General features: G+C 42.0%; 1 protein-coding gene across 1 annotated transcript; it reads left to right on the top strand.

The window, feature by feature from the left end:
- Positions 1–36,015: 36,015 nt before the first annotated feature.
- NAT16 (N-acetyltransferase 16 (putative)) lies at positions 36,016–70,119 on the top strand. Its single transcript, XM_075859192.1, has 4 exons — positions 36,016–36,129; positions 64,563–64,915; positions 66,393–66,617; positions 66,760–70,119. The coding sequence occupies exons 2-4, from the start codon at positions 64,718–64,720 to the stop codon at positions 67,309–67,311; spliced, it is 975 nt and encodes a 324-aa protein (XP_075715307.1). The 5' UTR covers positions 36,016–36,129; positions 64,563–64,717; the 3' UTR covers positions 67,312–70,119.
- Positions 70,120–70,486: the final 367 nt, after the last annotated feature.

The following is a 70,486-nucleotide window of genomic DNA, read 5'->3' as shown; positions in this document are numbered from 1 at the left end:
TTCTGGTGGCCCACGCTGCCCAAAGACATCATGGACTTAGTTTGCTCCTGCTCGGTGTGTGCAGCTAACAAAGTCGCTCACTCCAGACCTGCTGGCCTGCTCCAGCCGCTGCCTGTGCCCGATAATCCTGGCAGCATATAGCTATGGACTTTGTTACGGACCTGCCTCCCTCTGCGAGATGCAGTACTGTCTGGGTGGTGGTGGACCGATTTTCGAAGATGGCCCACTTCGTTCCGCTGACCAGTCTTCCTTCTGCTCCTCAACTGGTCAACCTTTTAATCCAACACATCTTCCACCTGCATGACTTTCCACGGCATATTGTGTCTGATCAGGGGGTTCAGTTCTCCTCGAAGTTCTCCTCTGTGGACTGCTCGGTGTGAAGTTGGACTTTTCCTCAGCCTACCATCCTCAGTCCAATCGTCAGGTCGAGAGGATCAATCAGATCTTGGAGAACTACCTACACCACTTCATCTCCAAGCAGCATGATGACTGGGTGCAGCTGCTTCCACTGAGTTCTCATATAATAATCACACGAGCGAATCCACAAGGAATACACCATTCTTCATTGTCTACGGTCAACACCCACAAATTCCTCTCCCTCTGCCCGATACGTCCGAGGTACCAGCTGCTGACTGCTTTTAGGGACTTCCTGCAGATCTGGCAGCAGACTCGATCCTCCATCCTACTGCCAGTCGACCGCATGAAAGGGAAGGCAGACACAAGGAGAAGAGAACCTCCTCAATTTCTCCCTGGCATGAAGGTCTGGCTGCTCTCTAGGAATATCTAACTGAGGGTGCCATCATACAAATTTGCTCCCAGGTTCCTCGGAACCTTGGAGGAACAACCCTGTCGCCTACAAGCAGATCAACCCTGTCACCTACAAGCTTTGGCTGCCTCCTACCCTCAAGATCCCCAACTCCTTCCATGTCTCCCTCCTGAAGCCGGTGGTTTTGAACCGCTATACCAAGACTCCTAACCCTGTGGTTGCCTCCAGCGGCCCTTCAGACACCTTTGAGGTTAGGGAGATGCTGGACACTAAAAAAGTAAGAGGAAGAACCTTTTATTTTGTAGATTGGAAGGGGTTTGGTCCAGAGGAGAGGTCCTGGGAGCCAGAAGAGAATCTCAATGCTCCTACCCTCATTAAGAGGTTTCTCTTGTTCTGGTCCCAAGAGGAGGAGGCGTAAGAGGGGGGATACTGTAATGTACGTGGTCGCTGACCACGAACTCCTTCCATCCAATCGACGCCCTTCTCTCCAGAGATGTCTGCACATACGACCGTCCTGTTCCACAGTGACCACCAGGGTGCACTCGCGAGCTCAATCCAGACTCAAGGAGCCAAAGCGCACGCAGGTGGGAGATTGAGCTGATTGCTCCCAGAGCACCCTGGGCTATAAGAAGGGCTGTGCCCCTTCCTCCCATGCCAGAGCGTTGTTGTCATACCCACAGTTTCTCTATGCAAATGGTCTCCTAGTGTTTTCCAGTTCCCAGTGTTCCCCGTTTTTGTACCTGTAACCTGTATCCCGTGCTATCCTGGTCAAGTGCCGTGCTGAGCTGTAGTCATGCTGTCCTGCTTCTCCACGCCTGACGTCTACCTGCTGCCTAGTCCCAGCCGAGCCTGTCTTGCTACTGTCCGAGCTGCCACAGGTACACTATACGAACTATAGACTGTGACCTGTTGGCCAGCTGCCATACTGTCAAGGCGGTACGGCCCAGTGGGTCCACGAACACAATGTGACCGTTGTGTCCTGTGTTTCCATATCCTGTATCCCGTATCCAGTAATTATGTTTCTTCCAGTGCTAAGTCTAGTGTCGTAGTCGAGTTTGTCATCTGTGCCAAGTGTCATCTGCTTCGCCAATTGTCATCTGCTCTGCCAAGTGTCATCTGCTATGACAAGTGTCTGCTATGCCAAGTGTCTGCCAAACCTTCTACCCAGGTACTCTTGTCCTAAAGACTATCATTGACTGTCGTTTGGCCAGCTGCTTCTCTGCTACGGCGAAGCGGCCTAGTGAGTACACATACCCCATAGCTGTGACACTCTCCATGAAACACAGGCCTGTTTTAGTGATCACCCACTTAGGTAGCAGAAAGAATGAAAATAAGGCAGAATAACTCATGGAGCTTGAGGATAACACAAAGAAAACAAAAATAATGGCGTTTGTGCAATGTGTTCTGGGTAGGAGACTTGGAAAAACATTGTAGTAAACCAAGATAGGCTTTATAAATAATAAGCCAAGGAACGATCTAAAGATAAAGGCCTACAAGTCAATTTCAATGTCAATGAGGAGTAAAGGATTAAAGCTCAAAATTAATAAAGAGTCTAAGGTATGATAAAGGTTTAAAGGTGAGGAGATGATAAAAGGCTAAAGGCTAAGAGATTGTTATAGTTGTTTATTAGTGGAACCATTTGAGCTGACAACGGATCAGAAAGACTCTTTTTAAAGCGGTCAAATAAGTAATTTCTCCCGATAAAGTTCATTCCGTTCTATACATGACGAGGTACAGAGGGAGACCTCACATGTATAGAGACCTCATATGTTCAATGACTTTACTTCTATAGAGACCTTACTTCTACAGAGACTTCATTTGTAGAGACCTCACTTGTGCAGAGACCTCACTTGTGCAGAGACCTCACTTGTACAGAGACCTCACTTGTACAGAGACCTCACTTGTACAGAGACCTCACTTGTACAGAGACCTCACTTGTACAGAGACCTCACATGTACAAGGACCTCACATGTACAAAGCAGGGCCGGAGTCTGCACCTGTATCCCATATCCTGTTTCCGTGCTAGCTAGTGCTATTGCCGTGCTGTGCTACTTGCCGTGCTGTGCTACAGCCTACGCTGACCTGCTATGCCTCACCGGACGACTTCCTGCCGCCTGGTCCTGGACGTGCCCACCTCACCACTGCCTACGATTGCCTCAGGTACTCTCGCTGAACTATCGAACTGTGTACTTACCGGTTTGGCCAGCTGCCATCCCGCTACGCGGTACGGCCCAGTTGGTTCACACATCGCACCATGACAGTACGCTCTGGCCATGGACCCTGCTGTCGAATTCAAGGGCTTGACACCCTCCCAAGCCATGCAGGCGGATCTGCTGGATCTCCGAGTTAGGCAGGACCAGCTCCTCGTGGCCGTGGACTCTATGGCGCAGCAGCTAGGGACGCTAGTTGCCTCTATTCCTGCTTCTTTGCAAGTTCCTCAAGCCGACCCTCCTGTTACTACTCCTGGCAGTTCCTGTACGGATCCTCGGTTCTTGCTGCCATTGCCCTCTTGGTTCGATGGAGACGCCAGTGCTTGTCGGGGGTTTCTGAACCAATGCCACATTCATTTTACCCTGCACTCTTGGGCATTTCCGTCAGATGGAGCCAAGATCGCATTTATCATCTCCCTCCCTCCTGACCGGCAAGGCCCTGGCATGGGCTAATCCTATCTGGGAACGTCAGGGACCCGAGACTTCCAGGAGTTCACACGAATATTCCGAAATGTTTTTGAGGAGCCGGGGCGAGTCTCATCAGCCGCCACCGCCATCTTCAACCTTTGCCAAGAGGACACCTCCGTGGGCGAGTATACTATTCAGTTCCGGACTCTGGCAGGAGAGCTTTCCTGGAACAATGAGGCATTCGTGGCATCCTATTGGCATCAAGGATGAACTGGCTGCTAGAGACCTGCCTTCTGCTTTGGACGACTTGATTCTGCTTGCCACTCGGGTTGACATAAGGCTGAGGGAGAGATCCCATGAGGTTCGTCAGGAGCGCCGGCGCCCTAGACTGGTGCCCAACTTTGAGCAACCCCTCTTGCCTGCTTCTATTGCTTTGCCCGAGGTTCCGATGCAAGTGGACCGACTAAAATTATCGGTTCAGGAGAAACAGCGCAGGCGCACCTCTGGACTTTGCTTATATTGTGGCCTCGCTGGCCACGTCGTGCGTCTGTGCCCTCACAAGCCAAAAAACCCCAGCACCTACACTACCGTTCAAAAGTTTGGGGTCACCCAGACAATTTTGTGTTTTCCATGAAAACTCACACTTATATTTATCAAATGAGTTGCAAAATGACTAGAAAATATAGTCAAGACATTGACAAGGTTAGAAATAATGATTTTTATTTGAAATAATAATTTTCTCCTTCAAACTTTGCTTTCGTCAAAGAATGCTCCATTTGCAGCAATTACAGCATTGCAGACCTTTGGCATTCTAGCTGTTAATTTGCTGAGGTAATCGGGAGAAATTTCACCCCATGCTTCCAGAAGCCCCTCCCACAAGTTGGATTGGCTTGATGGGCACTTCTTGCGTACCATACTGTCAAGCTGCTCCCACAACAGCTCTATGGGGTTGAGATCTGATGACTGCGCTGGCCACTCCATTACAGATAGAATACCAGCTGCCTGCTTCTTCCCTAAATTGTTCTTGCATAATTTAGAGGTGTGCTTTGGGTCATTGTCCTGTTGTAGGATGAAATTGGCTCCAATCAAGCGCTGTCCACAGGGTATGGCATGGCGTTGCAAAATGGAGTGATAGCCTTCCTTATTCAAAATCCCTTTTACCTTGTACAAATCTCCCACTTTACCAGCACCAAAGCAACCCCAGACCATCACATTACCATCACCATGCTTGACAGATGGCGTCAGGCACTCTTCCAGCATCTTTTCAGTTGTTCTGCGTCTCACAAATGTTCTTCTGTGTGATCCAAACACCTCAAACTTCGATTCGTCTGTCCATAACACATTTTTCCAATCTTCCTCTGTCCAATGTCTGTGTGCTTTTGCCCATATTAATCTTTTCCTTTTATTAGCCAGTCTCAGATATGGCTTTTTCTTTGCCACTCTGCCCTGAAGGCCAGCATCCTGGAGTCGCCTCTTCACTGTAGACGTTGACACTGGCGTTTTGCGGGTACTATTTAATGAAGCTGCCAGTTGAGGACCTGTGAGGCGTCTATTTCTCAAACTAGAGACTCTAATGTACTTGTCTTGTTGCTCAGTTGTGCAGCGAGGCCTCCCACTTCTCTTTCTACTCTGGTTAGAGCCTGTTTGTGCTGTCCTCTGAAGGGAGTAGTACACACCGTTGTAGGAAATCTTCAGTTTCTTGGCAATTTCTCGCATGGAATAGCCTTCATTTCTAAGAACAAGAATAGACTGTCGAGTTTCACATGAAAACTCTCTTTTTCTAGCCATTTTGAGAGTTTAATCGAACCCACAAATGTAATGCTCCAGATTCTCAACTAGCTCAAAGGAAGGTCAGTTTTATAGCTCCTCTAAACAGCAAAACTTTACAGCGGTGCTAACATAATTGCACAAGGGTTTTCAAGTATTTTCTAATCATCCATTAGCCTTCTAACACAGTTAGCAAACACAATGACCCATTAGAACACTGGAGTGATGGTTGCTGGAAATGGGCCTCTATACACCTATGTAGATATTGATTTAAAAACCAGACGTTTGCAGCTAGAATAGTCATTTAGCACATTAACAATGTATAGAGTGTATTTCTGATTAATTTAATGTCATCTTCATTGAAAAAAACTGTGCTTTTCTTGCAAAAATAAGGAAATTTCTAAGTGACCCTAAACTTTTGAACGGTAGTGTAGGTTTGGTTGGAGAGACAACCCCGGGCGGCACCACATTGAAGCAAGAACTCTCCTCCAAACTATTCATCCCTGTAACGATCATTGCTGTCCCATCAGGTTCCCGCATATCTGGACTCCGGCTCTGCAGCCAACTTCATCTGCCAGGATCTTGTGGATCTCCTACAGTTGCCCACTATCCTGCTTGAAAGGCCGCTGATCGTTGCCTCGGTGGATGGACTGCCATTACCGGACCCAGTTGTGTCCGTAACCAAGCCGTTGAGACTCCAAGTGGGAGCCCTTCATGCTGAACTCATCTCCCTGTTCGTCCTGTCCAAGGCCGTCAACCCCGTGCTGCTGGGTTTGCCTTGGCTTCGTCTGCACGCCCCCGTCCTGGATCTGAACTCTGGAGAGGTTCTCCAGTGGGGCCCAAAGTGTCTTGACCGCTGTCTGAGTCACATCCAGTCGCCACAGCCTGCTCCTCTTCAGTCGTTGGCAGGTTTGCCTCCCTGTTTCTCCATGTTCGGCGAGGTCTTCAATAAAAAGGAGGCCGAGACCTTGCCGCCACATCGGGCATATGACTGCCCGATCGACCTGGTTCTGCAATCGTCTCCTCGTGGTAGAGTATACCCTCTCTCCTTGCCAGAGACCCAGTCCATGTCGGCTTACATTAAGGAGAACCTGGAGAGGGGTTTCATTCGTAAATCTTCATCCCCGGCCGGAGCAGGGTTCTTCTTTGTTAAAAAGAAAGATGGATCGTTACGACCTTGCATTGACTACCGAGGCCTTAACCAGATCACGGTGAAGAACAGGTATCCTCTGCCTTTAATTTATGAACTGTTTGATCGCATACGGGGGGCGAAACATTTTTCTAAACTGGACCTGCGGGGGGCCTATTATCTGATTCGGATTCGTCGAGGTGACGAATGGAAGACTGCCTTTAATACTCGTGATGGGCATTATGAATACTTAGTTATGCCCTTCGGCCTGTGTAACGCCCCCGCAGTATTTCAAGAATTTGTCAATGACATTTTTCGTGATCTCCTTTATGTTTGTGTTGTGGTGTATCTCGATTACATTCTGATTTTTTCCCCAGATCCAGTAACTCATCAAAGTCACGTCCGCCAGGTGTTGCTCCGTCTAAGAGAGAATAGACTTTACGCCAATTTGGAGAAGTGTGTGTTTGAGAAGAAGTCTCTATCCTTCCTGGGCTAGATTATCTCAGATCAGGGCCTCAAGATGGACCCCCAGAAGGTAAAGGCCGTCCTGGAGTGGCCACGCCCCCAAGGCTTAAGGGCCATCCAACGCTTCCTAGGATTCGCCAACTTCTACCGACTCTTCATCCCCAACTTCTCATCTTTGACCGCCCCTATCTCCACCCTCACTAAGAAAGGTATGAATGCCAAGATGTGGACTCCGGAGGCTGAAGCCGCATTTGAATCCTTAAAGAAAGCCTTCACATCTGCCTCCATTCTGCACCATCCGGATGTATCCTTACAGTTTTCGTTAGAGGTGCACGCTTCCTCGGTGGGTGCTGGTGCACTGTTGTTCCAGAAAAGATCGAAAGGCAAGGCTGTGGTATGTGGATACTATTCCAAGCCGTTTTCTTCCGCAGAGCGTAACTACTCGATTGGGGACCGGGAGTTACTGGCCATCAAACTGGCTCTGCAGGAGTGAAGACACCTACTGGAACGCGCGGTTCATCCTATCCTGATCTTCACGGATCACAAGAATTTGACCTGCCTACAGACGGCCCAGCGGTTGAATCCTCGTCAAGACAGGTGGTCGTTGTTCTTTGCTCGGTTCCGGTTCGAACTCCACTACCGTCCCGCCGACAAGAATGTGAGGGCCGATGCCTTGTCTAGATCTTTTGAAACCGAAGACGCCATGGAATCTCCACAGAATATCATTGACCCATCCTGCATCTTCTCTGTGAATCCCCTGCAAGTCAGAGACATTCCTCCGGGTAGGACTTTTGTGCGTCTGGTTGACCGAGGAAGAATTCTTCGCTGGGGTCACAGTTCTAAGCTTGCAGGTCACGCGGGTTCTCGTAAGACCCAAGATCTAATCACCCGTTAGTTCTGGTGGCCCACGCTGCCCAAAGATGTCATGGACTTTGTCTCCTCTTGCACAGTCTATGCAGCAAATAAAGTTGCCCAATCCAGACCTGCTGCAGTGTGATCTGGGTGGTGGTGGATCGATTTTCCAAGATAGCTCACTTCATTCCGTTGACCGCTCTGCTGTCTGCTACGTGATTGGCTGACCTCTTCATACAGCACATCTTCCGTCTGCACGGCTTGCCCCTGCATATTGTCTCGGACAGAGGTGTCCAGTTCACCTCGAAGATTTGGAGAGCACTCTGCGGGCTCCTTGGTGTGAAATTGGACTTCTCTTCGGCCTATCATCCCCAGTCCAATGGGCAAGTCGAGAGAGTTAACCAGATTATGGAGAACTACCTACGTCACTTTGTGTCCAGGCGTCATGATGATTGGGTGCAGTTGCTCCCGTGGGCAGAGTTCTCCTATAACAACCACACCAGTGAGTCGACCACATCCAGTCCATTTTTTATCGTCTACGGCCAACATCCTCGTATACCTCTTCCTGTTTCTACAATGTCCCAGGTGCCTGCAGCCGATTCCACCTTCAGGGACTTTCTACAGATATGGCAACAGACCCGATCTTCTATCCTTTTGGCGGTGGACCGCATGAAGGGAAAGGCAGATACAAGAAGACGGGTGCCTCCGCAGTTCCTTCCAGGGACTAAAGTCTGGCTGTCTTCTAGGAATATCCGGCTGAAGGTGCCGTCATGCAAATTTGCCCCAAGATTCCTTGGTCCCTTCGAAGTCCTTCTACAGATCAACCCGGTATCCTACAAGCTGTGGCTCCCCCCCCACCCTCAGGATTCCTAACTCCTTTCACGTCTCCCTGCTAAAACCGGTGGTCCTGAACCGCTACTCCAGGACTCCTAGTTCCACAGTGGTCCCTGGCGGCCCATTAGGGACTTTCGAGGTAAAGGAGATTCTGGTTACCAAGAAGGTGGGAGGAAGGACATTTTATTTGGTGGACTGGAGGGGGTCCGGTCCAGAAGAGAGGTCTTGGGAGCCAGAGGAGAACATCAATGCTCCTGTCCTCGTGAGGAAATTTCTCTCTCGCTCTGGTCCCAAGAAGAGGGGGCGTAAGAGGGGGGATACTGTAACGTCTATGGCCACGGCCCGTCGTTCGGTCGTTAACCTCGACGGCCGTGGCCATGGACAGCTTACCTCCCTGCAGCGTCGTCCCCCAGTCAGGCACCGGCACTCACTTCCGGATTCCGAGTGTCTCCGGCGAGCGTGCGCGCCCGCGGATGCGTGCACGGCCTTAAAGGGCCAGTGCGCGCATTTTTGCAGTAAAACTGCAATCTGGCCCAGGATGCCCTGGGCTATAAAAAGGGCTCTGCCCTCTTGCCAGAGCATTGTTAGTTTTCCATTGTTCGTCTTGCTTATGGTCTCCCAGTGTCTTCCAGCCTCCCAGTGTACCTTGCTCCTGTATCCCGTATCCCGTATCCTGTTTCCATGCTACCTGGTGCTATTGCCGTGCTGTGCTACTTGCCGTGCTGTGCTACAGCCTACGCTGACCTGCTACGCCTCACCGGACGACTTCCCGCCGCCTGGTCCTGGACCTGCCCGCCTCGCCACTGCCTACGATTGCCTCAGGTACTCTCGCTGAACTATCGAACTGTTTACTTACCGATTTGGCCAGCTGCCATCCCGCCCAGTGGGTTCACACCTCGCACCGTGACACGGAGTAGAGCCTTTACTAGCGCTCTGCCTGGGACTTCAGCTCTGCTCCGGACATCACTATCCATATATGGACAAGTGATGTCAGTATCAGGGCAGTGTCCCAGGCAGAGTGCTAGTAGTGCTCTGCCCGGGACTATGGGTCTGGGGTTGCCCCTGACATCACTGTCCATGTATGGACGGTGACATCAGGGGCTGCTCCTAAAGCAGGATCCCTGGCCAGAGCGTCAGCAATGCTCTGGTAGGGGATTCCACTCCTAGGGGAGCCCCAAAGGCTGTGTGGCACTACCAGGGTAAGGTACAAGAGGGGGGCTGAAATCAGTACCCGGTAGGGGGGTTGTGTGGAATTACCTAGGATGGTGGCTGTGTGGCACTACGTGGGAGGGGGGGCTGTGTAGCTCTACCAGGGAGGGGGGCTGTGTGGCACTACTAGGGAGAGGGGCTGTGTGGCATTACCAGGGAGGGGGCTGTGTGGCACTACTTGAGAGGGGGGCGGTGTGGCACTACCTGGGAGTGGGGCCTGTGTGGCACTACCTGGGAGGGGGCTTTGTGGCACTACCTGGGAGGGGGGTTGTGTGGCACTTTACTGCCACTGTAAGTTTTACCGCAAAGGGGCCCAGTAAGTCTGTGTCGCCAAAGGGCCCACATAAACCTGGAGCCAGTCCTGGTACAGAGACCTCACATGTACAATGACCTTAATTTTATAGAGACCTCACATGTACAGGGACGTGGTAGAGAAGTTCACCAATGGGTGTCGAATAATAGAAAGGATATCATAAAGCTCGGGAAAGTCAGAGTAAGGAAAATTATCTGTAACTTTGAGAGAATGAACACCAAAAAACTTCCCTTAAATGCTACAATAAAACCAAATGAATCGTATCATAGAAAAATACAAAAATTATATTTAGACAAACAATACAGTTGATCAAAACTGTTTAAAAATTACACCCATAAAAAACACAGTGTACAATCAGTACAGAAACAGACAGTGTTGGTCATAAGGCAGGGCAAAAAATGGTGGTGTTATGCATACAATATCAATGTATATAACCCATATTCTATATGCCTTACTGTATGTATGCCAGCATTACACAACCTCAGACCATGGTTGAACAGCAATATCATAAATAGCAATAGTTATAAGCACACCATGAAACCCTAAGGTTTATATACATTGATATTGTATGCATAACACCACCATTTTTTTGTATGGGTTCCCATATGCAAATTTATATACATTGATTATATGACCTTTAAATAATAGGTATTCTTCTTCGGTTTAAACTTTGAGAGAATGTCTTAAAAGGGTTGTCCCGTCTCGATAACCTCTTCTTAGGGCAGTTTTACATATCTCTATTATGGCCTCAACATTTGGACCTCACATGGTTCTACTGAGTCAAATTTGATCACCCCAAAATAGGGTAACTGACCGGCCTTCCTGAAAATTGATACCAAGGAGGTCAGGGCCAGTATTAAGCAAGTACTGGTGAAAATTTGCCTTCTCAGGTAATGTTCAATTATTTTTACTATAGGTAAACCATAAAATGTACTGACCCTGAGGCTGGGTTCACACGACCTATTTTCAGACGTAAACGAGGCGTATTATGCCTCGTTTTACGTCTGAAAATAGGGCTACAATACGTCGGCAAACATCTTCCCATTCATTTGAATGGGTTTGCCGACGTACTGTGCAGACAACCTGTCATTTACGCGTCATCGTTTGACAGCTGTCAAACGACGACGCGTAAAAATACAGCCTCGTCAAAAGAAGTGCAGGACACTTCTTTCAGACGTAATTTGAGCCGTTCTTAATTGAACTCAATAAAGCACAGCTCAAAATTTACGGCTGTCAGAGAAGCCTCGCAAAATGCGAGGAGGAGCATTTACGTCTGAAACGAGGCAGCTGTTTTCTCCTGAAAACAGTCTGTCATTTCAGACGTAAAAGCCAGCTATCGTGTGCACATACCCTGACTGTTGTCTATGTGCATGCTGAGTACTCTGACTCCTGCCAGTACATTGTGACTCCAAGCCACGAACCTAAACAAGGTTATCTGTGTATAGGGTCTAGTGTACAGCGAAACGCGTGTGGAGAACAGCAATTATTCATTAATAAGATTCCGTTTCCAAATTCATTATTGAAAAGCGGAAAGAGACTCAGACGAATCAAGTGTCATATTCTGAGGAGAGGGCACAGTGCCAGGAAATAACACACCCGCTGCCAGCTTCTCACACACTCTGCATACCTAGGGTAGGGAATCACATATTTGCGTAATGTCTACTTAGAGGGTATTTTTAAAGGAGCCACATCCCACGTTGTCAGCTTATAATAGTGCAGCATTGTTAAAACTTAACAAGAGCACCTATATGATCACAGAGAGTAAAAGATTGTATTAATTTGCACGGTGAATGGAGATGTCAGGTATAGTGTCCCTTTAAATATTATTTCCAATGTAAATACTTTATGACGCAACCTCGTTCAGCCATATACTATGGATATGGGAATACCCCTTTAAGGAAAGTCATCACTTTAGAATCACACCGGGCAAAACGTAAGTGTCCTAAGATAGATGGTAGATCTGTCCCTAAAGGCCACGATGGGCAACTTGCTGCAAAGTTTATGTGACTTTTACTGATTCAATGAAATCTCTGTCAGTCAGATGGTCTGGAAGTCGTCACTCGGCTCATGTCTCCTCTTGTCATTGCTGATTCCTGTCACTCGCTTTCCGCTCTCCCTGACCTTCACAGACAAAAAATGTCTATATGCACAAGTGGCTTTAAATACCTTTAGGCCAGAAGATATGAAGCAAGGGGCACCATGGTAGATAAGAGGACACGTTCACATATGAGAACTTCAAAGAAAAGAAAAAGATCTTTAAAGGGGAAACCCACATAACCTCATGATATGATGTCATATAGACTTCATGGTGGAGGCCCATGAGCCAGGAGGATTTTGTGTGATGACATCTTGACCTGGAGAGTTCTCTCACCTCTGACACAAAAAGTCGTAACATAGCACCACTGATGTCATCATCTGAACCAAAGCAGATGTTTTTTAGGATCTAAACTTCATTTTTTCTCTTCGCCAGATTTTAATGTGACTTGAATTACTAATATGCTCAGAGCAGCACAGAGTGTTTCAATGAATGAATAAATGAATATGCCCGAGAACCTAATTAACCTAATAAATCGACATTGTAAAGTCTGTAAATAGATCTCAAATAATTCTGACACCCCCCACTTCCATCCTAATGATTAATGATACCAACACTTCTATCTTCATGATTCCTGGCACCTCCCACTTCTATCCTAATGATCCCTGACACCTCCCACTTCGATCCTAATGATACCTGACACCTCCCACTTCTTTTTCTAATGATCCCCGATACCTCCCACTTCTAACCTAATTATCCCTGACACCTTTCACTACTATCCTAATGATCCCTGACACCTCCCACTTCTAACCTAATGATCCCTGACACTTCCCACTTCTATCGTAATGATTCCTGACACCTCCCACTTATTTTCTAATGATCCCTGACACCTCCCACTTTTCTAATGAACCCTGACACCTCCCACTTTTTTTTTTAATGATCCCTGACACCTCCCACTTCTATCCTAATTATTCCTGACACCTCCCACTTCTATCCTAATTATTCCTGACATCTCCCACTTCTATCCTAATGATACCTGACACCTCCCACTTCTTTTCTAATGATCCCTGACACCTCCGACTTCAATCCTAATGATTCCTGACACCTCCCACTTCTATCCTAATGATCACTGACTCCTCCCACTTCTATCCTAATGATTCCCTGACACCTCCCACTTCTATCCTAATGATTCCTGACATCTTCCACTTCTATCCTAATGATTCCCTGACACCTCCCACTTCTATCCTAATGATCCCTGACACCTCGACTTCTATCAGAATGATTCCTGACACCTTCCACTTCTATCCTAATGATTCCTGACACCTCCCACTTCTATCCTATTGATCCCTGACTCCTCCCACTTCTATCCTAATGATTCCTGACACCTCCCACTTCTATTCTAATTATTCCTGACACCTCCCACTTCTATCCTAATGATCCCTGACACCTCCGACTTCTATCCTAATGATTCTTCACACCTCCCACTTTTATCCTAATGATTCCCTGACACCTTCCACTTCTATCCTAATGATCCCTGACGCCTCGACTTCTATCAGAATGATTCCTGACACCTTCCACTTCTATCCTAATGATTCCTGACACCTCCCACTTCTATCCTAATGATCCCTGACTCCTCCCACTTCTATCCTAATGATTCCTGACACCTCCCACTTCTATTCTAATTATTCCTGACACCTCCCACTTCTATCCTAATGATTCCTGACACCTTCCACTTCTATCCTAATGATCCCCTGACACCTCCCACTTCTATCCTAATGATCCCTGACACCTCGACTTCTATCAGAATGATTCCTGACACCTTCCACTTCTATCCTAATGATTCCTGACACCTCCCACTTCTATCCTAATGATCCCTGACTCCTCCCACTTCTATCCTAATGATTCCTGACACCTTCCACTTCTATCCTAATTATTCCTGACACCTCCCACTTCTATCCTAATGATCCCTGACACCTCCGACTTCTATCCTAATGATTCTTCACACCTCCCACTTTTATCCTAATGATTCCCTGACACCTTCCACTTCTATCCTAATGATCCCTGACGCCTCGACTTCTATCAGAATGATTCCTGACACCTTCCACTTCTATCCTAATGATTCCTGACACCTCCCACTTCTATCCTAATGATCCCTGACTCCTCCCACTTCTATCCTAATGATTCCTGACACCTCCCACTTCTATTCTAATTATTCCTGACACCTCCCACTTCTATCCTAATGATTCCTGACACCTTCCACTTCTATCCTAATGATCCCTGACAGATCCCACTTCCATCTGAAGGATTCCTGTAGCTTCCTTGTTTTATCTTAATTATCCATTATACCTCCTACATCTATCCCAATGATCCCTAATACCCCTCCCACTTCTATCTGAATTCTTCCTGACACCTCTTACTTCTATCCTAATTATTCATTATACCTCCTACTTATTTCCTAATTATTCATGATCCTCCCACTTCTAGCCTAATTATTCATGATACCTCCCACTTATATCCTAATTATTCATGATACCTCCTACTTTTATCTGAATGTTTTCTGACTCCTCCTTCTTTTCCTGATACCTCTCACTTCTAACCTAGCTGTTCATGACAACTCCTACTTCTATCATAATTATTCCTGACGCCTTCCCATTTCTGTCCTAATAACTCCTGACTCCTCCCTCTTCTATTTCAATAATTCCTGATACATCCTACTTCTTTCATAATCATTCCTGGCACCTCCAACTTCTATGCTATTATTTTCTGACACCTCTTGCGACTATCCTAAGTCTAACACCTAACACCTCCTATTTCTGTCTTAATGATTCCTGACACCTCCAAGCTGAACTCTAATACTTCCTGGCACTTACTTTTATCCTAATGATACCGGACACCTAGAAGTGGGCTTCTATCTGGATGCTTTCTGACACCTCTACTTGTAACATATGGTTTCCCGACACAATCCACTTCTATATCAATAATCCCTGATACCTCCCACTTGTACCCTAATGCTTCCTGACACCTCCCACTTGTACCCTAATGCTTCCTGACACCTCCGACTTGTACCCTAATGCTTCCTGACACCTGCCACTTGCACCCTAATGCTTCCTGACACCTCCCACTTGTAGAATAACACTTACTGACACCTCCCACTTGCACCCTAATGCTTCCTGACACCTTCCACTTGTACCATGCTTTCTGACACCTCCCACTTGTATCCTAATGCTTTCTGACACCTCCCACTTGTACCCTAATGCTTTCTGACACCTCCCACTTGTACCCTAATGCTTCCTGACACCTCCCACTTCTACCCTAATGCTTCCTGACACCTCCCACTTCTACCCTAATGCTTTCTGACACCTCCCACTTCTACCCTAATGCTTCCTGTCACCTTCAACTTGTACCACAATGCTTCCTGACACCTCCCACTTCTACCCTAATGCTTTCTGACACCTCCCACTTCTACCCTAATGCGTCCTGTCACCTCACACTTGTACCCTAATGCTTTCTGACACCTCCCACTTGTACCCTAATGCTTTCTGACACCTCCCACTTGTACGCTAATGCTTTCTGACACCTCCAACTTGTACCCTAATGGTTCCTGACACCTCCCACTTGTACCCTAAAGCTTCCTGACACCTCACACTTGTACCCTAATGCTTCCTGTCACCTTCAACTTGTACCACAATGCTTCCTGACACCTCCCACTTCTACCCTAATGCTTCCTGACACCTCCCACTTCTACCCTAATGCTTCCTGACACCTCCCACTTCTACCCTAATGCTTCCTGACACCTCCCACTTCTACCCTAATGCTTCCTGACACCTCCCACTTCTACCCTAATGCTTTCTGACACCTCCCACTTCTACCCTAATGCTTCCTGTCACCTCCCACTTGTACCCTACTGCTTTCTGACACCTCCCACTTGTACCCTAATGGTTCCTGACACCTCCCACTTGTACCCTAAAGCTTCCTGACACCTCCCACTTGTACCCTAATGCTTTCTGACACCTCCCACTTGTACCCTAATGCTTTCTGACACCTCCCACTTGTACCCTAATGCTTCCTGACACCTCCTACTTGTACCCTAATGCTTCCTGACACCTCCCACTTGTACCCCGCTTCCTGACACCTCCCACTTGTACCCTAATGCTTCCTGACACCTCCCACTTGCACCCTAATGCTTCCTGACACCTTCCACTTGTACCATGCTTTCTGACACCTCCCACTTGTATCCTAATGCTTTCTGACACCTCCCACTTGTACCCTAATGCTTTCTGACACCTCCCACTTCTACCCTAATGCTTCCTGACACCTCCCACTTCTACCCTAATGCTTCCTGACACCTCCCACTTCTACCCTAATGCTTTCTGACACCTCCCACTTCTACCCTAATGCTTTCTGACACCTCCCACTTCTACCCTAATGCTTTCTGACACCTCCCACTTCTACCCTAATGCTTCCTGTCACCTTCAACTTGTACCACAATGCTTCCTGACACCTCCCACTTCTACCCTAATACTTTCTGACACCTCCCACTTCTACCCTAATGCGTCCTGTCACCTCCCACTTGTACCCTAATGCCTTCTGACACCTCCCACTTGTACCCTAATGCTTTCTGACACCTCCAACTTGTACCCTAATGGTTCCTGACACCTCCCACTTGTACCCTAAAGCTTCCTGACACCTCACACTTGTACCCTAATACTTCCTGTCACCTTCAACTTGTACCACAATGCTTCCTGACACCTCCCACTTCTACCCTAATGCTTCCTGACACCTCCCACTTCTACCCTAATGCTTTCTGACACCTCCCACTTCTACCCTAATGCTTCCTGTCACCTCCCACTTGTACCCTACTGCTTTCTGACACCTCCCACTTGTACCCTAATGGTTCCTGACACCTCCCACTTGTACCCTAAAGCTTCCTGACACCTCCCACTTGTACCCTAATGCTTTCTGACACCTCCCACTTGTACCCTAATGCTTCCTGACACCTCCTACTTGTACCCTAATGCTTCCTGACACCTCCCACTTGTACCCCGCTTCCTGACACCTCCCACTTGTACCCTAATGCTTCCTGACACCTCCCACTTGCACCCTAATGCTTCCTGACACCTTCCACTTGCACCCTAATGCTTCCTGACACCTTCCACTTGTACCATGCTTTCTGACACCTCCCACTTGTATCCTAATGCTATCTGACACCTCCCACTTGTATCCTAATGCTTTCTGACACCTCCCACTTGTACCCTAATGCTTTCTGACACCTCCCACTTCTACCCTAATGCTTCCTGACACCTCCCACTTCTACCCTAATGCTTCCTGACACCTCCCACTTCTACCCTAATGCTTTCTGACACCTCCCACTTCTACCCTAATGCTTCCTGTCACCTTCAACTTGTACCACAATGCTTCCTGACACCTCCCACTTCTACCCTACTGCTTTCTGACACCTCCCACTTCTACCCTAATGCGTCCTGTCACCTCCCACTTGTACCCTAATGCTTTCTGACACCTCCCACTTGTACCCTAATGCTTTCTGACACCTCCAACTTGTACCCTAATGGTTCCTGACACCTCCCACTTGTACCCTAAAGCTTCCTGACACCTCCCACTTGTACCCTAATGCTTCCTGTCACCTTCAACTTGTACCACAATGCTTCCTGACACCTCCCACTTGTACCCTAATGCTTTCTGACACCTCCCACTTGTACCCTAATGCTTCCTGACACCTCCTACTTGTACCCTAATGCTTCCTGACACCTCCCACTTGTACCCCGCTTCCTGACACCTCCCACTTGTACCCTAATGCTTCCTGACACCTCCCACTTGCACCCTAATGCTTCCTGACACCTTCCACTTGTACCATGCTTTCTGACACCTCCCACTTGTATCCTAATGCTTTCTGACACCTCCCACTTGTACCCTAATGCTTTCTGACACCTCCCACTTCTACCCTAATGCTTCCTGACACCTCCCACTTCTACCCTAATGCTTCCTGACACCTCCCACTTCTACCCTAATGCTTTCTGACACCTCCCACTTCTACCCTAATGCTTCTTGTCACCTTCAACTTGTACCACAATGCTTCCTGACACCTCCCACTTCTACCCTAATGCTTTCTGACACCTCCCACTTCTACCCTAATGCGTCCTGTCACCTCCCACTTGTACCCTAATGCTTTCTGACACCTCCCACTTGTACCCTAATGCTTTCTGACACCTCCAACTTGTACCCTAATGGTTCCTGACACCTCCCACTTGTACCCTAAAGCTTCCTGACACCTCACACTTGTACCCTAATGCTTCCTGTCACCTTCAACTTGTACCACAATGTTCCTGACACCTCCCACTTCTACCCTAATGCTTCCTGACACCTCCCACTTCTACCCTAATGCTTCCTGACACCTCCCACTTCTACCCTAATGCTTCCTGACACCTCCCACTTCTACCCTAATGCTTTCTGACACCTCCCACTTCTACCCTAATGCTTCCTGTCACCTCCCACTTGTACCCTACTGCTTTCTGACACCTCCCACTTGTACCCTAATGGTTCCTGACACCTCCCACTTGTACCCTAAAGCTTCCTGACACCTCCCACTTGTACCCTAATGCTTTCTGACACCTCCCACTTGTACCCTAATGCTTCCTGACACCTCCTACTTGTACCCTAATGCTTCCTGACACCTCCCACTTGTACCCCGCTTCCTGACACCTCCCACTTGTACCCTAATGCTTCCTGACACCTCCCACTTGTATCCTAATGCTTCCTGACACCTTCCACTTGTACCCTAATGCTTCCTGACACCTCCCACTTGTACCCCGCTTCCTGACACCTCCCACTTGTACCCTAATGCTTCCTGACACCTCCCACTTCTACCCTAATGCTTCCTGACACCTCCCACTTCTATCCTAATGCTTCCTGACGCCTCACATTTCTACCCTAATGCTTTTTGACACCTCCCATCTTTATCCCAATCCTTTTACTTTCAAACCCCAAAATTTCCAAATTGGATTACTCTATAGGTCGGGTCTGACTGCTAGCGGAGTCAAATCACAATGTGGAAGGATCAGGAGCAAATTGATCTTCTGGCCATTGCATCCAGGTGGAGAATGAATAGAGAGGTGTCACTTTTTCGGCTCGGCCACCTCTCCTCTCATCAGCTTCGTGGATGTGGCGGCCGCCTCACTAGGCTGGACAGAGGTCAAGGGGGGACCCACACCTGTCAGACATTTATGGCATAGATCGTTGATGGTATATATATATATATATATATATATATAGAGAGAGAGAAAGTCCACAGTCCAGCAGCACCAGTCAAAGTTGTGGATGGGTGCGTGTCCTGGGAGCTTGATCACTGCTCCAAGTCCAAGTATAGTCGTCCAAAGACAGGCAGCACTCCAAGTTTTAGTGAAAAAATGGCTTTTATTTAGCCCTTGTGCAACGTTTCGGCTCAGCGTATGGCCGTAGGCTCCATATATATATATATATATATATATATAACTAAGGGACCGACCCCTGAAAAACACCCCATACCATTATCCCTCCTCCACCAAAGCTGGCACAATGCAGTCAGGCAGGTATCACTCTCCAGGCATTCACCAAACCCAGACTCATCCATCAGACTGCCAGATAGAGAAGCGTCACTCCACAGAACACGTTTCCCCTGCTCCAGAGTCCAGTGGCGGCGGCTTTACAACCCTCCATCCGACCCTCATTATAAGTTTTCTACAATGGAAGCCTATTAGGGACATCAGAGGTATACATCATACTTTCCACGTAGGGCTCTTATGTGATGTAAAGAAACAGGGAGAAACCTCCAGCTCACCGGTCAGCGTCTTCAAGCAGCGTCAAACGGATCCCCGCGAGGGCCCACGGCATGTAATTGCAAGGAGAAAGAGAGAATGATCCAGCGCTGATGTGGGTTAAAAGGGAAACACGAGTCCCATGTTTATTTCAGGAAATTCTTAAAATCGGAAGGGAGACGCAGTCCCAAGGCAAAAATGGTAGGAGTAATTGGGGTGGATGCCCAAGCCTACGCGTTTCGAACGCGGTCTGCGTTCTTAGTCATGGCAGGAGAGACCCTGAACTGCATGGGCACCTTAATGATTTGGAGACCTCTCTACCTCCTGAACTCCCTCTGGTCTGTCCAGGTTTCCCACTAGAGGTGGCTTTAACAGGAACAACATAAGACGTGAAATGTAATAAACTGTTAATTATCTCTTCTTTAAATAGTTCACTGAGATAAGACACATCCATGGTGTCTGGAGGTTCTCAAAAGAGAGTATGTAGGCCAACTGCCAATTAAATGGTACTGTATACCTAACACAACTCAAAATAGCATGAAAACATTTATTATTCTTAACCAGTTCAGGACCGGGCTATTTTGCGCTGTTCCACACTGTTCAGCCCATTTTAGCACGTGTGCGTTAAATGGCTATAACTTTTTATTTGTTGGGCTAACGACGTGATTTTTGCGATGTTTTTTCCGTAGACAATGGAGGTTTATTTTTTTATCGTTTTTATACACATCCTTTTTGCTATTTTCGAATTTTTATTCTTAAAGTTTGAAAATAATAATAAAAATAAGCTTTTTTACTTTTCAGCTATTTAAAATAGACCTTTTATTTGTGATCGTCATTGTCTACCGTAAATTTTAATATATTACATGTCTATATTTGGGTAATTGGGTCAGCGCTAGAGTTACAACAATGATTGTCGGGGGGTTTTTTTTTTGGGGTGGGTATTTTATGTGTATTTATTATTCATTTTTTTTTGCACTTTACTTCACGTTTATTTTTTTATTACTGTGGTCTGTCCCCCAAAGGTCAAAAAAAGACCTTTGGGGAACTTTATATATATTTTTTCTTTCTTTTACACCATGCTTTTCCACTGTAACTGGGGCTGCACAGCAGCCCCAGTTACAGGGGAAATCAGCCCTCTCATAGTGACGATTGTCACTAATAGGGCTGTGCTGGGTCTAGTAAGACACAGCAGCAGCCTGCCACTAACGGCACCCGGCGATCATGTGACCAGTCACATGATCACCGGGAGGAATAAAGACAGCGAGATCGCTCGGGCAGCAAGTTAAAACCCGAGCCGTAAAAAATCTATGGCGCGGGTTTTAAGGACCCTGACCGCTGGCCATAAAAACACAGCCAGTGGTCGGGAACCAGTTAAAGGTACAATAAACCTAGAAACAAACAAGACTTGCAAAATCTTGGCAGTGATAGGGGAGGTTTATTTTTATGATGACATAATCTAAACCCTGGTTATCTTCAAAAAGTGGAAATACCCAAACAGAAATAGTATCTCAATATGATTTTATTCAGTAGTTATAGTAGTTATATTCTTGTATATAGGAGCAGTATTATAGTAGTTATATTCTTGTATATAGGATCAGTATTATAGTAGTTATATTCTTGTATATAGGGGGCAGTATTATAGTAGTTATATTCTTGTATATAGGGGCAGTATTATAGTAGTTATATTCTTGTATATAGGGGCAGTATTATAGTAGTTATATTCTTGTATATAGGGGCAGTATTATAGTAGTTATATTCTTGTACATAGGGAGCAGTATTATAGTAGTTCTATTCTTGTATATAGGGGCAGTATTATAGTAGTTATATTCTTGTATATAGGGGGCAGTATTATAGTAGTAATATTCTTGTATATAGGGGCAGTATTATAGTAGTTATATTCTTGTATATAGGGGGCAGTATTATAGTAGTTATATTCTTGTACATAGGAGCAGTATTATAGTAGTTATATTCTTGTATATAGGAGCAGTATTATAGTAGTTATATTCTTGTATATAGGGGGCAGTATTATAGTAGTTATATTCTTGTATATAGGGGCAGTATTATAGTAGTTATATTCTTGTATATAGGGGCAGTATTATAGTAGTTATATTCTTGTATATAGGGGCAGTATTATAGTAGTTATATTCTTGTACATAGGGAGCAGTATTATAGTAGTTCTATTCTTGTATATAGGGGCAGTATTATAGTAGTTATATTCTTGTATATAGGGGGCAGTATTATAGTAGTAATATTCTTGTATATAGGGGCAGTATTATAGTAGTTATATTCTTGTATATAGGGGGCAGTATTATAGTAGTTATATTCTTGTACATAGGAGCAGTATTATAGTAGTTATATTCTTGTATATAGGAGCAGTATTATAGTAGTTACATTCTTGTACATAGGAGCAGTATTATAGTAGTTATATTCTTGTATATAGGGGGCAGTATTATCGTAGTTATATTCTTGTATATAGGAGCAGTATTATAGTAGTTATATTCTTGTATATAGGGGGCAGTATTATAGTAGTAATATTCTTGTATATAGGGGCAGTATTATAGTAGTTATATTCTTGTACATAGGAGCAGTATTATAGTAATTATATTCTTGTATATAGGAGCAGTATTATTGTAGTTATATTCTTATATATAGGGGCAGTATTATAGTAGTTATATTCTTGTATATAGGAGCAGTATTATAATAGTTATATTCTTGTATATAGGAGCAGTATTATAGTAGTTATATTCTTGTATATAGGAGGCAGTATTATAGTAGTTATATTCTTGTATATAGGGGTAGTATTATAGTAGTTATATTCTTGCATATAGGAGCAGTATTATAGTAGTTATATTCTTGTATATAGGGGCAGTATTATAGTGTTATATTCTTGTATATAGGGGCAGTATTATAGTAGTTATATTCTTGTATATAGGGGCAGTATCATAGTAGTTATATTCTTGTATATGGGGGCAGTATTATAGTAGTTATATTCTTGTATATAGGGGTAGTATTATAGTAGTTATATTCTTGTATATAGGGGTAGTATTATAGTAGTTATATTCTTGTATATAGGAGCAGTATTATAGTAGTTATATTCTTGTATATAGGGGGCAGTGTTATAGTAGTTATATTCTTGTATATAGGGGCAGTATTATAGTAGTTATATTCTTGTATATAGGGGCAGTATTATAGTAGTTATATTCTTGTATATAGGGGTAGTATTATAGTAGTTATATTCTTGTACATAGGGGCAGTATTATAGTAGTTATATTCTTGTATATAGAGGGCAGTATTATAGTAGTTATATTCTTGTATATAGGGGGCAGTATTATAGTAGTTATATTCTTGTATATAGGGGCAGTATTATAGTAGTTATATTCTTGTATATAGGGAGCAGTATTATAGTAGTTATATTCTTGTATATAGGGGCAGTATTATAGTAGTTATATTCTTGTATATAGGAGGCAGTATTATAGTAGTTATATTCTTGTATATAGGGGGCTGTAATATAGTAGTTATATTCTTGTATATAGGAGCAGTATTATAGTAGTTATATTCTTGTATATAGGGGGCAGTATTATAGTAGTTATATTCTTGTATATAGGGGGCAGTATTACAGTAGTTATATTCTTGTATATAGGGGCAGTATTATAGTAGTTATATTCTTGTATATAGGGAGCAGTATTATAGTAGTTATATTCTTGTATATAGGGGCAGTATTATAGTAGTTATATTCTTGTATATAGGAGGCAGTATTATAGTAGTTATATTCTTGTATATAGGGGGCTGTAATATAGTAGTTATATTCTTGTATATAGGGAGCAGTATTATAGTAGTTATATTCTTGTATATAGGGGCAGTATTATAGTAGTTATATTCTTGTATACAGGAGCAGTATTATAGTAGTTATATTCTTGTATATAGGGGGCTGTAATATAGTAGTTATATTCTTGTATATAGGAGGCAGTATTATAGTAGTTATATTCTTGTATATAGGGGGCAGTATTATAATAGTTATATTCTTGTACATAGGGGGCAGTATTATAGTAGTTATATTCTTGTATATAGGGGCAGTATTATAGTAGTTATATTCTTGTATATAGGAGCAGTATTATAGTAGTTATATTCTTGTACATAGGAGGCAGTATTATAGTAGTTATATTCTTGTATATAGGGGCAGTATTATAGTAGTTATATTCTCGTACATATGTTTCAGTGTTAGAGTGGTCATATTCCTGTATATAAGTAGCAGTATTATAGCAACAAGCTGCGTAGCTTTACTACTTCAGATCTACGGTTTTCATAACAAATTTCATGAAAGGGTTCAGAAAGTTTTATCCTTTACATTCTGAACCTGAATTGTGCACAGAGCCGTTGTCCGTTCCTCCTAATGTGTATTTCTTAGCAGGGGGCGATGATCTACATTGGGGAATAACCTGTCACGATCAGGAGGATGGGAGTAATATTCAGTCTAGAATAAAGCATTTGGTAAAAACATCTCCACATCTAAGTTGGAGTGGTTTTAATTTTCTACTGTGGATGAGTTTTTTGGATGGTTTTTAGGTCCTGAAATATTTGTAATATTCTTCTCTATCGTGTGATTTTATTTTTTAATTTTAGATAGTAATATAAGTAAATTAAAATAAATATAAATATCTCCGCCATATGAAGAACTACGCCTCATTGATGCATTAGTAAATGACATTATATTTTAAATGCCCCCTTGTTGGTGTTTTTGGGATTCAGGGATGACCCCTCTATCCTCGTGGCTACATGGAAATGCAGAATAACCTCTTTTCCGGCATGATAATATAATCTCAGTGTCTTCTTTTCTCTCTCCGTTTCTATTTTGTCCTCTTTAAGTCCTCTTGTCGCATTCCTCTACTTTGTGCCTTGCAGATTTTACGCCCTCGTGTATTCTCGTGTATATGAGTCACCCGCTTGATATCAGCCGCCCTCCCCTGTCCTTATCACTCTGGCATTCTCCATATACATGCCTATATATCTGATGTCTTCCAGCTACTCTGCACTGGGCACCTACCCAGCATCTCTATGACTCCTTTTGTACATTTACGCTCTCACATAATCCAACCCCCCCCCCCCAACTCCTCCCGTGCTCTTGCCAAATTCTCTCACCCTTTCTATATCCATCCTGGTCATTCTTTACTCTATATATTTAGTAACAATCCCAACTGGTACGTGGAGAGCTTCACATCTGCTGACTTTATGCAAATTCCCTCGTCTTCTTCATTTGCATCATTAACATCTGTTTTCCAAGTCCATGATAACGGCTCGTTTTACCTATTTAATCTTTAACATGGAAAACGACTGTAGCCATAGGGATTGCAAATAAGTGAGATAGCCAAGCATCGCAGTGTTAACCATAAATTTACAGACTTTGGAGCCTCTGACTGCTTCTCAATCTAAATATAATTTCTGCAAATATTTTGCTTTACTTATACTCCAATCACTCCCAGAGCTGCATTCACAATTTTAAAATCTACTGTGTGCACGACAGCCCCTTCTTGTTCAGCATCTTTGCAGACAATCCATTACTGATTTGCTTTCTGAAATGTTTTTGGTCATTGTATTGTTGACTGCAGTAACTAAAATCTTATTGCATCCCTCTGCTGGTTCAGTGTCTGCCGTTTTCCATGATGACAGATGTAGTGTTTATACATCACCATTGCATTAAGGGAAATCAGATAATCTATTCAGGATATGTCTGTCAATACAGTCCTGGATAATTGTCAGGCAGGCAGCAAGATTTTGAATGCAGCTTTGAGTGGGACTGGAGATCAAGCTCTATATAATAACCTGGTTGTTTCCTGCTGTCTCTCAGGCTACACTACCTGCTGGTTCAGTGATGTCATCCTCTTATATGAATTCTCATGGGATGATTATATCATAAAATGTATATTATAATAAATCTAAAAAGTTCCAAAAATTTAGTGGCAATTGAATTCTTATAAGACAGAGAAAAATGATAAAATGCTGTTTGCCTGCAGCCACCACTAGGGGGAGTTAACTGCATACTGTGTTATCATTGAGTTCAATGTATAATCAGTATTCAGTAAGCTCCTGAGCTCCCCCTAGTGGTGACTGCAGGAAGGTAACATTTTATCATGTTACTTTATGTAATTCAGAGGATTTGGAGCTTAGTGCCATTTATCTATACATTATCTGTACATGTAACCTTAAGGGTATGTTCACACAGGGCAGAGATACTGCGTAAAAGCACAAAGCGTATCCGCCCTGTGCGCCGCAGGGAATTCCGGCCAAAAGACCACAAGTCGTGGTGCAGTTTTTCGGCCAGTCTGTCCACTACGGAAATCCTGCATGCAAAAAAAATAAAATGGATACTTACCATGGCGACGCGTCCCTCCGACATCCTGATGTCTTTAGGTTCTGCAGCCCTGGGATGACGTTTCATCCCATGTGACCTCTGCAGCCTGTCATTGAAACACAGAATTCTGGGTAAGTATAAGATTTTTATTTTATTTTTATAATTTGCGTTATTTGCAGTGGAATCGCAGCTTTTCCGCCGGAAAAAAAATGCAACAGCGGCTATTTGTTATCCACTTTGTATTTTTCCTTTGCCTTCGGTACACGTTGTCCGTTGTGATAATATTTTATGGTGGTGATTGCCCGTCACATTCGTTCAGTCTTTCTCTAGCGATCTGGCTGGCACGCTACGACTGTAATGCTCACCTTGAGTGCCCTATAGTTATGCCAGCCTGTGTGTCATTCCCTGGCCGTGTGTTCATCCTCCCGTGCCCATTTCACCCTGTAGCTATGCCAGTCCGTGTTTGTGGCAATGTATCCGTCACATACCCTGTGGCACTCTATTTTATCTGCTTCACGGTCATTATACTGAGTCTTCCAGCATGAACCTATACACAATTGCATTGAATTTCTATGTACCCTTCTTATTAACCCCTTAATGACACGGCCAATCTTCGTTTTTTTATTTTCGCTTTTTCCTCCACGGCTTCCAAAATCCATAACTTTTTTATTTTTTTGTTGCTTGAGCGGTATGAGGGCTTATTTTTTTTTTGCGTGGCAAGCTGTAGTGTTTATTGATATTTGGGGTACATGCGACTTTTTGATCACTTTTCATTGCATTTTATTTTACAGCGAAGGTGACCAAAAAGCAGCAATTTGGGTGTTATATATATATATATATATATATATATTTTTTTTTACGGCATTCACTAAGCAGGTTAAATAATGTTATATTGTAATAGTTTGGACTTTTACATGTTATGTTAACTTTTCTTTGCTGGACATATACAGTACTGTGCAAAAGTTTTAGGCAGTTGTGGAAAAATGCTGCAATGTAAGAATGCTTTTAGAAATAGAAGTGTTAAAAGTTTTTTGTTTTTTTATCAATTAACAAAATACAAAGTGAATGAACAGAAGAGAAGTCTAAATCAAATCAATATTTGGTGTGACCACCCTTTGCCTTCCAAACAGCATCAATTCTTCTAGGTACACTTGCATGAAGTCATGGATTTTTTTTAGGATTACAGGTGTATGATTAACCAATTATACCAAACAGGGGATAATAATCATCATTTTCAAATGTAGGTGGAAACACAGTCATTGACTTCAACAGAAACAGCTGTGTAGGAGGCTTAAAACTGGATGAGGAACAGCCAAACCCTGCTACAAAGGTGAAGTTGTGGAAGACAGTTTGATGTCACAGGTCCACCATGGCAGGACTGAGCACAGCAAGGTAGTAAGTCAACCAGAAGTGGCCAAATATATTGTTGTCATACCTCTCTGCCCAAAAGTACGACCAGTGTGGGCAGAATAGTCTTTTTCCAATGAACATTTCCTTAAAGGAATAGACTAAATTGTACTTATCACAATTTCTCCTAAGCAGGGGTTAGTTGGGTTCTCCTCTTTCTCTGGGGTTCTCCATGGTTCACATATAGACCATCCAGAAGATACTCAGTATGGGGTTGTCATACCTCTGACCTCACTCCATCCCCATCTGTAAATGGAATAACCCGTCAGGATCCAGATTTTTTATTTAAGAGTTGTATAGCTGAGGGTGTGCAAGGATAATATATAGTCGTGATTCAAGACAGCAGACTGGATGTGATGTAATGTGTCATCTTTACTCACGGTAGGTTGGCAGAAACGCCAACTGGAGTGGAAACAACGTCTCACGTGAGAGATTTAGGCTCATAAAACGGCAGTCTATTAAAACAATGTTACTGTCGTAACGTCTTCTTTCTTTTTAGGTCTTTCTCTCTCTTTGGCCCTTTTTGAAACTCGCGGGGAAGCTCCCTGTCAACTCTTACCCACCGTGCAGCAATGTCTCTCGTGGGGAGACTCCCCGGCAACTTCACCCATCTATACAGATGAACTCTGAAGAACAAGCCACCGCAGTGTTTTTAGTATGATTTTTTTATTCATATGACTTAAGACAATCTTGTATTCTCAGCCTGTGTCCAGCAGTAGCGATGAAGCCCTTGGATAGTCCAGATAATAGTTCTCACAGCCGACTGTCCCCACACTAGAACCTGCACAGTGGCGCCACCTTGCAGTTATTTCTCAATGTTGTCGGTGGTGTTTTGCTTTGTATCACTATATAATTGTTACCTTTGTGGCATTGTGTATTAGCGTGACTGTTATGAGATCATTTTATCATTGAGTCCCAGTTACATTGTATCATTGTGTGACTATTACATTATGTCATTTTATGACTAATACTCTCACATGTATCACTGTGTCACAAAGTATCAGTTGTATCATTCCTGTGAAGGGGCTGCTGGGTTTTATTACCTTTCTATCTGGATGTAATATTGTATCATTGTGTGATTGTTACATTACATCACTTGTCAGTTTTTAGGTTATGTTCACACAGGGCGGATATGCTGCGATTTATTGCAGGTTCTACCTCTTCATTGAATTCAATGGGGAAAACCTGCAACACAGAAGCAACGATTACACAAATACAATTGATACAATTTCTGAGCGTTTTTTTCCGCTTATCGTTTACGCAGCGTGTGGATGAGGTTTGTTTAGCTCTCATCCACTCTGCTGCTACTGTAAAATGCTGTGGATTTTCCTCCACAAATCCTTGGCAGAAAATACGCAGTATTTACGCTAAGTGTGAACTGACCCTTACACTGTCTCATTGTGTCACAGTTGAAGCTTTTTCATTGTGTTTGATATTTCCAGTACCAATTTATGATTGTTACATTGCACATTACTGGAGGACTTACTTTGTATCCTTTTCTGACTTATAAATTGTACTATCATACTGCACTGTATCATTGTGTGACTGTTTGTTTCACTGTGAGAGTTGTAACATTGTGTACTCTCGTGTGTATTTCTGTGTGAATGTGGGTGCACAGAGGTCCAAGGGTCTAAAGATTCGAGAAAGAGAGAGACCTCATCACTATAAGATAAAGCAGAATAGTGAATTTATTCACCCCACAGCAGAACTCCATTATGTCCGAACACAAATCGTCCTCATATCCGAGCGACCAGTGCCGCCATTAAGTCCACCTAGTTGCATTGTGACCATTCACAATAAATAGAATATGTTCTGCATGGCAAGAGACATTACACCGCTATCTAGGCAAATAGTCTATATTAGAATACAGGAGGCGAACCCCCTAATACATATACATTTGTAGCAAAATATCCGCTAAACTATGTAGTAGGGCCCAAATCTACGAGGTTTGGTAACACAATAAAAAAAAATTAAGATACTATATCTATATGGCCACTGGATACTACTCAGGATCCCATATTAAATATTTTTTATCAGTGGCCCGGCTAACAGGCTAGTCAATACAACCACACAGCATCACCCAATCCGGCTCAACCTAACAGACTACTCTAGACATTTTCTGCCAGTATCGTGCCGTATATCATGGAGCCATGTGACACGTCGAACAGCACGGAGAGTCAAAAAAACAAGGGAATATATAGGAGAAAATTATCCCCTGCGTCCACATCTATAATCCAGACTTCATCGACGACATTATCATAGCGGTATCCTATTTCAGAATCTATTCAATCCTCCAGGTTCCAAAGCATCCAGTTAAAAAAATCATCTAAGTCCCAATTTCTTCTAAATATTTTCCCTGTTACCCCCCCCCCCCCCCCATCTGAGAGGAGGAACCCCTTCCAGGTTGGGATATGCTACGGCTACAACTCGAAAAATGTGCTGCCACTGGTAATTCTATTAGGTCTTTTCGGATCGTATACTTATGTTGGTTGATTGTATTAAAAGTAATCCTAAAAACACGATCAATTCCTTACTTTACAGTGAGTTACGAAGAGTGAGACGAACTGTGTCAGACAAGGGTCAAATAAACCCGAGACAATGTGGGGGAAATTCCTTGGATGAGGTTATCCTAAACCCTTTTGGATAGGACTAAACTCAAGGTTATGGAGCATGATAGGGGCATTTCTTAAAACAGCAAAAATCAAGAACGAAACTAAAGAGATTGCTGTTCGTATCTACCTACTGGTCCATAAGTGGAAAGATATTGAATATCCTAAGGGAACATTGGTCAATCTTGAAAGAATCTTTTCCTCAAATTGCTGAGTTTCAAATGCCTCCCATTATGTCCTATAGGAGATCGAGGAAATTAGATCCATGCAAAGATCCCATATTGACTGCAGAGCAGCCTATAGAAACATGTTTCTGCCCTGCTTGTCAGGGAAGGAGCAGAGCCTCTGCAGTACATGGCAGTATGTCTTCGGAGACTCCTCCTGTCCAGCTTGTCAAGGAAGGAGCAGAGCCTCTGCAGTAACATGGCAGTATATCTGAGCAGACTCCTCCTGTCCAGCTTGTCAACGAAGGAGCAGAGCCTCTGCAGAAGCATGGTAGTATTGCTAAGAAGATTCCTGCTTGTCAGGGAAGGAGTAGAGACTCTGCAGTAACATGGAAGTATGTTACATTGTGTCACATAATGGCTACATGTGTGTCACATAGTCACTGTAAGATTGTATCACTGGCATTGCTACCTTAATAATGTAATCACTGTAACAATGTATCACTATGTGAAGCTTATATTCCACATGTTCAAAGTGATGGTTTTATTTGTATCCCAGAGTCAGTGTTACATTGTATCACTGTGTAATTATTATATGTGTATCCCAGAGTCACTGTTACATTGTATCACTGTGTAATGATTATATGTGTATCCCAGAGTCACTGTTACATTGTATCACTGTGTAATTATTATATGTGTATCCCAGAGTCTCTGTTACATTGTATCACTGTGTAATTATTATATGTGTATCCCAGAGTCTCTGTTACATTGTATCACTGTGTAATTATTATATTTGTATACCAGAGTCACTGTTACATTGTATCACTGTGTAATGATTATGTGTATCCCAGAGTCACTGTTACATTGTATCACTGTGTAATTATTATATGTGTATCCCAGAGTCACTGTTACATTGTATCACTGTGTAATTATTATATGTGTATCCCAGAGTCTCTGTTACATTGTATCACTGTGTAATTATTATATTTGTATACCAGAGTCACTGTTACATTGTATCACTGTGTAATTATTATATGTGTATCCCAGAGTCACTGTTACATTGTATCACTGTGTAATTATTATATGTGTATCCCAGAGTCACTGGTACATTGTATCACTGTGTAATGATTATATTTGTATCTCAGAGTCTCTGTTACATTGTATCACTGTGTAATTATTATATGTGTATCCCAGAGTCACTGTTACATTGTATCACTGTGTAATTATTATATGTGTATCCCAGAGTCACTGTTACATTGTATCACTGTCTAATGATTATATGTGTATCCCAGAGTCACTGTTACATTGTATCACTGTGTAATGATTATGTGTATCCCAGAGTCACTGGTACATTGTATCACTGTGTAATGATTATATGTGTATCCCAGAGTCACTGTTACATTGTATCACTGTGTAATTATTATATGTGTATCCCAGAGTCTCTGTTACATTGTATCACTGTGTAATGATTATATGTGTATCCCAGAGTCTCTGTTACATTGTATCACTGTGTAATTATTATATGTGTATCCCAGAGTCTCTGTTACATTGTATCACTGTGTAATGATTATATGTGTATCCCAGAGTCACTGGTACATTGTATCACTGTGTAATGATTATATGTGTATCCCAGAGTCTCTGTTACATTGTATCACTGTGTAATTATTATATGTGTATCCCAGAGTCAGTGTTACATTGTATCACTGTGTAATTATTATATGTGTATCCCAGAGTCACTGTTACATTGTATCACTGTGTAATTATTATATGTGTATCCCAGAGTCACTGTTACATTGTATCACTGTGTAATGATTATATTTGTATCCCAGAGTCACTGTTACATTGTATCACTGTGTAATGATTATATTTGTATCCCAGAGTCTCTGTTACATTGTATCACTGTGTAATGATTATATGTGTATCCCAGAGTCACTGTTACATTGTATCACTGTGTAATGATTATATGTGTATCCCAGAGTCACTGTTACATTGTATCACTGTGTAATGATTATATGTGTATCCCAGAGTCACTGTTACATTGTATCACTGTGTAATTATTATATGTGTATCCCAGAGTCTCTGTTACATTGTATCACTGTGTAATGATTATATTTGTATCCCAGAGTCTCTGTTACATTGTATCACTGTGTAATGATTATATTTGTATACCAGAGTCTCTGTTACATTGTATCACTGTGTAATTATTATATTTGTATACCAGAGTCACTGTTACATTGTATCACTGTGTAATGATTATATTTGTATCCCAGAGTCACTGTTACATTGTATCACTGTCTAATGATTATATGTGTATCCCAGAGTCACTGTTACATTGTATCACTGTGTAATGATTATATTTGTATCCCAGAGTCTCTGTTACATTGTATCACTGTGTAATGATTATAATTGTATCCCAGAGTCACTGGTACATTGTATCACTGTGTAATTATTATATGTGTATCCCAGAGTCACTGGTACATTGTATCACTGTGTAATGATTATATTTGTATCTCAGAGTCTCTGTTACATTGTATCACTGTGTAATGATAATATGTGTATCCCAGAGTCACTGTTACATTGTATCACTGTGTAATTATTATAATTGTATCCCAGAGTCACTGGTACATTGTTACATAGGTTGAAAAGAGACATAGGTGCATCAGGTTCAACCTTTCTCAATAAATTACCCGTCTTTCATTGCTTGATTATTTATAACCCTCAATGCCATTTGTCAGTAAATAATCATCTAGCCTTTTTTTAAATGCTGACATAGTATCTGCCATCACTACCACTTGGGGAAGGGCATTCCATAGCTTGACCACTCTAACTGTAAAGAACCCTTTCCTATATTGATGTCTGAAACGTCTTTCTTCCACATGCGATGGGTGTCCCCTGGTCCTTTGTAGAGTCCTTGGAAGGAACAGATCATGTGCTAGTTCTCTGTATTGACCACACATATACTTATACATATTAATAAGATCACCTCTAAGACATATTTTTTCCAAGTTGAACAAGCCCAATTTTTCTAGCGTTTCATTGTAAGGCTGGATTCACACGAGCATGTTCGGTCCGTAAAAGACGGAACGTATTTTGGCCGCAAGTCAGGGACCGAACACACTGCAGGGAGCCGGGCTCCTAGCATCATAGTGGTGTATGACGCTAGAAGTCACTGCCTCTCCGTGGAACTACTGTCCCGTACTGAAAACATGATTAAATTACGGGACAGTTGTCCGGCAGTGAGGCAGGGACTCCTAGCGTCGTACATAACTATGATGCTAAGAGCCCGGCTCCCTGCACTGTGTTCGGTCCGGGACTTGCGGCCGAAATACGTTCCGTCCTTAACTGACCGAACATGCTCGTGTGAATCCAGCCTAAGCGACACCTCCCATCCCATTTAATAATCTTGTTGCCCGCCTTTGAACCCTCTCCAGTCCTCCTATGTCCTCTTTACAATGTGGAGCCCAAAACTGAATTCCATATTCTAGATGTGGCATTACAAGGGATTTATAGACGGGTAATATTACATTTTAATACAGGTTTTTATCTCTCTTCTTATACACCCCAAAATCCTATTTGCTTTTGCAGCTGCTGCCTGACATTGAGTGCTGCTGCTTAGCTTATTTCTTATCAGAATTCCCAGGTCCTTCTCTTGATCCATTATCTCCAGTTTTATTTGATTCAATGTTTATGAATTAATGCTACTATTGCGTCCTAAGTGCATTACTTTACATTTATCAACATTAAATTTCATCTGCCGTGTTTTTGCCCATGCTGCCAGCTTATTATTTGTATCCCAGAGTCACTGTTACATTGTATCACTGTGTAATGATAATATTTATATCCCAGAGTCACTGTTACATTGTATCACTGTGTAATTATTATATGTGTATCCCAGAGTCTCTGTTACATTGTATCACTGTGTAATTATTATATGTGTATCCCAGAGTCTCTGTTACATTGTATCACTGTGTAATGATAATATTTATATCCCAGAGTCAGTGTTACATTGTATCACTGTGTAATAATTATATGTGTATCCCAGAGTCACTGTTACATTGTATCACTGTGTAATGATTATATGTGTATCCCAGAGTCACTGTTACATTGTATCACTGTGTAATTATTATATGTGTATCCCAGAGTCACTGTTACATTGTATCACTGTGTAATTATTATATGTGTATCCCAGAGTCACTGTTACATTGTATCACTGTGTAATGATTATATGTGTATCCCAGAGTCACTGTTACATTGTATCACTGTGTAATGATTATATGTGTATCCCAGAGTCACTGTTACATTGTATCACTGTGTAATTATTATATGTGTATCCCAGAGTCACTGTTACATTGTATCACTGTGTAATGATTATATGTGTATCCCAGAGTCACTGTTACATTGTATCACTGTGTAATTATTATATGTGTATCCCAGAGTCACTGTTACATTGTATCACTGTGTAATGATTATATGTGTATCCCAGAGTCACTGTTACATTGTATCACTGTGTAATGATTATATGTGTATCCCAGAGTCACTGTTACATTGTATCACTGTGTAATGATTATATTTGTATACCAGAGTCAGTGTTACATTGTATCACTGTGTAATGATTATAATTGTATACCAGAGTCAGTGTTACATTGTATCACTGTGTAATTATTATATGTGTATCCCAGAGTCTCTGTTACATTGTATCACTGTGTAATGATTATATTTGTATACCAGAGTCAGTGTTACATTGTATCACTGTGTAATTATTATATGTGTATCCCAGAGTCTCTGTTACATTGTATCACTGTGTAATGATAATATTTATATCCCAGAGTCAGTGTTACATTGTATCACTGTGTAATGATTATATGTGTATCCCAGAGTCACTGTTACATTGTATCACTGTGTAATGATTATATGTGTATCCCAGAGTCACTGTTACATTGTATCACTGTGTAATTATTATATGTGTATCCCAGAGTCACTGTTACATTGTATCACTGTGTAATTATTATATGTGTATCCCAGAGTCACTGTTACATTGTATCACTGTGTAATTATTATATGTGTATACCAGAGTCAGTGTTACATTGTATCACTGTGTAATGATTATATGTGTATCCCAGAGTCACTGTTACATTGTATCACTGTGTAATGATTATATGTGTATCCCAGAGTCACTGTTACATTGTATCGTCCTGTGATTATTACATTACACCAGTGTTTATGGTTGTGTTACATATTTTTTATATTTTCTTTATCACCTATTTTTTAAGTGTGGCAAGCTTTGCCCTTCATCTTCACCCTTCTTAGTAGGTATCAAGTGCATTGTAAGAGAATAAAGATTATTTTGCCCACCAAGGCCCACTGCCCCTCAATAATGCCTGGTACAGACATTCCCTTTATATTCTGTATCTACGGTGGTGAGGGTATGTCACGTGCCATCAACCAGAGAAGAGACAAGTGCCAGATGAATGCACCCCTTCCTTTCCTTAATGAATTCTTCATGATCTCAGAGGCCAGCATCTCTCACTATCCATGTGCCCATTTCATGCCCAGGCCTCTGAATGAAAGCTGGATGTGGGAGGAAAGCAGGGACAGGGAGAGAGATGGAGGGAGGGTGAGCGAGATGGAGGGAGGGCGAGAGAGATGGAGGGGGTGCTTTTCTTTCTTCTATAGAGGGGGAGGGGAGCAGAAAAAGGATTTCGAACTGGGGAGGGCACATAGAGATGATATAGGGAGACAGATGCACGGAGACTAGAAGAGAGAAAGACATAGGAAGAATACCAAGGACTGCCACCCACAATTCATCGGTCGGTAACACTGCCTATATTCTATATATCCTGTACATGTATATATGGGTGCTGGTGTATGTGTCTGCCTAATACAGGGGATGTATGAGCTCTGAGGTCTGGATAACAGAAGAAGGTATGAGACCTGCATGATGTGCCTCTGAAAGGCAGGAATATGGACAAGTGACAATGGTGCTTCATGATGCAACCGCAGAGAGGAGAGGAGAAAATCCTGCTGCCTGTGTAATAGGAGGATGGAGCGAGACATTGCTCATACACAGAGGCATTGATGTCACCTATAGGAGCAAGAGAAGGCATGAAAACGGGAAGGTGACAAGACAATGTCAAAAAATGAGGGGACGGCGATCCGTGTCTTGGTGTCTGTGTATTAGGAGGAGAGGTCTGTGTATACTGATGTCTGTGTATTAGGAGGAGAGGTCTGTGTGTCCTGATGTCTGTGTATTAGGAGGAGAGGTCTGTGTCCTGATGTCTGTGTATTAGGAGGAGAGGTCTGTGTGTGCTGATGTCTGTGTATTAGGAGGAGAGGTCTGTGTACTGATGTCTGTGTATTAGGTGGAGAGGTCTGTGTGTTAGGAGAGGTCTGTGTACTGATGTCTGTGTATTAGGAGGAGAGGTTTGTGTACTGATGTCTGTGTATTAGGAGGAGAGGTCTGTGTACGGGATGTCTGTATTAGGAGGAGAGGTCTGTGTATTAGGAGGAGAGGTCTGTGTACTGATGTCTGTGTATTAGGAGGAGAGGTCTGTGTGTACTGATGTCTGTATTAGGTGGAGAGGTCTGTGTGAACTGATGTCTGTGTATTAGGAGGAGAGGTCTGTGTGTACTGATGTCTGTGTATTAGGAGGAGAGGTCTGTGTGCTGATGTCTGTGTATTAGGAGGAGAGGTCTGTGTGTACTGATGTCTGTGTATTAGGAGAGGTCTGTGTGTCCTGATGTCTGTGTATTAGGAGGAGAGGTCTGTGTCCTGATGTCTGTGTATTAGGAGGAGAGGTCTGTGTCCTGATGTCTGTGTATTAGGAGGAGAGGTCTGTGTGTACTGATGTCTGTGTATTAGGAGGAGAGGTCTGTGTACTGATGTCTGTGTATTAGGAGGAGAGGTCTGTGTCCTGATGTATGTGTATTAGGAGGAGAGGTCTGTGTGTACTGATGTCTGTGTATTAGGAGGAGAGGTCTATGTACTGATGTCTGTGTATTAGGAGGAGAGGTCTGTGTGTACTGATGTCTGTGTATTAGGAGGAGAGGTCTGTGTGTACTGATGTCTGTGTATTAGGAGGAGAGGTCTGTGTGCTGATGTCTGTGTATTAGGAGGAGAGGTCTGTGTACTGATGTCTGTGTATTAGGAGGAGAGGTCTATGTACTGATGTCTGTGTATTAGGAGGAGAGGTCTGTGTGTACTGATGTCTGTGTATTAGGAGGAGAGGTCTGTGTGTACTGATGTCTGTGTATTAGGAGGAGAGGTCTGTGTATACTGATGTCTGTGTATTAGGAGGAGAGGTCGGTGTGTGCTGATGTCTGTGTATTAGGAGGAGAGGTCTGTGTGTACTGATGTCTGTGTATTAGGAGGAGAGGTCTGTGTGTCCTGATGTATGTGTATTAGGAGGAGAGGTCTGTGTACTGATGTATGTGTATTAGGAGGAAAGGTCTGTGTGTACTGATGTCTGTGTATTAGGAGGAGAGGTCTGTGTCCTGATGTCTGTGTATTAGGAGGAGAGGTCTGTGTACTGATGTCTGTGTATTAGGAGGAGAGGTCTGTGTGTACTGATGTCTGTGTATTAGGAGGAGAGGTCTGTGTACTGATGTCTGTGTATTAGGAGGAGAGGTCTGTGTGTACTGATGTCTGTGTATTAGGAGGAGAGGTCTGTGTGTCCTGATGTCTGTGTATTAGGAGGAGAGGTCTGTGTGTCCTGATGTCTGTGTATTAGGAGGAGAGGTCTGTGTCCTGATGTCTGTGTATTAGTAGGAGAGGTCTGTGTGTCCTGATGTCTGTGTATTAGGAGGAGAGGTCTGTGTGTACTGATGTCTGTGTATTAGGAGGAGAGGTCTGTGTACTGATGTCTGTGTACTAAGAGGAGAGGTCTGTGTGTACTGATGTCTGTGTATTAGGAGGAGAGGTCTGTGTGTACTGATGTCTGTGTATTAGGAGGAGAGGTCTGTGTATTAGGAGGAGAGGTCTGTGTGTCCTGATGTCTGTGTATTAGGAGGAGAGGTCTGTGTGTCCTGATGCCTGTGTATTAGGAGGAGAGGTCTGTGTGTACTGATGTCTGTGTATTAGGAGGAGAGGTCTGTGTGTGCTGATGTCTGTGTATTAGGAGGAGAGGTCTGTGTGTACTGATGTCTGTGTATTAGGAGGAGAGGTCTGTGTACTGATGTATGTGTATTAGGAGGAGAGGTCTATGTACTGATATCTGTGTATTAGGAGGAGAGGTCTATGTACTGATGTCTGTGTATTAGGAGGAGAGGTCTGTGTATACTGATGTCTGTGTATTAGGAGGAGAGGTCTGTGTGTACTGATGTCTGTGTATTAGGAGGAGAGGTCTGTGTATACTGATGTCTGTGTATTAGGAGGAGAGGTCGGTGTGTGCTGATGTCTGTGTATTAGGAGGAGAGGTCTGTGTGTACTGATGTCTGTGTATTAGGAGGAGAGGTCTGGGTGTACTGATGTCTGTGTATTAGGAGGAGAGGTCTGTGTGTACTGATGTCTGTGTATTAGGAGGAGAGGTCTGTGTGTCCTGATGTCTGTGTATTAGTAGGAGAGGTCTGTGTGTCCTGATGTCTGTATATTAGGAGGAGAGGTCTGTGTGTCCTGATGTCTGTGTATTAGGAGGAGAGGTCTGTGTGTCCTGATGTCTGTATATTAGGAGGAGAGGTCTGTGTGTCCTGATGTCTGTGTATTAGGAGGAGAGGTCTGTGTCTCCTGATGTCTGTGTATTAGGAGGAGAGGTCTGTGTACTGAGGTCTGTGTATTAGGAGGAGAGGTCTGTGTGCTGATGGCTGTGTATTAGGAGGAGAGGTCTGTGTGCTGATGTCTGTGTACTGATGTCTGTGTATTAGGAGGAGAGGTCTGTGTGTACTGATGTCTGTGTATTAGGAGGAGAGGTCTGTGTGTCCTGGTGTCTGTGTATTAGGAGGAGAGGTCTGTGTGTCCTGATGTCTGTGTATTAGGAGGAGAGGTCTATGTGTACTGATGTCTGTGTATTAGGAGGAGAGGTCTGTGTGTCCTGATGTCTGTGTATTAGGAGGAGAGGTCTGTGTACTGATGTCTGTGTATTAGGAGGAGAGGTCTGTGTGTCCTGATGTCTGTGTGCTGATGTCTGTGTATTAGGAGGAGAGGTCTGTGTGTCCTGATGTCTGTGTATTAGGAGGAGAGGTCTGTGTGTCCTGATGTCTGTGTATTAGGAGGAGAGGTCTGTGTCTCCTGATGTCTGTGTATTAGGAGGAGAGGTCTGTGTGTCCTGATGTCTGTGTATTAGGAGGAGAGGTCTGTGTGTCCTGATGTCTGTGTATTAGGAGGAGAGGTCTGTGTGCTGATGTCTGTTTATTAGGAGGAGAGGTCTGTGTAATAGGAGGAGAGGTCTGTGTGTCCTGATGTCTGTGTATTAGGAGGAGAGGTCTGTGTACTGAGGTCTGTGTATTAGGAGGAGAGGTCTGTGTGTACTGATGTCTGTGTATTAGGAGGAGAGGTCTGTGTACTGATGTCTGTGTATTAGTAGGAGAGATCTGTGTGTACTGATGTCTGTATATTAGGAGGAGAGGTCTGTGTGTACTGATGTCTGTGTATTAGGAGGAGAGGTCTGTGTGCTGATGTCTGTGTATTAGGAGGAGAGGTCTGTGTGTCCTGATGTCTGTGTATTAGGAGGAGAGGTCTGTGTGTACTGATGTCTGTGTATTAGGAGGAGAGGTCTGTGTGTACTGATGTCTGTGTATTAGGAGGAGAGGTCTGTGTGTACTGATGTCTGTATATTAGGAGGAGAGGTCTGTGTATTAGGAGGAGAGGTCTGTGTGTACTGAGGTCTGTGTATTAGGAGGAGAGGTCTGTGTGTCCTGATGTCTGTGTATTAGGAGGAGAGGTCTGTGTATTAGGAGGAGAGGTCTGTGTGTACTGATGTCTGTGTATTAGGAGGAGAGGTCTGTGTGTACTGATGTCTGTGTATTAGGAGGAGAGGTCTGTGTACTGATGTCTGTGTATTAGGAGGAGAGGTCTGTGTGTCCTGATCTCTGTGTATTAGGAGGAGAGGTCTGTGTGTACTGATGTCTGTGTATTAGGAGGAGAGGTCTGTGTACTGATGTCTGTGTATTAGGAGGAGAGGTCTGTGTGCTGATGTCTGTGTATTAGGAGGAGAGGTCTGTGTCCTGATGTCTGTGTATTAGGAGGAGAGGTCTGTGTACTGATGTCTGTGTATTAGGAGGAGAGGTCTGTGTGTCCTGATGTTTGTGTATTAGGAAGAGAGGTCTGTGTACTGATGTCTGTGTATTAGGAGGAGAGGTCTGTGTGCTGATGTCTGTATTAGGAGGAGAGGTCTGTGTGTCCTGATGTCTGTGTATTAGGAGGAGAGGTCCGTGTGTCTTGATGTCTGTGTATTAGGAGGAGAGGTCTGTGTGTCCTGATGTCTGTGTATTAGGAGGAGAGGTCTGTGTGTACTGATGTCTGTGTATTAGGAGGAGAGGTCTGTGTGTTCTGATCTCTGTGTATTAGTAGGAGAGGTCTGTGTGCTGATGTATGTGTATTAGGAGGAGAGGTCTGTGTGTCCTGATGTCTGTGTATTAGGAGGAGAGGTCGGTGTGTCCTGATGTCTGTGTATTAGGAGGAGAGGTCTGTGTGTACTGATGTCTGTGTATTAGGAGGAGAGGTCTGTGTGTCCTGATCTCTGTGTATTAGGAGGAGAGGTCTGTGTGTCCTGATCTCTGTGTATTAGTAGGAGAGGTCTGTGTGTCCTGATGTCTGTGTATTAGGAGGAGAAGTCTGTGTACTGATGTCTTTGTATTAGGAGGAGAGGTCTGTGTGTCCTGATCTCTGTGTATTAGGTGGAGAGGTCTGTGTGTCCTGATGTCTGTGTATTAGGAGGAGAGGTCTGTGTGTCCTGATCTCTGTGTATTAGGAGGAGAGGTCGGTGTGTCCTGATGTCTGTGTATTAGGAGGAAAGGTCTGTGTGTCCTGATGGCTGTGTATTAGGAGGAGAGGTCTGTGTGCTGATGTCTGTGTATTAGGTGGAGAGGTCTGTGTCCTGATGTCTGTGTATTAGGAGGAAAGGTCTGTGTGTCCTGATGACTGTGTATTAGGAGGAGAGGTCTGTGTCCTGATGTCTGTGTATTAGGAGGAGAGGTCTGTGTACTGATGTCTGTGTATTAGGAGGAGAGGTCTGTGTCCTGATGTCTGTGTATTAGTAGGAGAGGTCTGTGTGTCCTGATGTCTGTGTATTAGGAGGAGAGGTCTGTGTCCTGATGTCTGTGTATTAGTAGGAGAGGTCTGTGTGTCCTGATGTCTGTGTATTAGGAGGAGAGGTCTGTGTCCTGATGTCTGTGTATTAGGAGGAGAGGTCTGTGTACTGATGTCTGTGTATTGGGAGGAGAGGTCTGTGTATTGGGAGGAGAGGTCTGTGTGTCCTGATGTCTGTGTATTAGGAGGAGAGGTTTGTGTACTGATGTCTGTGTATTAGGAGGAGAGGTCTGTGTGTCCTGATGTCTGTGTATTAGGAGGAGAGGTCTGTGTGCTGATGTCTGTGTATTAGGAGGAGAGGTTTGTGTACTGATGTCTGTGTATTAGGAGGAGAGGTCTGTGTGTCCTGATGTCTGTGTATTAGGAGGAGAGGTCTGTGTGTCCTGATGTCTGTGTATTAGGAGGAGAGGTCTGTGTCCTGATGTCTGTGTATTAGTAGGAGAGGTCTGTGTGTCCTGATGGCTGTGTATTAGGAGGAGAGGTCTGTGTGTCCTGATGGCTGTGTATTAGGAGGAGAGGTCTGTGTGTCCTGATTCTGTGTATTAGGAGGAGAGGTCTGTGTGTCCTGATGTCTGTGTATTAGGAGGAGAGGTCTGTGTATTAGGAGGAGAGGTCTGTGTGTCCTGATGTCTGTGTATTAGGAGGAGAGGTCTGTGTGTCCTGATGTCTGTGTATTAGGAGGAGAGGTCTGTGTGCCCTGATGTCTGTGTATTAGGGAGGAGAGGTCTGTGTGCTGATGTCTGTGTATTAGGAGGAGAGGTCTGTGTGCTGATGTCTGTGTATTAGGAGGAGAGGTCTGTGTGCTGATGTCTGTGTATTAGGAGGAGAGGTCTGTGTACTGATGTCTGTGTATTAGGAGGAGAGGTCTGTGTACTGATGTCTGTGTATTAGGAGGAGAGGTCTGTGTGTACTGATGTCTGTGTATTAGGAGGAGAGGTCTATGTACTGATGTCTGTGTATTAGGAGGAAAGGTCTGTGTATACTGATGTCTGTGTATTAGGAGGAGAGGTCTGTGTGTCCTGATGTCTGTGTATTAGGAGGAGAGGTCTGTGTATTAGGAGAGGTCTATGTACTGATGTCTGTGTATTAGGAGGAGAGGTCTGTGTCCTGATTTCTGTGTATTAGTAGGAGAGGTCTGTGTGTCCTGATGTCTGTGTATTAGGAGGAGAGGTCTGTGTACTGATGTCTGTGTATTAGGAGGAGTGGTCTGTGTCCTGATGTCTGTGTATTAGGAGGAGAGGTCTGTGTATTAGGAGGAGAGGTCTATGTGTCCTGATGTCTGTGTATTAGGAGGAGAGGTCTGTGTACTGATGTCTGTGTATTAGGAGGAGAGGTCTGTGTATTAGGAGGAGAGGTCTGTGTGTCCTGATGTCTGTGTATTAGGAGGAGAGGTCTGTGTACTGATGTCTGTGTATTAGGAGGAGAGGTCTGTGTGTCCTGATGTCTGTGTATTAGGAGGAGAGGTCTGTGTATTAGGAGGAGAGGTCTGTGTGTCCTGATGTCTGTGTATTAGGAGGAGAGGTCTGTGTACTGATGTCTGTGTATTAGGAGGAGAGGTCTGTGTGCTGATGTCTGTGTATTAGGAGGAGAGGTCTGTGTACTGATGTCTGTGTATTAGGAGGAGAGGTCTGTGTGCTGATGTCTGTGTATTAGGAGGAGAGGTCTGTGTGTACTGATGTATGTGTATTAGGAGGAGGAGAGGTCTGTGTGCTGATGTATGTGTATTAGGAGGAGGAGAGGTCTGTGTGCTGATGTCTGTGTATTAGGAGGAGAGGTCTGTGTGCTGATGTCTGTGTATTAGGAGGAGAGGTTTGTGTACTGATGTCTGTGTATTAGGAGGAGAGGTCTGTGTGTCCTGATGTCTGTGTATTAGTAGGAGAGATCTGTGTACTGATGTCTGTGTATTAGGAGGAGAGATCTGTGTCCTGAAGTCTGTGTATTAGGAGGAGAGAAGGTGATTGATAGGTCATTAGAAGCTGGGTAATCCATCTATAGTGCTCTCCCCCTTGTGGTGGGTGCAGGAATTTCACATTTTCTTGATTGACCTCTGTATTGTAAGTGGTGGGGTATTGGCCCAAGATTCATGGTAAATGCATCGGTGGATGGAGGGCAAACACCAGGCCCATTTTCCTGGGAGGCAAAATCGGGTACCATAATAGAGGGCCTTTACTATGTGCCTCCTGCCGTCTGTGTACACAGCTGCTCAAAGGTTACCTCTAGGTGTGTAATATATATATATATATATATATATATATATATATATATATATATATATATATATATATATATATATATATATATGTTGAGTATCCTATCAAAGGTTTTTCATATCTTCAGTAATATAATTTTTTATACTCCAGACGCATCCAAAGCTGCATTTACAATATAACTTCTGAGCTAACATCTTTAGGAGTCCCCTTCTTGTTCAGTATCTATACAGTAAGCACCTTTCTTTATGTAGTCTGAACTACACTACAGTAATCTTTATTGTATTATAGGAATTTGGGAAGCCACGAAGGATCTCTGTGGACGTGTCGTTCACTGGTTCCAGTGGCAGCCAGCCAAAATTGTCATAGATTTAGATGTGACCAGAGTTGAAGAGGCAACAATACGGCAGCCTCACATCTCTGATCCATCTCCATGATCATACTGACCAGTGGCAGATTTAGTAGACCAACGGCCCTGGGCTGTTCCACAAACTTGGGTCCCCATTCCCCACCGCCGCTCTGACCTGTCTATAGTGACCACCTTTTTGTGCGAGCACTGACAAATGTTTGTTACGATTCCCCTTTCACAGGGCTGTGACCCTACATACTGACAGTCTCCAACCATCGCTGACAATATCACACTGTGTAGGGACACATCCTCTTGACAATGGGAATGGTAACACGCATTTGTCTATTAGTCCTGGGTACACTGATTTCCTACAACAGACATGTCAGGAGAGGGTTCAGATCCCGTATAGATCCAGTGACTCACAGGTGATGTCTTCTCTGAATGGAGTAGTTTTCTTTACTTCTCCGTCTGACGCGGACCGTTATGGCGACTTCTCCTGATGAAACATCTTTGCTCCTCGCTTCTGCGGCCATTTCCAGCCTCTATTGAAACATACAAATTTAGACACCAAGGCCCAGGCCCATACATTAAAGGGGTTGTCCGGGCACAGACCGTGTTTTATACTGATTACCTATCGATGTGCCCGGACAACCCCTTTTACTTAGACTAATAAATTTGGACCCCAGACTAGATCATAGAATACATACAGACCCAAACCTCCTAAACTATTGCAGTCCCCAGACCAGACCCACTAAACAAATACAGACCCCAGAACAAGCAAACTAAATAAATACAGACCTCAGACCAGACCCCAAAATACAGACCCCAGACCTGATCCCCTACACTAATAAAGACCCCAGACCCGGCTCCCTAAAGTAATACAGACCCAACCCCAGACCTGGCCCTCTTAATACAGACCCAAGACCAGACCCCCTAAACTAATACAGACCCCTAAATAAAGACCCCTAAACTAATACAGACCCTAGACCTGGCCCCCTAAACACAGACCCCATAAACTAATACAAACCCCAGACCCCTAAATACAGACCCCAGACCTGACGACCTTAAGTAATACAGACCCCAGACCAGACCCCCTAATCTAATACAGACCCCAGACCAGATCCCTAAATAAAGACCCCTAAACTAATACAGACCCTGGAACAGGCCCCCTAAATAAAGACCCCAGACATCAAACTAATACAGGCCCCCTAAATACAGACCCCAGAAACTAACACAGACCCCTAAATATACAGACCATAAACCCCTTAAACTGATACAGACCTGAGACCCCCTAAATACAGACCCCAGACCCCTTAAACTAATACAGACACCAAACCTCCTAAATACAGACCAGACCCCCTAAGTACAGACCCCACACCAGACCCCCTAAATACAGACTCCTTAAACAAATCCATCCCCTTCTACTTACAGCTCACCTCAGTCTTCTCTGTGGAGTTTTGCTGCTGCTGTGGTCATGTGACCAGCAGGTCTCTAAACAGTAGTAAGAACTTCAGAGATGAGGTCATGTGACCAGCAGGTCTCTAAACAGTAGTAAGAACTTCAGAGATGAGGTCATGTGACCAGCAGGTCTCTAAACAGTAGTAAGAACTTCAGCGATGAGGTCATGTGACCAGCAGGTCTCTAAACAGTAGTAAGAACTTCAGCGATGAGGTCATGTGACCAGCAGGTCTCTAAACAGTAGTAAGAACTTCAGCGATGAGGTCATGTGACCAGCAGGTCTCTAAACAGTAGTAAGAACTTCAGCGATGAGGTCATGTGACCTGGAGTTTTTTGCAGGCAGAAAATCTGCCTCAAAATTCCGTTTGTAATTTTGAAGCAGATTTTGATCTGCATGCACGCCGTTTTGCGCGGTGTTTTTTGAGCGCAGCGGGCAAAAAACGCAGCAAAATACGTTTTCTCTGCCTCCCATTGATGTCAATGGGAGGTCAGAGACGTGAACGCCCGAAGATAGGGCATTTCACTTCTTTTTCCGCCAAGACGGTTTTTCCGCCGCCGCCTACCATTGAAAACAATGGGACGCATTTTCGTCCGTTTTTGGGCGCGTTTTCCGACACGGTTTCCACGTTAAAAAAAACGTGTAAAAAAAGTCTGTGTGAACTTACCCATGATGAGTCCTCCTGACGCAATCGTCTGTCAGTGACTACTGCTCCTTACCTATTGAGTGTGACATCTTCATATAATAATTGGTTGTGGTTGTGTGTGGGGTGACAGCGGGCGTGGTGACGGGTGAGATGTGGTAGTGAGTAGGGGGCACTTATCTCTGGGCTTATGTATTAATCAGTGTAGGATATAGTTAGAGTGTATGTAGTGATATGTGCAGCTGCTGCTGGAGGGCGGGGGGCAGCTGTGCTGATCGGCTGGATCCTCAGATTTGGTTTCATGGATTTGCTTGCTGCATGTAGAAGAAAATTTATTTCGCAGCATAAAAATTCATATGTCAAACATTCCGCGTCAGTCATGTGCCAGTCATGTGTCAATCATTCCGCGTCAGTCATGTGTCAGTCATTCCACGTCAGTCATGTGTCAGTCATTCCACGTCAGTCATTGGTCAGTCACCTGTCAGTCATTCCGCGTCAGTCATGTGTCAGTCATTCCGCGTCAGTCATGTGCCAGTCATGTGTCAATCATTCCGCGTCAGTCATGTGTCAGTCATTCCGCGTCAGTCATTCCGCGTCTGTCATGTGTCAGTCATTCCATGTCAGTCACCTGTCAGTCATTCCGCGTCAGTCATGTGTCAGTCATTCCGCGTCAGTCATTGCGCGTCAGTCATGTGTTAGTCATGTGTCAGTCATTCCGCGTCAGTCATGTGTCAGTCATTCCGCGTCAGTCATGTGTCAGTCATTCCGCATCAGTCATGTGTTAGTCATGTGTCAGTCATTCCACATTACGCGTCAGTCACGTGTCAGTCATTCCGCGTCAGTCATGTGTCAGTCATTCTGCGTCAGTCATGTGTCACTCATGTGTCAGTCGTGTGTCAGTCATGTGTCAGTCATTCCGCATCAGTCGTGTGCCAGTCATTCCGCGTCAGTGTTGAGTCAGTTATTCCGCGTCAGTCATGTGTTAGTCATTCCGCGCCAGTCATGTGTCAGTCATTCCGCTTCAGTCATGTGTCCATCATGTGTCAGTCATGTCAGTCATTCTGTGTCAGTCATGTGTCAATCATTCTGCGTTAGTCACGTGTCAATGAATCTGTGTCAGTCATGTGTCAGTCATGTATCAGTCATGTGTCAGTAATGTCTCAATCATTCCGTGTCAGTCATGTGTCAATCATTCCATGTAATTCATGTGTCAGTCATGTGTCAATCGTTCCGTGTCAGTCATGTTTCAGTCATTCCATGTCAGTCATTCCGCGTCAATCATGTGTCAATCATTCCGTGTCAGTCATGTGTCAGCCACGTGTCAATGAGTCTGTGTCAGTCATGTATCAGTCATGTGTCAGTCTTGTTGTGTCAGTAATGTGTCAATCATTCCGCTTCAGTCATGCGTCAATCATTCTGCGTCGGTCATTTGACAATGAATCTGTATCAGCCATTCAGTTTTCCTCTGTCACTTATCTACAGGGAACGCCACATGGGGCCCTATCTACAGGGACCGCCACAGGGGCACAGGGGGCTCTATCTACAGGGAACGCCACAGGGGTCTCTATCTACAGGGAACGCCACAAGTTGCTCTATCTACAGGAAACGCCACAGGGGGCCCTATCTACAGGGAACGCCACATGGGGCCCTATGTGGCGTTACCATCTAGATAGGGCCCCCTGTGGCGTTCCCTGCAGATAAGGGCCCCTATATAGTCCCCTGTAGTTAGTTCCCTGCATAGTCTTCTGTAGTTCTCATTCCCTGTATAGTCCCCTATGTAGTGCCCTATAGTGCCCACAGTAAAAAGGAAAAAAAACACATTTCCTTACCAGTCCCGTTGCCACGCCATCCTCCAGCGACGTCAGTCCTCCTCCATCGGAACGATGCAGCGGCGCGATGACGTCATCGCCATCGTGCCGACTATATATCTACGTCTGTATTACGGATGATATTCGTCACTATGTCATTAGTAGATACAGATCCGGAATACTAATGGGGTGTTTTCTATGGAGGTAATGGAATTGACGTGATTTTCCAGGCATCGGGCAGTTTTTCATACTGATGACCCATCCACAGAATCGGCCATCAATATATGACCTATGGGGTCAGACAGCAACGATCAGCTGCTGCGGTACGTGTTTCATATGCCCCTGTGACCAGCCTTATAAATTAACAAGTTTCATACTACGGACAAAAAGAACAGATGGAAAATACACTCCCGTGTGCAAGTGCCTTCCTATATCTCATGTCATGTAAGGAAATTCCTGCCATATAAAATAATTCTCTTCCATTAATAATTTGTTTTAAAAAATATGCAAGGTCAAAACTGATGCAGCGACGAGCCAGAAACCGTCCCACAAACTAGAAGCATCACTAACTACAGCAGAACCAGGCGGCAATAATGTATCTCCTGCTGGTGGTTAATAAACATAATATATGAGAAACACCAGCATATAAATGTTTAATGTCAAGTGTGCGAGTAATGTATCTATAAATCCGCTGCAGACACATAGTGCACGTGTCCTACACAGTCACATACAAGTTATTGTCTGTAGAGGGCAGTATTATACAAGTTATAGTCTTGTACATAGGGGGCAGTACTATAGTAGTTATATTCTTGTATATGGGGGCAGTACTATAGTAGTTATATTCTTGTATATAGGGGCAGTATTATAGTAGTTATATTCTTGTATATAGAGGGCAGTATTATACAAGTTATAGTCTTGTACATAGGGGGCAGTATTATAGTAGTTATATTCTTGTATATAGGGGCAGTATTATAGTAGTTATATTCTTGTACATAGGAGCAGTATTATAGTAGTTATATTCTTGTATATAGGGGGCAGTATTATAGTAGTTATATTCTTGTATATAGGGGGCAGTATTATAGTAGTTATATTCTTGTATATAGGAGCGGGAATTATAGTAGTTATATTCTTGTATATAGGGGGCAGTATTATAGTAGTTATATTCTTGTATATAGGGGGCAGTATTATAGTAGTTATATTCTTGTATATAGGAGCAGTATTATAGTAGTTATATTCTTGTACATAGGGGGCAGTATTATAGTAGTTATATTCTTGTATATAGGGGGCAGTATTATAGTAGTAATATTCTTGTATATAGGAGTAGTATTATAGTAGTTATATTCTTGTACATAGGGGGTAGTACTATAATAGTTATATTCTTGTATATAGGGGGCAGTATTATAGTAGTTATATTCTTGTATATAGGGGCAGTGTTAATGTAGTTATATTCTTGTATATAGGAGCAGTATTATAGTAGTTATATTCTTGTATAAAGGGGGTAGTACTATAATAGTTATATTCTTGTATATAGGGGGCAGTATTATAGTAGTTATATTCTTGTATATAGGGGCAGTGTTAATGTAGTTATATTCTTGTATATAGGAGCAGTATTATAGTAGTTATATTCTTGTATATAGGGGGCAGTATTGTAGTAGTTATATTCTTGTATATAGGGGCAGTATTGTAGTAGTTATATTCTTGTATATAGGGACAGTATTATAGTAGTTATATTCTTGTATATACGGGCAGTATTATAGTAGTTATATTCTTGTACATAGGAGCAGTATTATAGTAGTTATATTCTTGTATATAGGGGCAGTATTATAGTAGTTATATTCTTGTATATAGGGGCAGTATTATAGTAGTTATATTCTTGTATATAGAGGGCAGTATTATACAAGTTATAGTCTTGTACATAGGGGGCAGTACTATAGTAGTTACATTCTTGTATATAGGGGCAGTATTATAGTAGTTCTATTCTTGTACATAGGGGACAGTATTATAGTAGTTATATTCTTGTATAAAGGGGGTAGTACTATAATAGTTATATTCTTGTATATAGGGGGCAGTATTATTGTAGTTATATTCTTGTATATAGGGGCAGTGTTAATGTAGTTATATTCTTGTATATAGGAGCAGTATTATAGTAGTTATATTCCTGTATATAGGGGGCAGTATTATAGTAGTTATATTCTTGTACATAGGAGCAGTATTATAGTAGTTATATTCTTGTACATAGGGAGCAGTATTATACTAGTTATATTCTTGTATATAGGGGCAGTATTATAGTAGTTATATTCTTGTATATAGGGAGCAGTATTATAGTAGGTATATTCCTGTATATAGGGGGCAGTATTATAGTAGTTATATTCTTGTATATAGGGGCAGTGTTATAGTAGTTATATTATTGTATATAGGAGTAGTATTATAGTAGTTATATTCTTGTATATAGGGGCAGTATTATAGTAGTTATATTCTTGTATATAGGAGCAGTATTATAGTAGTTATATTCTTATACATAGGAGCAGTATTATAGTAGTTATATTCTTGTACATAGGGGCAGTATTATAGTAGTTATATTCTTGTATATAGGAGGAGTATTATATTAGTTATATTCTTGTATATAGGGGGCAGTATTATAGTAGTTATATTCTTGTATATAGGGGGCAGTATTATAGTAGTTATATTCTTGTATATAGGGGGCAGTACTATAGTAGTTATATTCTTGTATATAGGGGCAGTATTATAGTAGTTATATTCTTGTATATAGAGGGCAGTATTATACAAGTTATAGTCTTGTACATAGGGGGCAGTATTATAGTAGTTATATTCTTGTATATAGGGGCAGTATTATAGTAGTTATATTCTTGTACATAGGAGCAGTATTATAGTAGTTATATTCTTGTATATAGGGGGCAGTATTATAGTAGTTATATTCTTGTATATAGGGGGCAGTATTATAGTAGTTATATTCTTGTATATAGGAGCAGTATTATAGTAGTTATATTCTTGTATATAGGGGGCAGTATTATAGTAGTTATATTCTTGTATATAGGGGGCAGTATTATAGTAGTTATATTCTTGTATATAGGAGCAGTATTATAGTAGTTATATTCATGTACATAGGGGGCAGTATTATAGTAGTTATATTCTTGTATATAGGGGGCAGTATTATAGTAGTAATATTCTTGTATATAGGAGTAGTATTATAGTAGTTATATTCTTGTACATAGGGGACAGAATTATAGTAGTTATATTCTTGTATAAAGGGGGTAGTACTATAATAGTTATATTCTTGTATATAGGGGGCAGTATTATAGTAGTTATATTCTTGTATATAGGGGCAGTGTTAATGTAGTTATATTCTTGTATATAGGAGCAGTATTATAGTAGTTATATTCTTGTATATAGGGGGCAGTATTGTAGTAGTTATATTCTTGTATATAGGGGGCAGTATTGTAGTAGTTATATTCTTGTATATAGGGACAGTATTATAGTAGTTATATTCTTGTATATACGGGCAGTATTATAGTAGTTATATTCTTGTACATAGGAGCAGTATTATAGTAGTTATATTCTTGTATATAGGGGCAGTATTATAGTAGTTATATTCTTGTACATAGGGGGCAGTATTATAGTAGTTATATTCTTGTATATAGGGGGCAGTATTATAGTAGTAATATTCTTGTATATAGGAGTAGTATTATAGTAGTTATATTCTTGTACATAGGGGACAGAATTATAGTAGTTATATTCTTGTATAAAGGGGGTAGTACTATAATAGTTATATTCTTGTATATAGGGGGCAGTATTATAGTAGTTATATTCTTGTATATAGGGGCAGTGTTAATGTAGTTATATTCTTGTATATAGGAGCAGTATTATAGTAGTTATATTCTTGTATATAGGGGGCAGTATTGTAGTAGTTATATTCTTGTATATAGGGGGCAGTATTGTAGTAGTTATATTCTTGTATATAGGGACAGTATTATAGTAGTTATATTCTTGTATATACGGGCAGTATTATAGTAGTTATATTCTTGTACATAGGAGCAGTATTATAGTAGTTATATTCTTGTATATAGGGGCAGTATTATAGTAGTTATATTCTTGTATATAGGGGCAGTATTATAGTAGTTATATTCTTGTATATAGAGGGCAGTATTATACAAGTTATAGTCTTGTACATAGGGGGCAGTACTATAGTAGTTACATTCTTGTATATAGGGGCAGTATTATAGTAGTTCTATTCTTGTACATAGGGGACAGTATTATAGTAGTTATATTCTTGTATAAAGGGGGTAGTACTATAATAGTTATATTCTTGTATATAGGGGGCAGTATTATTGTAGTTATATTCTTGTATATAGGGGCAGTGTTAATGTAGTTATATTCTTGTATATAGGAGCAGTATTATAGTAGTTATATTCCTGTATATAGGGGGCAGTATTATAGTAGTTATATTCTTGTACATAGGAGCAGTATTATAGTAGTTATATTCTTGTACATAGGGAGCAGTATTATACTAGTTATATTCTTGTATATAGGGGCAGTATTATAGTAGTTATATTCTTGTATATAGGGAGCAGTATTATAGTAGGTATATTCCTGTATATAGGGGGCAGTATTATAGTAGTTATATTCTTGTATATAGGGGCAGTGTTATAGTAGTTATATTATTGTATATAGGAGTAGTATTATAGTAGTTATATTCTTGTATATAGGGGCAGTATTATAGTAGTTATATTCTTGTATATAGGAGCAGTATTATAGTAGTTATATTCTTATACATAGGAGCAGTATTATAGTAGTTATATTCTTGTACGTAGGGGCAGTATTATAGTAGTTATATTCTTGTATATAGGAGGAGTATTATATTAGTTATATTCTTGTATATAGGGGGCAGTATTATAGTAGTTATATTCTTGTATATAGGGGGCAGTATTATAGTAGTTATATTCTTGTACATAGGAGCAGTATTATAGTAGTTATATGCTTGTATATAGGAGCACTATTATAGTAGTTATATTCTTGTACATAGGGGCAGTATTATAGTAGTTCTATTCTTGTATATAGGAGCAGTATTATAGTAGTTATATTCTTGTATATAGGGGGCAGTATTATAGTAGTTATATTCTTGTATATAGGAGCAGTATTATAGTAGTTATATTCTTGTACATAGGGGCAGTATTATAGTAGTTCTATTCTTGTATATAGGAGCAGTATTATAGTAGTTATATTCTTGTATATAGGAGCAGTATTATAGTAGTTATATTCTTGTATATAGGGGGCAGTATTATAGTAGTTATATTCTTGTATATAGGAGCAGTATTATAGTAGTTATATTCTTGTACATAGGGGGCAGTATTATAGTTGTTATATTCTTGTATATAGGAGCAGTATTATAGTAGTTATATTCTTGTACATAGGGGCAGTATTATAGTAGTTCTATTCTTGTATATAGGAGCAGTATTATAGTAGTTATATTCTTGTATATAGGGGGCAGTATTATAGTAGTTATATTCTTGTATATAGGGGGCAGTATTATAGTAGTTATATTCTTGTACATAGGGGCAATATTATAGTAGTTATATTCTTGTATATAGTGGGCAGTATTATAGTAGTTATATTCTTGTATATATGGGCAGTATTATAGTAGTTATATTCTTGTACATAGGGGCAGTATTATAGTAGTTATATTCTTGTATATAGGGGGCAGTATTATAGTAGTTATATTCTTGCACATAGGAGCAGTATTATAGTAGTTATATTCTTGTATATAGGGGGCAATATTATAGTAGTTATATTCTTCTGTATAGGGAGCAGTATTATAGTAGTTAGGCTGGGTTCACACGACCTATTTTCAGACGTAAACGAGGCGTATTATGCCTCGTTTTACGTCTGAAAATAGGGCTACAATATGTCGGCAAACATCTGCCCATTCATTTGAATGGGTTTGCAGACGTACTGTGCAGACAACCTGTCATTTACGTGTCGTCGTTTGACAGCTGTAAAACGACGACGCGTAAAAATACAGCCTCGTCAAAAGAAGTGCAGGACACTTCTTTGGACGTTTTTGGAGCCGTTTTCTCATAGACTCCAATGAAAACAGCTCTAAAAACGGCCGTAAAAAACGCAGCGAAAACACAGCGAAAAACGCAGCGAAAAACGCGAGTTGCTCAAAAAACGTCTGAAAATCAGGGGCTGTTTTCCCTTGAAAACAGCTCTGTATTTTCAGACGTTTTTGGTCACTACGTGTGCACATACCCTTATATTCTTGTATATAGGGGCAGTATTATAGTAGTTATATTCTTGTATATAGGATCAGTATTATAGTGGTTATATTCTTGTATATAGGGGCAGTATTATAGTAGTTATATTCTTGTCTATAGGGACATCATTATAGTAGTTATATTCTTGTATAAAAAGGGTAGTACTATAATAGTTATATTCTTGTATATAGGGGGCAGTATTATAGTAGTTATATTCTTGTATATAGGGGAAAGTATTATAGTAGTTATATTCTTGTATATAGGGGGCAGTATTATAGTAGTTATATTCTTGTATATAGGGGGCAGTATTATAGTAGTTATGTTCTTGTATATAGGGGGCAGTATTATAGTAGTTATATTCTTGTATATAGGGGGCAGTATTATAGTGGTTATATTCTTGTATATATGGGCAGTATTATAGTAGTTATATTCTTTTACATAGGGGGCAGTATTATAGTAGTTATATTCTTCTATATAGGGAGCAGTATTATAGTAGGTAAATTCCTGTATATAGGGAGCAATATTATAGTAGTTATATTCTTATACATAGGAGCAGTATTATAGTAGTTATATTTTTGTACATAGGGGCAGTATTATAGTAGTTATATTCTTGTATATAGGGGGCAGTATTATAGTAGTTATATTCTTGTATATATGGAGCAGTATTATAGTAGTTATATTCTTGTATATAGGAGCAGTATTATAGTAGTTATATTCTTGTACATAGGAGCAGTATTATAGTAGTTATATTCTTGTACATAGGAGCAGTATTATAGTAGTTATATTCTTGTCTATAGGGACAGCATTATAGTAGTTATATTCTTGTATAAAGGGGGTAGTACTATAATAGTTATATTCTTGTATATAGGGGGCAGTATTATAGTAGTTATATTCTTGTATATAGGGGAAAGTATTATAGTAGCCATATTCTTTTACATAGGGAGCAGTGTTATAGTTGTTATATTCTTGTATATAGGGGGCAGTATTATAGTAGTTATATTCTTGTATATAGGGGTCAGTATTATAGTAGTTATATTCTTGTATATAGGGGCAGTATTATAGTAGTTATATTCTTGTATATAGGGGAAAGTATTATAGTAGTTATATTCTTGTATATAGGGGCAGTATTATAGTAGTTATATTCTTGTATATAGGGGCAGTATTATAGTAGTTATATTCTTGTATATAGGGAGCAGTATTATAGTAGTTATATTCTTTTACATAGGGAGCAGTGTTATAGTAGTTATATTTTTGTACATAGGGGGCAGCATTATAGTAGCTATATTCTTGCACACACGGAGCAGTATTATAGTATTTATATTCTTGTATATAGGAGCAGTATTATAGTAGTTATATTATTGTACATAGGGGGCATTATTATAGTAGTTATATTCTTGTACATAGGGGGCAGTATTATAGTAGTTATATTCTTTTATATAGGGGCAGTATTATAGTAATTATATTCTTGTATATTTGGGCAGTATTATCAGTGGCGGATTAAGTAGACCATAGGCCCTGGGCTGTTCCACAAACTTGGGCCCCCCTCCCTACTGCCGCTCTGCTGTGTCTATAGTTCGGATACCAAGGCCCAGGACCATACATTAAAGGGGTAGTCCGGGCATGGACCGGTTTTTCATACTGATGACCTATCGATGGTCTGGACAACCCCTTTTACTCAGACTAATAAATTAGAATGCGTGCAGACCCCAGACCTTCTAAACTATTGTCTTCCCCAGACCAGCCCCGCTAAGCAAATACAGACCCCAGAACAAGCACCCTAAACAAATACAGACCCCAGAATAAGCACCCTAAATGTAGACCTCTAAATACAGATCCCAGACCTAAACTAATAATGACCCCAGACTCGACTCCCTAAACTAATATAGACCTCAGACCAGTGGCAGATTAAGTAGACCATAGGCCATGGGCTGTTCCACAAACTTGGGCCCCCCTTCCCCACCGCTGCTCTGCCGGGTCTATAGTGAACACCATCTTTTTGTGCGAGCATTGACAAATGGTTGTTACGTTTCCCCTTGTCAAAGGGCTGTGTCGCTACATACTGACAGTCTCCAACCATCGCTGACAGTATCACACTGTGTAGGGACACATCCTCCTGACAATGGGAATGGTAACACACATTTGTCTATTAGTCCTGGGTACACAGAGACTTTATGTAGAATACAAGGATTTCCTGCAACAGACATGTCAGGAGAGGGGACAGATCCCCTATAGACCCAGTGACTCACAGGTGATGTCTTCTCTGATGGGAGACGTTTTCTTTTCTTCTCAATCTGACGCAGACCGTTATAGTGATTTCTCCTGGTGAGACATCTTTGCTCATCACTTCTGCAGCCATTTCCAACCTCTATAGAAACACAAAAATTCAGACACCAGGGCCCAGGCCCATACATTAAAGGGGTTGTCTGGTCACAGACCGTTTTTTTATACTGATGACCTATCCACGTGCCCGGACAACCCCTTTTACTCAGACTAATAAATTTGGACCCCAGACTAAATCATAGAATACATACAGACCCAGACCTTCTAAACTATTGCAGTCCCCAGACCAGACCCCTAAACAAATACAGACCCCAGAACAAGCAAACTAAATAAATACAGACCCCAGAACAAGCTGCCTAAATAAATACAGACCTCAGACCAGACCCCTAAATACAGACCCCAGACCTGACACCCTACACTAAGTAAGACCCAAGACCCGACTCCCTAAAGTAATACAGACCCGACCCCTAAATACAGACCCCTAAATAAAGACCCTATAACTAATACAGACCCTAGAACTGGCCCCCCAAATATACCGCATGAACTAATACAGACCCCAGACCAGACCCCCTACAGACGTCAAACTAATACAGACCCCCTAAATACAGACCTTAGACCCCTTAATCTAACACAGATCCCTAAACATACAGACCCTAAACCCCTTAAACTGATACAGACTTCAGATCCCCTAAATACAGACCCCATAAACTAATACAAACACCAAACTTCCTAAATACAGACCAGACCACCTAAATACAGTCCCCAAACCAGGTCCCCTAAGTACAGTCCCCACACCAGACCCCATAAATACAGTCCCCACACCAGACCCCATAAATACAGTCCCCTTAACCACATCCATCCCCTTATACTTACATAGCAGCTATGCTCAGTCTTCTCTGTGTTCTGCTGCTGCTCATGGAGCTGCGGTCATTTGACCAGCAGGTCTCTAAACAGTAGTAAGAACTTCAGAGATGAGGTCATGTGACCAGCAGGTCTCTAAACAGTAGTAAGAACTTCAGAGATGAGGTCATGTGACCTTATGTGTAAAGGTCCTTTTGCAGGACATATACAATGCCGTTTCGTCGCGGTTTTTGCCGTGATTCGCAGCAAAATCGCGACACAAGCGTGACAAAACTACATTGTACTTTGGGCCCCCAGGAGCCTTGGGCCTCGGGCGGCCGCCAAAACCGCCCTATGATGATCCGCCATTGCCTCAGACCAGACCCCCTAAATACAGACCCCATACCTGACTCGCTAAACTAATGCAGAACCCGACCCCCTAAATACAGACCCCCATAAACTAATACGGAGCCCAGACCAGACTCTCTAAATATACAGACCCCCGACCAGACCCCCTAAATACAGACCCCAGACCAGACCCCCTAAATATACAAACCCCAGACTAGACCCCCTAAATACAGACCCCCTAAATACAGACCCCTTAAACTAACAGACCCCAGACAAGACCCCCTAAAAACAGACCCCAGACCCCTTCAACTAATACAGACCCCCTAAATACAGATCCCGGACCAGACCCCTTAAATACAGATTACAGACCAGACCCACTAAACTAATACAGACCCCCTAAATACAGACCCCCTAAATACAGAACCCAGACATCCTAAATACATACCCCAGACCAGACCCCCTAGATACAGACCGCCAGACTCCTTAAACGAATACAGACCCCTTAAATACAGACCCCTTAAACTAATACAGACCCCAGACCACCAAAATACAGACCCCCAGACCAGACCCCCTAAATACTGACACCAGACCCCCTAAATACAGACCCCCCTAAACACAGACCCCTTAAACAAATCCATCATGATCCCCTTACACTTAGCTAATAGCTCACTTCACCTCACGGTTTTCTCTCTTGCTGCTGTTGTAGGACCTGCGGCCATGTGACCAGCAGGTCTCTAATCAGTAACAAGAACTGCAGACATAATGTCATGTGACCTTTATGTCAGCAGGTCCTTTACAGGACATACACAATGCCGTTTTGCGGCAAAATCGCATTGTACATGGGGCGGCCATGGTCCCCCCGGGAGCTTCGAGCCCCGGGCGGCCGCCCAAAACACCCAATGATGATCCGCCATTGAGTAATGTATTAGCTATATTTTTGTCTTGTTTTTTTTATAGACATTTAGCTTTTTGCCAACTCTTAGTTTCACCATAAAAGTTTTTCCCGCCGTTATCAACCAGTAGCAAATATATCACACCAAATACTATGTATCAGCAGGCTATAATGGGCGCTAGTTTTATTAATGACTATTTTTAATGAGCGATGAATCACATTTTTTGCCTTTAAACAGATGGGCTTCTGACTTCTAAAAAAGGCCCAAAATTGTTCTCTACTCCCAGCAAATGTCACTATTTACTGCAGTGTAAACTCTTTCACTATGTAAATGTAAATTTTCCTAGATTTGCTTATATATATTCACTTGCAGTCGCCTTTCCCGGCTTTGAGCTTAGTCGCTACCAGTCTATGCTTGCCAACATTTTTAAATAGTTTCCATTAGTTGACACATTGTCTATGTATCTGGACATGTTATATACCCCAGAGCCTCCTGTGGAACTGGAAAACTACAATCCCCATTGTGAGAATGGTTAAAAAAAAAAAAGATTTGAAATTTAGAACAAAAAGTGTGAAGTTGGAGTCACTTTCTTGCTATGTAGAAGATAGCAGCCCTGCCTGTAGACAACCGGCCAGGGCTTCATAGTACATTATCAGTATGTCTCTTTAAGGTCCGATATTCCGTGCTGTTTCATTTCTTAATATATCTTCTTAAATTATAGTATACAGATCTCAATCCACTGTGTAGACATAGAGGAGAACTTACCAACCTTTCTATGCCAGTTTTCTGCAAATTAATAATTTGCATATTTGACCGTTTGATGCCACCCTCGCCACTTCTGTATAAATGGGTGTGGCTTACTAAAGGGGCAGAGCCACATCAACCCGACAAATTTATTATAATTTACCGATGTAAATTATAGTGGAAATCTGACGTCTGTAACTCCAATCTTAGTAAATCTGCCTCATAAAGTTACGTGGTAAAAATCTGGCTGTCTGCTGTCACCACTAGGGGGAGCCGATGAACTTACTGCATACACTTTTAATATTGATTTCAATGTATAAACAATAAACATGGACCCTGTGCCGAGCTAGTAAACTCCTGAGCTCCCTCTTTTGGTTCCGTGCACTTTTTTAAAAAAGTGGGGAGAGCTGTGCAAATTTTTGTGGCTTTTTGGCCATTTGAGACATTTCTACACTAGAAAAAGAGCGCTAATTGTTGTTAAGTTCCCCCATATGTCAATGCTATGAAGATAAATTAAGAAATTAATACCGCATTGAAAAAACGTGAATTTACATTAAATCATATATGGTTTAGTCACGTTTCTTGGCCGTGCAGCGCACTACCGGCAAATTGCCGCTACATGTTGTGCAATTTAATTGATGTCTATAGCTCTTTTTACGTCATGTTTGGCCCAATATATTTGTATAGCAAAATACAAAGTAAAGAAACGAAACGTAGATTGTGATGTTTTCACTGTGACGTAAACATATGCAAAAAAGGTGTAATTTTTACATAAATTGGGTAAAGATTTTTTCATGGTGATGACCCTCGTAACCTCCTGAACTCTACAGTACAAAAGAAATTTGCATGGGCAAACAGATCCAAATTATGTTGGATTTTATGCCACTGTAATATGGCAGTAGAGCTGGGGCCTTAAAGTGCCCATACCCTTCAGAACGCTGGTTCGGCCAATAGATATTTGCCCGACTCCACCATTAACATGCAGGCTCGGCTTAGGGTGCATGTTTGTTTCAATGGGCAGAAGGGAAATAGCCGCTGCCAGTGGCATCTCTCCTTAGAACAAAGGATCGGGCATGAATGCAGAATGCAGGATACCCCCATACACATAAGGTCATTGGCTGGTACCGGCGGGATCTGCTGACGTTCATCTATTGTATCTATGAAAGAAAAAAAAATGCCTACAAATCCCGTCAAAAAAATTCTGACAGGAGTCAAGGAAGAAATTTAAATTGGGAGGAAGGGCTAATATTTATCAGGTGACTAAATAATAAGAATAAAATAATTAATTACAGGGGAAAAAAAAATAAAAAATCGGAAGCAGAACGCCCCTAAACATCTGCCCATTGATTTCAATGGGAAAAACGGCGTTCTGTTCCGACGAGCCGTTTTTTTACCCGGCCGTTTTGAAAAACAGCCGCGTAACAAAACGGTCGCCAAAAAGAAGTGCATGTCACTTCTTGGAACATTTTTGGAGCCGTTTTTCATGGACTCTATTGAAAACTGCTCCAAAAACGTCCGTTAAAATGCAGCGAAAAACGCGAGTGGCTTAAAAAACGTCTGAAAATCAGGAGCTGTTTTCCCTTGAATATCTCTGTATTTTCAGACGTTTTTGGTTAAGCGTGTGAACATAGCCTAAGATGCGATTCATTTATTGCCTCTTAATAAATTAGCCCAATTTTATGCTGTCCATGCGACAGATGTGGCAATCTACACCAGCTCCGAGCTGCCGTAGATTTTGGCTAGAATTTTATGATGTCAAATTTGAAAAATCTGTTGGGCCACGGTGGCCTTGTCCCCTTTAAAAACCACACGCTTTTGGGGAAAATGCCGGAGCGTGACGTAAAAGTGCTATAAATTGCACACGTTAGCGCAATCCTGCCGAGAGCCTAAGTTTGTGATTTGTGAGGGCCAATGTGAATATAATAAAAGGAAAGAGAGGAAAAAAGATAAAATAAAAAAAATATTTAAAAAGATAAACTAAAAAAAATTCAAATAAAATAAAACAATTAATTAATTGAAAAAAAATGCTAAGGCCCCATGCAAACGAACGTGCTTTTTCGGCCGCAATTCCCTGAAAATCCACAGGAGAATTGCGGCCCCATTCATTCCTATGGGGCCATGCACACGACCTTGGTTTCCACGGTCCGTGTATAGCTCAGAAGTCCGGACCGCAGAAAGAACGGACATGTCTTATTACGGCCGTGTTCTGCGGTCCAGGCTCATAGGAAATAATGGACGCGGCCCGCCATGTGCACGGCCAGCGATTTGCCTGTAATTAGTATCATTTCTATTTATCATATTTTTTTTTACACTTAAAGTGTTTTTCTGCCGGGTCTCTAATTTTGTCCTAATCTCTGATCGAAATAGAACTTCCTGTACTGAATATTACATTTTTCATCATTTCATTCCGTTGGCTGAAATTCATCGACCTCGCTTCTACGCACTTCCAGATCATAATGAAGAAATTAAAAATAAAAATCCTCTGGGGTTTCACTGAGAGCTTGGAGAGTATTCATATAGATAATATATTCCATCGTGATCCTCTCGTCGTCTCAGTAATTGGGCCGGAGAGCTTTTAGACTTGTTTACGTATTGCAAGTGTTCTCTTGCTAAATACGTTCTGAAATTCATCATATCGGCAAATCATAAGGTGGGGACCGATATCAAAATGATGGAGAACCTGTCCTCAACTCAATCTACAAATCTAAAGATGTATAGGGTCCAGTGTAATCCAATTTCTGTTGAATTTTATGAATTTATATTGGCACCCTCAAAATCCCCGGTAAATTTCGTAAAAATATTTTAGCTATGTTGCTAATAAATTATCATTATGTCAGTGGTTCTTCAGAATTGCTATGAAATTTTTGATATCTCTTTAAAAAAATCACACTGTTTATAATGGTTTTGAAAAAATGGTTTTCGCCCCGTGCCCACAAAAAGTAAAATTAAAAATAAAACCCTACATAATTATCATTTTTAAGGTGATTAAAAAAATACTTCTTTGCCATCAATTTTTTTTTAACTTGTTATTGAATTTAATGCAATTTATATTTCTTTTTTTAAAAATATAATTTTTTAAAAAAGTTGATAACATACAAAAGCTTAAAAATAAAAAAAATGACTGACCTGTTGCTGCTATTGTCTGGGTCTTGGACAGCCAGACATTTTACCTATAACCACCACTACAGGGGAAATTTAGTATTTGGACCTGTGCACATAATGTTTTTGCCGTCCATTGGCGGTATACAGTGGGATTTGTCACCGATCCCCAGAGGCAGAGTTCTACCTGAAGTTATGTCCCCGGGGAAGATCCTGACATCACTATCCATATATGGACAGTAATGTCAGGAGCTACAATGCCAGAGTTCTTAGCCAGAGCATCACAAGCGCTCAGGCCAGGAACTCTGACATCACTGCTTATCTATGGACAGTGAAATAAGGAGCTACAACACCGGAGTCCCCGGCCAGAGTATTGGAAGACTCCGGCCCTGTTTTAAGCTCCTGATATCAATGTCCATATATGGAGCTTTCCCAGAGCCAAAGTCCGCAGGCAGAGTGCTTCTGATGCTCTGCTTGGGGACTCCCACATTAGGAAGCTCCTGACATCACTGACCATATATGGACAGTGATGTCAAAATGTTTCTGACGCATACGTTAACCCATACCTGTGAGGAATGTCACCCATAGGCTCCCATGTTTATAAAACATATATCGCCCATTCTAATTTTTTTTACGGGATCTCTTCAGAAAAAAAAAAATGGCGGCACTCTTTTGGTCTCCGTTGGACTATTGAAGCCCTGTGGACATGTTTATCACGTACGCGGGGAGCTTTCCCGACATACGTGAAAAATGTAGCACACAAACTGGAGCCCATTTAGAGCATCTCAGCGTTCTCAATAGGGCATATGGACAGAGGATGTAGCATCACGGCTGAAGCCATGACACCAATAATGGAATAATGTGAAGACAATATAGATTCTGACAGGCTGAGATATTGATTACACTTTTTGATTAATTGATCTTTCAAGGCCGAGAGCCCGAGAACAGATGGGAGTCGTTGAGAGAACAGATGAGTTGGAAATCATCTATTAGCACTTAACCCCTTAAGCCTCCATTACTGCCGTTTCCTTCTGTTGATCTTGCAGTCACAGCTCCTTGACAGCCACTCCCCTGCTGTGACGGCCCTTAACCCCTTAGAAACTGTTGTCAATAGCAAACTCTGTCTGGCCATCGGTGCCCCAGGTCTGCAATAGGTGTCTAGAAGAGTATGTATTCCAAAACATTATACAAGCAATCAAACGATCGTAGCGTCAAGTCTCCTAGTGGGACAAAAAAACAAATCAAAAAATGTAAATAGTTTTGCAAATAATTAAGTCCCCTCTCAAAAGAAAATAAATAAATAAAATAAATAACTAAAAAAATGTATTGTTTGAAAATGGTAAACAATAAAAACAATAGGGCACCGACGCCAAAAAAATTATGTCGGATTTGTTTTTGTTTAATTCCCGCCAAAATATTTTTTTCTAAAAGCGAATCAATTATATGTAGCCCAAAATGGTAACAATAAAATCTAAGAGTCGTCCCACAAAAAAACAGCTATCATAATAAAGTTATGGCCATGGAATGATTTTTTCCATTGCCCTCTCAAAAAATGATATATGTATATACACAAGCTACTATATGGATGTCGATGGAAAAAGAAAAAAAATGATGGCTCTTGGAATGCGACAATGAAAAAACAAAAAAAATGTACATCAGTCCTGAAAGCCCAAAATAAGCCTGTACTTAAGGGGTTAAAGTGCCCAGACCCATCTATCAAAACAAAATATATATATCACCCCTAGTGATATTGACCTGGATCTGGTTTGAGCAACATTGCGTCCTTCATGAGAACAACCACCCTTTATAGAAGTCAATGGGGCCGAGCGTGACCTTGATGGTCACATTCAATTTCCATTGAAAAATGGTGAAGTGAGATGGTTTGAAACATACAAAAAGTTTCACTATGTTGTGGAGCCCTCCAGCCTATGAGAAGGTATAGGGATACAAAGTTTACGTAAAAAAAGACCATATAGAAGATGAGTGAGTGGAATGCAAAGAATATTAAGTGTTTTGATTTTGCATATTTGCTTTTTGTCTTTCTGTGACATTTTCTCCATAGATCTCCTGTGATATCTTATTACAAAGATCCATCTTTCTCAAGTTCATCCAGTGTCTCCTGCTTGCTTGGTTTACTGGTGGCAGTGATCTCCTTCACTACTTCCGTGGCGCCCTCACTCTCTTTTCTTTGGCGTTCCTGGCTCTTCTGGCCTCCTCATGAAGATTGAAGCAATACCTGGTGCCCCCCAGGATGGGGATTTGGAATTTGTGCTAGCCACCGAGAAGGAATTTCAAGAAGTTGTCTCTATGTCCCATGGGATCTATGGAGGACTGGATTATCTGCCAAGTCGATACCACAGTTGGGTCAATGAGAAAGACCGAATGGTTGTACTAGCAAAGAAGGAAGGAGATGTTGTAAGGAAACACAATAGTTGAAAGACACCTCTGCTATTCATTACACTTTTTGAGCTACTGAGCTTTCATCTTGCCCTACTGGTTTAACTTATTGCTTATGCCCATGGGTATATATTCACTAACATTACTGTCCGCTGTCTTTGTCCGTGGATACTGCTCTGTCCCTGTTTTGCTTCCGTCATGCATTGATATGGACTTTAGGAGGCCACAAGGGCCATTCACACAGCCATTGGTGCAATGCAAAGTACTTGTTATATGATCCAGTGAACATTCATCATGAATTAGCCCGATCTGCTGTGTCAATGGTCCTTACAGTCAATAGGCTCCATTAAATGGCATTAAACTCAACGAATGAACAGGACAGACTGAATGTCCAAATTATTCCACACCTGTACAAAATGACATCGGTTTCCATCAATTTTTTTTGATCTCTCTCAATAAGCGAATACAAAAATTGCACTTTCCTAAAAAGTTTTTTTCTCCTTTTTTACCCAATTAAAGTCATCTGGATTAACGAGGGTAAACCTGGATTCCCCTCCCAGCACCACCCACCCTTTTCCTGGTTGAACTCGATGGATATATGTATTGTTTTAACCATATACTAAGTAACTATCTATACTTGTACAAAAAAAGTCATCAAAAATTCTGGTGGTTGGCAAACTCGTAATTACCTTTACTTTGAATTACCGGCCATGATGGAATACATGACCATAAAGTTGCGTATATACACGTAGGGTTGTTAAAATGTAACGGGTGGTCCAGTATGTTAACATATACTATTACTCTGCTCTTCCTGGATCAAGAAAGCCTCTATATACTGGACACCTCAGTGGTCACCCAAAAGGACATGCAGAGCTTTAATGTTTATCCTCAGTTGCTTCCAATGCTCCCTACAGGAGAATTAGAACAATCCTTGATAAGTTAGTAGATTCTTTGAATTTTATTGCCTTCCATGGATGAAATATGGTCTTAGCTTGGAAGTCACCTTTGACTTGGCTTTAGTTAGGAGAAGAGGGTGGTCCTGAGAAGGCGAGTCTATATTTTTTTATATACATGGCTTATATGTGCCAAACTCAACTTTTACAATAGAAATTAACCAGATTTAATCTATTGAGGACAACCACGATATCAATAGATTCCATTATAAATATTTTATTGTACCGGGGATTTGGCCACCCATATGGAGGCCATGACAACCTGACTGAGAAAAATCAGATTAGAATCCTTTTTGAAAGCCCAAAAGGTGTACATTATAATAGACATAGCAAATGAGAGACGGGGAAACACAAAAAGAGCTTTTGGAATGTGCACGCAGCATGTCAATGAGATATGCTGCCCACTGGGTCCACAGTTGTGGCCAGTTGGGTTAGTGTATGGCATTCGATACTTCTCAAAGTGACACAAGATGCATTTGTATGTTCTCTGTTCTCTGTTGTGGATTGAGATGCTTATGTTTTCTCTTTAACTTCTAACCTAGATTGGCCTCCTTTCCATGTTCGTGGTGGATGGTGGAGAGACAGCTCTACTTGAAGGACTGCGAGTGGCACCATGGGAGCGAGGCAGAGGAGTTGCAGGAGTACTGCAAAGGTTCTGCTGCCAACTGGTGAAGCATCGATATCCAAGCGTCAGAGTAATGAGGTTGACAAGGGATGACAAGCTAACGCCAAAGGAACTTAACAAGTATAGAGTCATTGCTAAACAGGTATGGCCATGGTATGGTGGGCCGAGCTGATGGTCTGGAGCACAAGAACAGTAGAACTTTAACCATATTTTTCTCTTTTTTTTCTCTTTCCCTCTTTCTGTCCGCTTTGACTCTTTTATTACATCTCACGTTTATCACACAGGGCATACTGCTTGTCCGTTTCAATGCACCCGAGTTTTCCTCTCGTTTGTCCTCCATACCACTGCCCGCTGGACCATCTCGTCCACCTCCACCTATTCTCTTGTCTTCTGATGAGGTCCGTGCAGTTTTCATGGAGCGTGGTGGCCTACTGAAAGATCTACTTCCGAAGCAAACTCTCATCCAGGACTGGCAACCATTCCAGGCCCTGCCTGGAAATCATGACCTGCTCCGCCGCAAGTCTCTTCGCTGGATGACAGATGATAAAGTTCGACCACGGGTGGCTTCTCTCTGCACCCCACCATTCCCTGTCCCAGCAGGGCCGCTCTGCTTCTACCTCAACATTGATGTCTTCGGTTCTGGTTTGAGAGGGGCACAAGAGCAAATATTATCTCACTTAGCTGCTCATGTCCCCCTGCTGCCAGATGATGTAAAATGTCAGCTCTTCCTGCCCCCAAGTATGTGGAGGCCCATGGCTGATTTTTGCACCTCAGTGCTGGGTTTGCAGCTGGAAAAAGGTTACACAGAGCAATATCTTCTAGAGTCAGATATATAGAGGGAGTAAGAAGCCCTTAAAAGTCCCCCCCTTATATAAAATGAGGGTGGGAAGCAAACCCAATCCTCATTTTAATAGCCATTTCCTATAGCTGAGCCCACCCATCAGATGTACATCATACCTAACCCCTTACTTGCGCATCACTACAAATATATGTTCGCCCGTGTATGTACAAAATGAAATCCTACATCACCTATATTTTACTCAACAACCTGTAAATATATGTGTGTGTAGAGTATAAGGGGTCATAGGATGCTGAATATCAGTGCATGAGAATATATAATCATATATTGTCATAACTGGCTCTTCATGGGTGGGGCTTCAAAAGCATGTGGGTGTGGCTAAGTGTTGATTGGGTAGAGATTGGGCATTTTGTCCCCATTGTAGTTTAAACTTTCGTTTAAACTTTCGTACTGTTTTGCTAACATTGCACTATACGTTTGAGTGTACGTGTGTGTATATATATTTAATGATATATATACACAATATATATTTATACAGGGGGCTAGGGGGAGTGTAAGGTATAAAAAGGGGATGGGTAGGGATTTTATACTCTGCACTGAGATTTCCGAGTGTGTGTGATAAAATATTTCTATATTTATTGCACTTTTTTCAGACGGAGGGATAGGCTGATGCAATGCACTGTGTATATATACATACACATACACATACACGGTTTGTATAGTGTAACTGCAGCTGTTTAGATGTGATATTTATCTGTAAATGAGAGATATGTAGAATTATGCAATAATTTGCACTGCACATGTTGACGTTAACGTAGATCCGACATCGTAACATACCGCTAGCTGCCATTTTGTGGACCAAAGTGGCTTCATATATATGAGTTTGGGCAAAAAGATTCATTTTAACATACCTGCTAACAGGTCTGAGCTTTGTAAGTGACTGCGTTTGGGTAGATGTAGGCAGAGTATGGGCAGACGGGCAGTATGAGGCCTTTAATAGGCTGTTGGCAGGTGTATATTATATAAGTATAGATTTTATTGTGTATTAACATGCGGTGGCCATAGAAGGCATTCTATAGACTCTCAATGACAATACCAGCCTTATACCATTGAACGAACACTTAATACTCAGTTGTCACCATCACTATAGTTAGGACAACTGTTTGCGGGTCCCCTGACATTAACTTGATCATGAGGAGTCTTCTTAGGACCAGAATATTAACTTCTCAGTGCTTGTTTGCTGCAGGGAAAGCCAAGAATTGCATGGCACCCACTTGAAACAATGGGCACCCATTTATTTCATTAGACACTAGGGACTTGGGAGCTTTGCTTGACGAGGCTTCCCCCTATGTAGAGGACCTTAAGCTGGTCAACATTAATATTTCCTGGCGATTCCATTGGTCACCACTAGATGTCACTACAATGAACCACACTGTAGGGATCACTGGTGTCCCCTTTAATCCCTGATATATGACACAGTATACTACTACTATGTTCCTTTACTCTCTGTTGCAGCTACACAGCTTGATGTATGCTTTAATATTGTGTTCCTTTGTACACTAATATGGATTTACTTGACATGCTACTAATATTTGCTTTGAATCCTAATGCAGCTATTGCTCTCTGTTATCTTATTTGTTCTGTAAAGAGCCAGGCTGCTGCGTCTTCCAGTCTTCCAACAGGATGGAAAAGCTACTGTTCACAGGAAAATACCCGCTGCCCTTCTTCTCCCTAATGAATCCAGCTTTAGCTCAACCCTATTCAATGCATAGTCTCAGAGGACAGCCCATTTCCTCATCTCATTTGCATGCTGCATGCCCATAGGCTGGCAGCAAGGCTGATGCGCAAACAGTACCATCCACCTTAAAGGGTTTCTCCACCTTGAATTAATGGGACAGTCATGGAAATGAACAAAAAATATCACAATGAATACTGGAGGAATCCCACCAAAGAATTGCTATTGGTATAGATGGACTTAGTATTTTTCATATTTAAAGGGGAACTCCACCAAAGCTAAAAAGCTCCCTACTCTCTTTAAATTACTTAGCTATGTTTAATTTACGTGTGCAGTAATTTTTCATTTAGTATCCATGAACACCACACCCTTTAAACTATAGTGGTGTCTATGCGGCTTTATATGGTGACAAACTCCAAGGAGAGGTTGTCACAGCCCCGCCCCTCTCACTAAACTCAATAAATGATCATGTAATGATGTTCAAAGCCCTAATTTGTAAACTATATCTACCCAAAATATATTTTAGCTGTTGCTATAGTTTTGAAGTTCTATTAAAAGTGGTCCCATTACAAAATACAGTAAAGAAGACAGATTATTTTAGCCCCATACCAATCCATTTTTCCCTTTTGGTGGAGTCAGAATTGCAAATAGTCACTAAATGCATTGTGTGCAGTGTGGTCTCTAATTTAAAAAATGTAGACATTTTCTGCATTTTTGTAGCATTTGAGTTAAAAAAAAAAAAAAGTTAATAATCTAAAAGAAATTGTAGAGGGATCATTTTCAACAGCAAGAAAGTCATTATAACATATTATATGGACGGCCATTTATTTGAGGGCAAAATAATTTAAGTACTAACCCCTGATTGTATATTTTGCATTTAGGATGAAGTCTGTGGTGATATCTCTTCCATATTTCTAAGCTGGCACAAATGTAATATTATACATGTGATCGCCATACATCAGCACCCCCCATGTCTGTAATCCTCTGTGACATCTTATCCTGCAGTAATGTAATACACCAAATTCTGTCGACTACTCCACATAATAACGAAATATTTCAATTTCCTGTGTATGAACTTACTGAACCACATAAACAGCTTCCTGAAAAACCCGACAGAGCTCCGATAATTCAATTTATAATAGATATTACAGATCATTCAGGAGGTACTTGTGTTACCAACAAACACAGAGCAACAATACCCAGGAATAATGGTATGTATTTATGTCCACAGGGGGCAGTAATATAGTAGTTATATTCTTGTATATAAGGGGCAGTATTATAGTAGTTATATTCGGGGCAGTATTATAGTAGTTATATTCTTGTATATAGGAGCAGTATTATAGTAGTTATATTCTTGTACATAGGGGGCAGTATTATAGTAGTTATATTCTTGTACATAGGGGCAGTATTATAGTAGTTATATTCTTGTATATAGGGGGCAGTATTATAGTAGTTATATTCTTGTATATAGGGGCAG

Source organism: Rhinoderma darwinii, chromosome 3 (assembly GCF_050947455.1).
Source record: "Rhinoderma darwinii isolate aRhiDar2 chromosome 3, aRhiDar2.hap1, whole genome shotgun sequence".
NCBI lineage: Eukaryota > Metazoa > Chordata > Amphibia > Anura > Rhinodermatidae > Rhinoderma > Rhinoderma darwinii.
This window is presented reverse-complemented; position numbering and strand designations above follow the sequence as displayed.

What these genes read in the sequence shown, in the direction of transcription:
- NAT16 (XM_075859192.1), top strand. Translation starts at nt 64,718, where the DNA reads ATGAAGATTGAAGCAATACCTGGTGCCCCCCAGGATGGGGATTTGGAA. An exon ending in CAAAGAAGGAAGGAGATGTT is followed by an intron (nt 64,916 to 66,392) that starts GTAAGGAAACAC and finishes CTTCTAACCTAG; the next exon opens with ATTGGCCTCCTTTCCATGTT. An exon ending in ATAGAGTCATTGCTAAACAG is followed by an intron (nt 66,618 to 66,759) that starts GTATGGCCATGG and finishes TTTATCACACAG; the next exon opens with GGCATACTGCTTGTCCGTTT.